The sequence below is a fragment of the Nematolebias whitei genome, chromosome 5, assembly GCF_014905685.2.
Source record: "Nematolebias whitei isolate Nwh7 chromosome 5, NemWhi1, whole genome shotgun sequence".
Lineage (NCBI taxonomy): Eukaryota > Metazoa > Chordata > Actinopteri > Cyprinodontiformes > Rivulidae > Nematolebias > Nematolebias whitei.
The window spans coordinates 12193971-12264183 of record NC_056502.1 but is presented as its reverse complement, the minus strand read 5'-3'; the positions used below and the strand labels follow the sequence as shown (position 1 = coordinate 12264183).

Sequence of the window (70213 nt, the reverse complement as noted above, 5' to 3'; positions counted from 1 at the left end):
GTAGAACAAGCATTAGCATTAGCAGAAAGAACACATTTGCCCAATTAGGCTGAAAGAAGCCAAAATGAGCACAAAGAAGTGGACATTACATGAAAAAAATATTGAAATTAGCAAATCACAGCTGAAAAGTATAGCTAAAAAAAAAGCAGAAAGCTTACTGGTAAATTACACGAAGTGAGCACATTTTTGTTAGATTAGGTTGAAAAAGTTTAAATGAGCGCAAAAAAAAAGTGGAAATAGCCCCTCAAAAATCTAAAATTACCATAAAAACAGCTAAATAGTAGCTAAGATAACTGAAACTTGCATAAATAAGCTGAAAGGAGCATAACAAGTTGAAATTAGCAGAAAGATGTTAGAAGAAGCACAAAAATGTTGGTTAGCAGAAGAATCTGAAAGGAGCACAAAACAGCTAAAATTAGCTGATAGTAGCTGAAAAAAAGTTTAAATTTGCACAAAGCTGAAAGAAGCTGAACCAGAACAAAATGTGAAAGAAGCAGGAAAAGGTGGTAAACAGATCTAAAGAGTTGAAGGATGTAAAATGAGCTCAATTCATTTTCTGAGACAAAAAATGGCAGAAAAGGCTAAATATTTCAAAAAGCTAAAGGTGCACCAATATCAAATGTCATTGCACCCTTCTCCTGAACGTTTTGATTTGTTGAAATAGCTCAGAAATTGTGGAACGAGAAATATGACGAAAAACGTACAAAAGAAAAATGTGTCACGGTAATAAATGCTTCATAACCACTCGCACAATTAGTTACGGTGATCCCACAAAGCTCACAGAAAACTTTCCACAGATGATGCCACTGTAATGACTAGATCTGTGCACAAACTGCAAACAGAAGAACCAGAAAGGCTAATAAGGCAAAAGTAATTCCTTTTTTTATTTACAATCATATTACAAAACCCACACATTAAAAGGGACAAAGTCACAATACAGTTTGTAAAAATTAAACCAGCTTGAGTTTCTCAGCCAATTTCCAAGACTCAGGTGAGTTCAAGGGTGAACTTTTTTTTAAAAAATTTTATTTACCATTTCCTTAAATTTACTCGATTATGTAACCGAACTAAAACCATCCAGATGTTTTGGCAGTTTCTATGAAACCCCCTAGCCCTTTAGTTTAAAAACTCACATTTTTCCCAACATGCTCTTTAAAAAGAAATGGTGTCGAGAGACTGCTGCCCGAGGATCCCAGATGCATTTTATCCTTTTCGTGTACAATTTAATCGAAACACTGCACTTATTCTAAACTATAGGTGGTGACATGTCTTAATTCTCAAGTTGGTAAAAAAAAAAAAAAAGCATAAGTTAAAACTAAATCGTATACTGTAGCATGTACGTAAGTAACCATTAATTCAGCATAAACTCAAACCATTTTGTTCTTGACGTCCAACTAAACATAAAATAAAGCCTGTAAAATGATGACAGTACATCTGAGCTGGGGACATAAACTAAATGAAATGTAATGTACTAAAAAAATATTGTTCAGATAGGGTTGCAATAAAAAAAATAACAATAAAAAAAAATCTAACAGTATTCACCATCTCTTTTATGGGATACCAAATTTAGTTTCTGGTTAGGATTTGTGCAAAAGGTCACACTCACTGCTACACACACCTTTGAGCCAAACCTCATTAAAAACTGATCTTTTTGGTAAAGTCACCATCTAGTGGCTTGATGAAAAAAATACATGGAACGTTGCTATTGATTTGTTGAACTTAGTTCAAATATTTATTCCATTCATCCATTATCTTTACCCACTTCTTCCTTTTCAGGTCACAGGGGTCACTGGTGCCCGTATCATTCCTTTTCATTAAATCAATTTGTCTTCTACTGAAAAACGCAGCCCCATGTTTTAAACTACCGGTAACTCACATAAGCACTAGACAATTTTTGACTTTGTACGCTGTAAGTAAAAATACATTTTAAATTTGTTTTAACATCTTTATAAACATTCTGAAGGAATGAAAATGTATATGTAAAAAAAAAAAACTTTGAGCCTATAACTCAGTCACCAAATCCATGTAGACGTTCTAATAGTTCATCAAACCGTCACTCTGCAGCTCTTTAACAGGTGTTTTAAATTTAGCTCCGTTTTATTTGCAGTAAACAGGAATATGAAATTCATGAGCAACTTATCGACAGTTGACTTGGTGATGAAAATTATATCTTGTGACAGACAACAGAGACGTTGGGTGGTGCATTTTGAAGTTATAAAGAAAAACACAGTAACAAATTGAGAAAAATAAAATATTAGGGTTCCTCCTCTGCTAGGTCACAGTCCCTGCTGGGAGCCTGAGTGTCAGCAGCATTATCAAACTGGTTAGATGAGTAGTGAAGGAGTGGGTTTCTTCCCTGGCCAAGCTTCTTTGGCGTACTTCTTTTTGCGTGGCTCGTTGTGGGTCTCTGGCATGTAGGGGATTGTTACAGGTGTGGGGTTGAGGGTGACAGGGGGCTGGGGAGCCTCTGGGGCCAAGTCTACCTCTGGTGCAGGATTAGGGAAGGGCAGAGGAAGCCCTCCCTGCATGGCAGCCCCTCCTGGAGCTCCTGTAGGCTTGTGCTCATGGCTGGTGGGAGGCAGGTCACCATAGAGACCACCACCTAAGCTGTAGCCGTGCATTCGCTTTGAAGTCAGGTCTTCAAGACCCAAAGTGTTTTGACTGTCTGATCGTCGTTTCTATAAAAAGGAATGAAAGATTAACAATTTCAAAAGTCAAATCCTTGAAGCTGATTCCATTTTCAGGTTCGTACACTTTGCCTTTACAGCTTACACTCGAGAGGCACTGGTGCCATGTTCACACTCCTCAAGAGCACGTACATTTTTAATGAAAGCATTTAATGTCTCAACACAGGCGTTTAAAACCCGTCAGGTGCAACGGATCATATTAAATACAGAAGATTCAGATTTACCTTGATGGGGATGACAGCTGTCTGTATCATGTTTCTAAAGCGTCCAACTGAGGGATCGATGTCCTCTGCGGGGGGGTGAGAAAAGACCATTTTCACAATTTTTTAAATTTCTTTGTACTAAAGTTAGAATTCACACACCTGATCGGCCGTTTATAAAACACGTCAAAAACCTTCAACATAGAATTCAATAAAGCTAACAGCAATAAGGCGCATTAATTGACGTGTTCACAGACTTTTTAAAAACAAACATTTAAAGAATTATTAATCAAATTGGGATTTAAATTTAGGAATTCAGATTTAAATTAAACTTTTACTAAAGAATCATAAAAGAATTTGTGCAAAGGCAAATAATCTGTAACAAACTAATATACCAAAAATAATGTTTTACTGCGATTACAAAAGAATGTGCTTACACAACTATTCAAGTACTTTTTGTGCTTTAGAGGTAGATTTACTTTGATCAGTACCTGGATTAATTATAGAGTCCTCTTCACTGAAAGTAACTCTAGAGCTTCTGCGTTTTCTTTTAGGCCTCTGGATTTCCAGGTTGCCTTCTTCAATGGTCAGGAGGGAGATGCGCTTGTTGTGAGCCGTGTTGAACTCCGTTAGGTTCTGGCAGGAAACATAAGTCACAAAAAGGTCATTGCATTAAAACCAGGATTTTAGTGGTGTAACAGTACACGTGGGTGTACTGAACCGTTTCGCTACAGCGCGTTCGGTTTGGTCCACGTGTGTAGCGTTTCGGTTATTTTTTTTCAATCATTAAATTATATTAACAAGAAATTATGCGCCGCGGACCTAAAGTTCTTAAGCGTGTTTCAGCACGGCACTATTATCTTGCAGCAGCAGCATTAGCCTAGCATCTCGTTGCGGTCTCCTGTTTGGGAACAATATCAGAGTCAGAGTCAGAGTCAGAGTTTCTTTATTGTCATTCGCACCTCATGTGGTACATGTGGTGGAGCGAAACTATGTACACAGGGTCCCAGCCACATCCAACAATAAAATGCACAAGAAAAACAGCAATAACATCCAAGATATGAACTAAGAAAAACATCAACTAAATATACACTAAGCACTCATAACATAAAACATTGAACATCACCACAAACATGAACATGAGTCTGTGAGCAGATGTGCATGCATGAACACATCAACATTGAAACAGATCAGCAGCAACATGAAACAGATCAGCAGCAACATGAAACAGATCAGCAGTAACATGATATGGTTTTTCACAGTGATTATTCTAGTTAGAGATTCATGAGTCTAACAGCCTCAGGGTAGAAGCTGTTAATATGGCTTTCTTGTTAAAAGGCAAGTGAACAAATCCAAAGCTGTGTGTCGACGTTGTTTCACAGAGATTGTTTCTGCCGCAGGCAACACATCTAACTTGTTAACGCTCTTGAAACGACATCATCCGAATGTGAACGTCTCTACTAGTAGCTTTGCTCAAAGACCGACAGCAGCAGCATTTACAGGTCCTTCTAAAAAAAATTAGCATATTGTGATAAAGGTCATTATTTTCCATAATGTAATGATAAAAAAATAAACTTTCATATATTTCAGATTCATTGCACACCAACTGAAATATTTCAGGTCTTTAATTGTTTTAATACTGTTCAGTTATGCACTCAATACTTGGTCGGGAATCCTTTTGCATGAATGACTGCTTCAATGCGGCGTGGCATGGAGGCAATCAGCCTGTGGCACTGCTGAGGTGTTATGGAGGCCCAGGATGCTTCGATAGCGGCCTTAAGCTCATCCAGAGTGTTGGGACTTGCGTCTCTCAACTTTCTCTTCACAATATCCCACAGGTTCTCTATGGGTTCAGGTCAGGAGAGTTGGCAGGCCAATTGAGCACAGTAATACCATGGTCAGTAAACCATTTACCAGTGGTTTTGGCACTGTGAGCAGGTGCCAGGTCGTGCTGAAAAATGAAATCTTCATCTCCATAAAGCTTTTCAGCAGATGGAAGCATGAAGTGCTCCAAAATCTCCTGATAGCTAGCTGCATTGACCCTGCCCTTGATAAAACACAGTGGACCAACACCAGCAGCTGACATGACACCCCAGACCATCACTGACTGTGGGTGCTTCACACTAGACTTCTGGCATTTCCTTCTCCCCAGTCTTCCTCCAGATTCTGGCACCTTGATTTCCGAATGACATGCAAAATTTGCTTTCATCCGAAAAAAGTACTTTGGACCACTGAGCAACAGTCCAGTGCTGCTTCTCTGTAGCCCAGGTCAGGCGCTTCTGCCACTGTTTCTGGTTCAAAAGTGGCTTGACCTGGGGAATGCGGCACCTGTAGCCCATTTCCTGCACATGCCTGTGCACGGTGGCTCTGGATGTTTCTACTCCAGACTCAGTCCACTGCTTCCGCAGGTCCCCCAAGGTCTGGAATCGGCCCTTCTCCACAATCCTCCTCAGGGTCCGGTCACCTCTTCTCGTTGTGCAGCGTTTTCTGCCACACTTTTCCCTTCCCACAGACTTCCCACTGAGGTGCCTTGATACAGCACTCTGGGAACAGCCTATTCGTTCAGCAATTTCTTTCTGTGTCTTACCCTCTTGCTTGAGGGTGTCAATGATGGCCTTCTGGACAGCAGTCAGGTCGGCAGTCTTACCCATGATTGCGTTTTTAAGTAATGAACAAGGCTGGGAGTTTTTAAAAGCCTTAGGAATCTTTTGCAGGTGTTTAGAGTTACGTCGTTGATTCAGATGGTTAGGTTAATAGCTTGTTTAGACAACCTTTTCATGATATGCTAATTTTTTGGGACAGGCATTTTGGGTTTTCATGAGCTGTATGCCATAATCATCAGTATTAAAACAAAGACCTGAAATATTTCAGTTGTTGTGCAATGAATCTGAAATATATGAAAGTTTCATTTTTATCATTACATTATGGAAAATAATGACCTTTATCACAATATGCTAATTTTTTGAGAAGGACCTGTATACAATCTTTATCAGGTAATTCAGTCCAAAGCAATAACACAAGCTGTAGGGAGTTTTTAAAGCTATGGATCTACGTCCAAATGTTGTTGATGCGCTGACTTTAATTATGATTAAAGTTCTTGAGCCCTGCTATGACATCCCATCACGTCAACACTTCAGCCAAAAAGTTGCAGCAGCACTTTATGAAAAAGCTAAAACTGATATTGTCCACAAGCCGGACCCAAGATTTAAAGCCCTGCCACATTGATGATGAGCGAGAGAGGATATTCAACCACCTCAGATGATTACCGTGCAAGAGGTATTGTTATTGTATTATTGTGATCTAATTAACCTTTTAATTTAAAATTATAATCTTGACTCATTTTTTTAATCTCTGTGTTGTTTGCAGTCTGAGGATGATAGCAGCTGAGTCTTCTTCATCCACCAGTTCACCTCCAGCTAAGACGTCTGTAATGACTGAACTTGTTTACTTGGCATATTTTCAAAATAAACATTTTGTAAGTCTTTATTTTGACCTTTTTTGTACCGAAAATTAACCGAACCGAGCCCTCCTTGAAACTGAACCGAACCGAAATGTGATTTTAGTGTACCGTTACACCCCTACAGGATATATATTTTACCAATCCCACATCAAACTGGACTGAATCCTTATAACTACTATCATTAACTCACGAGAAAAGTAAAGATGGCACAAACAGATCATTTAAAAAATTATGTTTGTTAAACGTTTGCAACATTTTAAAAGACCAACAATTTCAATGAAACTGATTAAAACTATTCAGCCTAACAAGAAGTCAGCCCAAAACCCAGGACACAATGAAATATCTAAACATAAATTTTAAAAATATATTTTAGAACATTAACAAATAAATGTACCTCAAGCTCCATCTCTTCCTCCGGAAGCCCGATCAGTCTTTTAAGCTCCTCCTCCTCGCCCGTCTTACTGTCTCCTGTGCCGGTGCTGCCTTGGGTTTGAGGTTTCTCTCTGATGGTGTAGGTGCGCGTCGAAGCCCCAAAAGATATTGTTGAGTCTATGGGAACCTGCTGAGGTTTGTGGGGCTCCAGGCGAATGTGTCCAAGGAAGGTACCATGTGCTAAAATGGTGACAATCAAAAGCAGTTTTTTTAGAAATCAGAGAAGTATTTCAGGAACAATACATCGAGATGATATTGTAAACAAATCTAAATATTTAATTCATATCGTTAAACATATTTTGTGATAATTTTCCATTAGACTCCATAATGTATATTAATGTCAAACTTTATTTTGACACATTAAATGCCACTTCCCATGTTTAATATAAGCATCTTTGGCCCCAAATTAATCTACTAGAGATCAGTTAAAAAACATTGAAAACATGTAACTCTTTTTTTTTTTTTTTTTTAAAGCAAACTATGACGTAAGGTTTTTATATGCAATGCAATTCTAAGGCTTGCATCCATAAATGTGGCAAAGGAAGATCTAACTTATTCTCTTCTAATTAATCTAAAAAGCTTTTTGGGGCCATCATTTTAAACACAAAGTACATCAGAGATGCACAACAACAATGCAAATAAAACCAGAATATTGTTGCCGCCATGATAACTAACACCAGGTGTAATCTAGTAGGAAAAAAAACACCAGGGCTAAAGTTTATGTTTTACACATAGCTGATGATTAACACCGTGTTTGATGCATCTTCAAATTAAGAAAATAATAAATCTGAATATTTGAAATACATGAAATACATGATAGACATACAAAGTACAACCGTTTACAGTTTAGAAACCAGAACAAGAAATCATTTTGCATGTTAACTTTGACATTAAACCAACTAAAAAAACAAACAAACAATTAGCTATAATAAAACTTGTTTCCTGACCACATAAAACATTTAATTTGGCAGCTGATGTTTCTCTTCACACAACAAACGTAATCTGCATCAGGACACTAAAAATGAATGTGAATGCGTGAGTGTGATCTCTTACTGCTATTAAGGTCTATAAGGAAGAGCCTTTTTAGATGTTTGTGGTAGACTAGCGCTGCGTGAACTCGTGAGCATGACTGATGGTCAATGGTGAAGTCACACCAGTCAGGGTTCCTCCCGAACAGATAGAACTTCTTTTCATCAATGATGAGTTTCTACAAAAAGAATAGGATGACTCAGTTATTAAAAATATTTGCGAACAGGTCAGTTTAATGCATCTGTGCCTCTGAGTTATAACTCTTCAGTGTCGCTCTCCACTGATGGGCTTAAATCTCATGGCTTAAGTTCCTCTTGCACCGTTTGAAGCCACGCAGCCACAGACAAACCCCGGTGTGCAGCACACCAGGGATGTAGACTGTCAGGCTCGTATCTGGTGCAGTCAACACTTACTAAGCACAATATTAATAATTAAAGTACATGCAGGGCCAAATGATTTCCTTGATGCGAAGAACACAGTCGCAACATTTGACAAATGAAAAAGGAATCCACAGTAAAACATGGAATATAAATAAATTCTTATATGTAGATATGATCTAAGAAATGTTGGCTTTTCTAACCCACCTAAATTTTTTTCAATAAGCAACCCCAACTTCTTACACCAACTCTCTAGTCATCAAAAAGGATACAAATAATGTATAAAATGTTTGTTTTTTTTTGGCAAATATGTTTTTTTTAATTTAACAAATTATAACAATTGCTAGATTTCATCCATCCATCCATCCATTTTCTTTACCCGTTTATTCCATTTTGGGTCACGGGGGTCGCTGGTGCCCATGTCCAGCAATCATTGTGCGAGGGGCAGGGTACAACCTGGACGGGTCGCAAGTCCATCACAGGGCCACATAGAGACAAACGAGACAAACAACCATTCACTCTCTCACTCACACCTAGGAACAATTTAGAGTTACCAATCAGCCTAACATGCATGTTTTTGGTCTGTGGGAGGAAACCGGAGTACCCGTAGAAAACCCACGCATGCACGGAGAGAACATGCAAACTCCACCCAGAAAGGCCCCTGGACCGGGGTTTGAACCAAGGACCTGCTCGCTGAGAGGCAGCAGCTCTACCAGTTGCGCCACCGTGCTAGATTTCAATAAACTTATAAATCTTTAGAATAACATAACACACAAAATAACAAAAAGGAGAATTCTCACTTAAAAAGACTAATTGTAAACTATAGTAAACTGGTTATAGCAGTGCCTACTGCATCCTCATGTCCTACTTAATAATCAGTGACGAATGCACAGACATTGCCGATTGCCAGTTTTTAAATGCCTAATATCAAACAAATAATCAGTTCAAGCCTAACAAGGTACTTATTTCAGAGCGTAAAGTATGAAAACATATTTTTTTTATGATTAAAAGAACAATTCTGTTTTGAAAGTCTTGTTGGCGCACAACTATGCCAATTTAGGTAAAGTGTTGACAAAACAAGAGAGGCCTCCATCAAACTCGCTTCTGTGTAGCGACAGCATAAGAAAGCTGTCCTGCAAAGCTTCCATTTGAAAAAAAAAAGGGCAGTCATTAAACAGCAGATATGAGACTGAGTAATCCCAAACATTATTACCAGTAGTGAGTGAGTTAAGTAGGACACCATCATAATACTATTATAGGCCATGTATTAGGTGTGAACTGCCGAGTATAGGTTTGGTTCACGTGTGTCACTTTCATTTTACCAAATGTTTCTTGAACTTTACATTGAGCGAATAAGTGAAGAACTATTTTACAAAAGACTGGAATGTTTTCTGTCATGTATAAATAACCTACAGGTAGATTTTTAGGCAGTTAATCAAAACATATGTTTTGTTGGACTGAAACACATTGCTGAGTTTAGACTTAACTTATTATTTAATATTTTTCAACTGAATCTGTTTTCATCGACCATATAATAAGAAACTTTTAAGATGACAAAAATGTTACACTGTCAAACAGGATTTTAGCAAATCAAACAATTAAAAAATATATATATTTTGGAGCCAGGCCTGGGGGAGGGGCTCGTTGGCGAGCACCTGGTGACCGGGTCTCTGGCCCGGTCGGGCTCAGCCAAAAGGAGCAACATGGGTTTGCCTTCTTGTGGACCCACCACCTCACCTATGGTCATGAGCTCTGGTAAGGATGCTTCCTGGGCGCCTCCCTAAAGAGGTGCTTCGGGCATGTCCAACAGGGAGGAGACCCCAGGGAAGACCCAGGACATGCTGGACAGACTATGTCTCTCGGTTGGCCTGGGAACGCCTTGGAATCCTCCCAGAAGAGCTGGAAGAGGTGGCTATGGAAAGAGATGTCTGGGCCTCCCTGCTCAAGCTGCTGCCCCCGCGACCAGATTTCGGAATAAGCGGAAGATAATGGATGGATGGATATTTTGGAATGAAATTAGTATGGCATCAGGACAAATTACACTGGATTTCATAGGGACCTTTACATGCTTCATTGTGACTCAACAATAACTTTAAATAGAAAAATAAATACTGCAATCTGAAGTGACATCTTCAAAACTAGTTACCTCTATCAGTTTGTCTCCTTTCATCACATCCAAATGCAGTCCTGTAGGCGGTTTCCCTGCCCTGAAAGCATAAGATTAAAAACTCCTTGAAACATTGTTTAAATTCATAATGACAATCGCAATAAATAAACCAACTGTACAGCTTTATTTCGTCTTCTAATGATTATTACGGTAAGTGGACCGGCTCTTCACTCTGTCGAAAATATGATCCCCAGTTTTATAACGTTTTTTATGTTTATAACAGTAATTCTAAAAATTCAGCAAATAATGCTTCTTCTAACTAAAACCAAACACAAAACGTCATTTTGTAAATTATTGCAAACATCATTGACGGGTTAGCTTCTAGCTCGACTAGATGCTAACGTTAGCTACAGAAATAGCAAGCTACTACCGCGTAAATGTGAGAAAAAAACACGGGGAAACAAAATGCTTTGCTCGTTTGCATCTAATAAACGATACATATATTCTGTTACGGCCCCAACATGTGCATTTTCTCACCATGATGGACAATCAAAGGGAGGTGGACCGTCTTTACTTATTTTAGCCGCCATCTTGCTACTGCACATTAAAGCTGCAGCATGTTGGGTAAATGTCGCGATGGAATTCTGGGAAATGAAGTCCTGCCACCACATGCATTTCGCACCTTATTCAACAACTGCTCTTGTAAAGTAGTAAATAAGACTCTGTAAAATACTCAATTCGAAGCAAACTTTGAAAACGTTTTTATTTCTTTTATTTGTTGTAATTATTATTGCTTGAGGTGCAATTTCAGAAAATGTGCAATATTATTATTTTTGTTCAGAATGTTTGATTTTGCAACTAGTACTAGTACTAGTAGTACTTTATCTTTAAGTTGTATAGTGCAGGGTGGGTTTGTGGTGTGAGCGAGGTGGGGGATGTTAGGGATTTACGGGGGCAGTGACCTTTTTGCAGGATGCATTTTGATGCAAGGCGTGCACATCAATGAACTGAAGTTCCATATTTTTTCAGTATGATGCTTGTTTTAGTGAAATCTCAGTTACAATGAATCATACTCATTTCAACACAACAAATCATATTCATTTCAACAGTTCAAGGGGCAATAAACACAATCATTTTTGCCATCAGATGTCAAAGTATTCTCAAGCAAAACTGAAAGCAGAAGCAGACAGTCATCATACGTCAAGAAATTACAACCTCACAAATGGGCAGAGAAGAGCAACAGAGACTTTCTCAAGCTCAATCAAAGAGTTACACAAAACATTTTCTTTGTGTCATTTATGGCATATAAAGACTCAAAAATGTAAGTTACCTGTATATTAAAAAATGGTATTGAAGTATATATTGTACCATATTTTCCAGCGTATAAGTCACAGTATTATGCAAAGATTTGTCAGTCCTGCGACTTATACGCTGAAGCAACTTATATGTTTTTTTTTCTCCATATTCATAACGCAGTTTTTGACTTATGCTTTAAATTTCAAAGAACTGCAACAGCGAGTCCTCCTGTGCACGCTCGCTTCACTCAGCTGGTGCAGTCGGAGGAATGCTGGAGAGCTAGAGGCTGCTATGGATGAATGGTGCTGCGCCACCCAGGCTAAATGAAGCTGATTTGACTATTACATAAACGCATAATAAACGTGACGGGTCAGCGGTGACACATAATAAATGTGACTTATGCGCCGAAGCGACTTATATACTTTTTTTTCCTCTTCATGATGCTTTTTTGACTGATGCGACTTATACTCAGGAGCGATTTATTCAAATCAGTTTAAATTCAGTTCAGTTCAGTTTATTTATATAGCGACAAGTCACAACAGAAGTCATCTCAGGGCACTGAACAGAAACATTCATATGTAAAAATATGCTGGAAAATACGGTAGTTTGAAAAAAATATAGTTAGGATGTTCAATCCCCATGTGGTCTTTACAGTCCCTCTGAACTGTATCTGTTTTTAAATTTTATCAGATGTTTGTTAACTTGCCAGTTAAAATAGAAATAAAATGGGTAAAAAAAGAAATGACTTAAGTAAAACACATTTTTAAAACTAACTAAAATGATTGAATCTAAATTGAGTCTAAATTAAGTTTTTCCATTGTGTTTTCATTAGTGTTAAAAATGCCAAATACAAACTATGAAATAAACTTAAAAGGTTATCCTGGACTGCCAAATGATGCAGTTTGAAAACATTTTCTCCGGTAGTTTTCCAGATACGTTGATATGCAATTCTGAAATGCAGGAAGCAATCAATATAAACAAAGCACCTTTATCCACATATTTGAGCATAAATATGTACCAATACATCAAAATTGTTGGACTTCTCAATCCCAGACAGCCCATTCATGAACATGACCAATACTGACCTATTTTCAGTCACTTCAACATTTCCTTAGGTAAACAAACACATTTAATACTTGGCAGTCATTCTTTAATTTGCTTGTATTTTTTTTATTTCGTTACACATTAACCACTGATATGAGGGGGGGGAAAAAAAAGTGTAGTTATTAACGTTGTGATTTTTTTATATCTCTTTATGACATTGTTTTATTATTGTCATTATGTATTTTTAATTCAAAGATTACATTTTTTTTAATTGTAATTTTCATGTTTACACATGACTGGCATGGTGATCCAGTGGACCCATGGGATCTTGCAACCTTCTCACTTTGCAGCGAGAAGGTCACAAGATCATCTCCGGGCCGGGGGCCTTTCTGGGTAAAGTTTGCATGTTCTCTCCATGCATGCATGAACTTTCTCCATTTTCCTCCCAAAGACCAAAAATGTACATGTTAGGTAGCTTTCCCTAGGTGTGGGTGAGAGTGTGAATAAAGTTCGTCTCATTTGTCCACATGTGGCTCTGCGATAAACTTGTGACCTGTCCAAGGTGTACCCTACTTCTCCCACAATGACTGCAGGAGATAGACACCAGCTCTCTGTGACTCCGTGGGTAAAGAAAATGGATGGATGCATGTTTCCACATAAAAACATAATTTCTTCTTCTTCTCCAGGACCAGCAACATCAAGAAGACAGCAATTCTAAAAAAAAAAAAATAAACCCCTAAAATATTTAAATTTATCTGACTTAGGGCATAACTGAGCAAAAAATAAAGTTCTTAGGATCCTTAAAATTCCTAAAAGAACAATTGAGGGTTTCTGAACCCCAAACTGTTGACTCAGAGAGCTACAAGGAAACAAACATACAAACATTAATATTGCATGCTTATGTTGTCTATGAGGGTTCTGTTTTTGCTATGCAATCTATCATAGATTTGCTATGCAAATCTACATCTGGGGATTTACCCAGATAATCAAGTTAATGTTTAAAGTATATTTTTTGCAAGTTTTGTGAACTGAAGTTTTGAGCTGTAGGCCTCTTCTTTTTCATGTGGGAGTTTGCTTTCAGTAGTTGTTAGTTTCTTAAAGCAGCATAAGGAAGTGAGTGAGCGTGTTGGTTTTTCTACAAAACCTGATCAAATTCCATTTTAAAGGTCTTACCATAGAAAACCATGATGAGGACACATCCTGAAAAGCTGGAACACGACTAAAAAATGCATTTATAAAAAGGTGCAGAAACTCTTTTATGGCTCCTTCAGGTGGAACACAACTGTTATAAATGTACCCATTGTTGTATTATATATTTATTACTTTTCTACAGGCTTTAATTTTAGTCTTATTTTATTTTGATGTCAGCCGATTCAAGGCACTACACAGTTTTGGTCTTACTCGACTTATCTTCTGTCTTTGATACGGTTGACCACAAGATCTTAATCAACAGATTTTTTTAATCTTACTGGGTCATCTGGTTCTGTCCTCAAGTGATTCTCATCGTATCTGTCAGTTTGAATGTCTCTGTAAACAGGATTGTGTCAGACACTACTTGACTTTCTTGTGGTGTACATCAGGGTTCTGTTTTGGGACCCATTTTATTTATTCTTTATATCCTCCCCTTGAACATTCACCAGTGTGTGATATTAGCTTTATGCTGCTGATATCCAGCTGCTCATTCAAAAAAAGTGAGTTTCATAAACTGAAGTCCTTAATAAACTGCTTGGCTAACATTAATGATTAAGTGACAACCACTTGCAACTGAACTCAGGTAAGACTAAAACTCTGATTATTGCCCCCCTGAAAACAAGATTTCTCGAATTAAGCAGTTCATTTGTGCCCTAGGTCCTTCTGTTCAATCCAGACTAAGAAAATTGCATGTAATTTGTGATTCTTCTACATCTTTAAAACAACATGTAAAACAACGGACTAGAAATTGCCATTTCCGTCTCAGAGACATCTCAAAATTGAAAAGCTTTCTGTCAAAAACGAAACTTGAGTTGGTCACTCACACTTCTATTTATTCTCATATAGACAATTGTAACAGCTTATTCACATGTTTAAACAGGAAAGAGCTGAACTGTCTTCAGGTTGTCCAGAACTCGGCTGCAAGATTTCTAACTCATATCAACAAACAAGCTCACATCACACCCTTTTAGCTTGTTTTAGCTTCTCTTCACTGGCTCCCAGTTCATTTTAGAATTAATTAAAAAAATTTAGTTTGAACTTTCTGAACTTTGCATGAACAAGCATCTTCTTATATCTCTGTCTTGACTCAGCTCCACACACGGCCTCACAGGTTAAGGTCATCTGATCAGAGGTTGTTGGTCGTATTACCCATTTCAAATCTTGCGGGGATCAGTCGTTTCAAGAAGTTGCACCCAAACTTTGGAATGCTCTGCCTCCATCTTCACGCAGCCTAGATTGTATTGATGCATTAAAAAAAACAAAAAAAAACATCTAGACATCCTTTATAAACAGGCGTTTGGCTAGATGTTGAATTTTTTTTAATCAGTCTTTTTATAGTTTTCTTTAACTCACACTCAAAACAAAACAAGAAACAAGAAACAAACACACGCACACGTACACAAAAAAAAAAAATCCCCTCCCATCCCACTCTTCCCACACCGGATCAGCCACACAGATGCACACACCAGACAGGCATTTATAACAACTACACAATACTATCTGCTGACACACTTTCAATAAAAGATACAAATGGCTGCCAAGTGCCCCAAAATCTTTCAACAGCTCTTTTCACAATATTGCTAACCTTTTCCAGATGAATATGTTGAATTTTCTTGTGTTTTACCTGCATTTTTCTATGCTTCTGTATGTTTATGTCTGTATGTTCAAATGTATTTTGGCGCACGCTCTTAATATTTCACTGCTTCTAGTTTGAATCAACTTGTGATGTCATATCTGTCAAATGTGTTAAATAAACTTTACTTATTCTATTCACAATGTTGTTACATAAACGACATGATACAACAGTTTTGTCAATTGCAATTGCACGCAGTGAGAATAAATGAACAAGCCACTTTGACAATGAACTTTTATACATCTTTACAAAAGTGAATCATTCCCTGCTTTGAATGGTGTTGCAGTGTAATGGTAGTCAGTCATTGTTGCAGTTACTTAGAAAAATAACATTAAATTAAACGTTATTTCACTTTTCGTTTTCAACAGTGAAATATGGCTTTTATTATAACATTTAGTCTCCTTCTGTAAATGCAAAAAGTTGCACAGACTGTAACTTCCTTGTTCACATTTGTGGTTTTGAGTTGTGACTGCACCTCCTTTTTTGCTGCACTTGTCATTTGCAGAATGCTTTCATTTCTGACTGCAGCTCACCGAGGCGACAGCGATGGCAGGCACCGTTGCTTTGCCTCTTCAAGAATATATTGCATCACTGGATCAAACTAGCCTGCCAAATATTCTACAAGTTTGTTCTGGAGTGTATTTCCAAGGTGGGTTTATTTTTCTTTTACAGAATGAATGAAAAGTTTCAGTTTGGGCAAAAGGAAAACTATAAAAATAAGATAATTGTTTTTTTGGGTTTCTAAATTATTTCTGCCTGTCTTTGTTGCAGACATTATTACTTTCTGTTAGATTAGAGGGTATTGTAGCCAAATAAAACATAAAACATATTGATTTTAGAATTACATTTACAAGTTTTCACAGTAAACTTAAAAAAAAAAAAAAACTTGTGCCACTGTTAGGAAAACACTCAATAATTGTGTATTTCTTCTGATTAATACCTCGGTTCATTTCTTGCCATCAGGTTCTGTGTATGAACTGTCGGGGAGTGAAGTTTGCTTTTCTACTGGGGATCTAATAAAGGTCATTGGCGTAAAACTTCAGTCAGTTTCCTGTGAAGATGTCGCTAACAACGAAAAATTCGAACTGCCTATCAACTACACAGGTTAGTAGGAACTACAGAATACCTTGAGGAGTTTCGTTGATGCGGTTCTTTCACTCATATTTGTTTTTCAGGCGTATTCAAGATTGTCCCAGAGCCGATGCCGTACAGTTCTGTCAAGGAAATGTTGATCATGAGGCCTGTAGGACTGGAATCCTCTCTCCCATTCACCTTCACCAGCAGCTCCAAAATGACCTTTGGTAGTCTCACCCTGGGGGCCGGTAAAGCTCTGACCGTGGTCTCCATCGAGCAGCATGAGGGTGAGGAAGACCAGATATGCTGCCTTGTCAAAGGACAAGCACAGGCCTCAGCCAAAGTGTGTATTCCTCTGTCCTCCCAAGGGCAGTTTTACGAGTGTGAAAGTGAGGAATGCTATACTCTGAAAGAGATCGTGTCATCGCCCACCCTTCGTTGTCGAAGGTTTCGATTGATCAAGAACGCCAACTGCAAGCAGACCCTCATCCTCAGTCCGATATACCAAATCCAGGCCATCATGAACTGTGAGAATAAATCATTATTTCATGAATTAAAACAAAAAAAATGAGATACTTTTTTTTTTATTTTGTGAAAAGCATACTCTAAAAATGTATACATTTACCTAACAGTGCATACAGTAGGATGGTTAATTTTTGCATTCACAGAGCATCATTAAAAAAACTATCACGTTACTGTAATAACTGAATAATCTCAGAGGTCTTTTAGGTTTTTTATCCTCAAGCTTGTTCAGTTACAGCTTGTTGCCATTGATAACTTCATGTGAACATACAACAGTCAAGACATATTCTGATTTTTAGTTCATATCGTGCACTCATCACGTTTCTTCTTGCTTCCTTGCAGTGAGGAAGAATGTGCTGGTATTCCCATCCAGCTTAGAAGTCGACGTGGTCGATGTCACTGATCAGTGCAAAGATGTGGATTTCATGATGCCGCTCAGTTTGACAGAAATTATGTCTCAGCCTGATGAATCATTACCTGCAGCGGTGGAGATATTAGAAGAACCACAGAACCGTTCCTTGTTCAAGAGCAGCTGGATGCAGGGACTTACCAAAAACACACATCTGGTTTTGCACAAGAAAAGAACCACAACCTTGGTTGTGTTATCAAGCCTGAAGGGCCGGAAGGCGCAGCAATACTTCCTGGTATCTCAGCAGTATGGTGGACGCTTTCGGAGACAGCAGAGAGAATTTAATTCAGTGTATGAGCTGTACGTTGCTTCCACCCAAGCTCAAGGCCTGATGGTCAGTGTAACAAAGAACTGTGAGGAAGTGCAGGACGAAGGCCTGCCTGCCCTCAGCGTTGGGGAGAAGCTGGAGATTGTGGACTGCACCAGAATGGAGCTGCAGGGCGAAGGACGCAAAGAACAGACGCAATCTGTCGAGGCTCTTTTGTGTCATCGTCTTCAGGAGCCAGAGGATGCAGATGATGATGACAGTGACGAGGAAGTCAAACAGAAGGAAGAGAAAGATGTGGTTTTGATGCCCCTCTACATGCAGGGTCACTTTGTAGAAGTACTGAGGGATAACAAAAAGCATAAACTCTCTGACCTGAGTAAGGACTTTAGCTTGCCACTGGACGTGAAGGTGGTGAGCCGTGACACGGAACTCGAAACTGATCCACTGGTTGGGTTTACTTGTCTAAGAATAGAAGGGGTGCTGTTGGAGCCCACCATTCAGGCAAGCTTTCCACACAAGCCTGACCACTGTTTTGAGCTCCCAGTCAACTGGCTCCTTATGTCTGTCTGCTTCACCAAAGAGCCCCTGCCATGGCCTGAAGGTCAATGCCCCAATTGTTCCACTGAAAGGCTCATTGAAGTGTCAGATACGTTCTTTTACGAATTTCGGAAACAGGCTAACACTGATGAGGCTCCTCCACCTCGACCGCCAAAGCGAGATTTGTCATTATTAACATCGTCATCCAAAACATCTTCTAAAGCCTCAAAGAAATCATCCAAACCCAAAAAGTCCAAAAGTGTCCCAGCTGACCAGTTCAGTACTCTAACCTTGAATAAGAAAAGAACACCAGCTCCACCACCACCTGAAGTAAGTACGGCTTTCACAATGATAACACAAAGCGGCTTTCAAGCATGTTTCTGTTGTATTTCTCACACAACACGTTGCAAGTTTCATTTAATGCTAATGGGAAATTGTATTACCAAGAGTAATGCTTCCACTTTTTTGTGCTGTCGACAAGTATATCTACAGTAAAACGAAATGTGCCGACTTCCCCTTCTCATGCAGGATAGCCAAAATGAAGAACCTCCACCTCTAGTACCACGAAAACACGCAGAGGCTGAAAAAAAAGGCAAGGCACTGCCCAACACTTACATCAAAATGCAAGATGCACAGAAAAAAGGTGCACACTTCATTTTATTTCAAATAATGATGTTTGAAAAAAGCAGAACGATGCACTTCGTGAAGAATTAGATGTAGAAGCAAGCCAATGTCCATCTACATATACAAATTTTATTTAAAAAAAAAAAAAAGCCTTTTGAGTTTGTCTATTAATAAAATCATACCCAGACTAAAGAAGCTATGCAAATAGACTGAATAAAGCAGTTCTGTTGTTTCTGCAGGGCCCCTGTGTAACGTGGCTGCAGATGTGGACAGTGACCATGACTACGAAACTGTGGATGACTCTTTCATATGTATAAAGAAGTCGGCGCAGGAGAGTGTAGCGTTTTAGTAAAAAAAGGTCACAAGCTGTGCTGAAACTTGACAAGTGAACAGTAATAACTGAATTTGAAATATAATTTGTACAAGCTTGTGCACATAATTTAATGTCCTTTTCTGAGACCTGCCTCATTTTGTTCAAACTCTTTGTATTCAGTGACACACAAGTACTGAGTGTCTTGAATTAGTACTTCTATCTTTTTTTTCTAACCCCTGAAGGGACTACGCAACCTATTAGTGGCCATTTGCTGCTACAATCAAACTAAATCAGTGGTTCCCAGCACTGGTCCTTGAGGAACACCATCCTGAATAGTTTAGTTGCTTCTCCGCTCCAACACACCTGATTTGAATGAACGGGTGATGAGGACTTCTGCAGAACTTAACTGATTCACTGAATCAGGGAAATTACTAAAACATGCAGGATGGTGATCCTCAAGGACCAGGGTTGGGAACCACCAGTCTAAATGACTTCTGTGGAATGGATTGTTGGGAGCTATAGTTTAGCGCTTAAGCTCAGTTTTGTATTAAATTTTCTATTTATATTGTGCAATACTAAGAAATTAGTGTATAAAAACAGCCGTGGTGCGACAACTGTGACACGCAAACTAACTGCAACAACAAAGATATGATCTTGTTTTTAAAATGCATTTTCTTTTCATAGAAGTTGCAAAAACTTGTTTTGTTTCATATTTCATTCTGCAAGTCAAACTAAAAAAAGTATTAAATGGTTGCATGCATCCCAATTTTTTTTTTTTTTTAAGTTATGACACATGAATATATGTTGAAGGGTGTGGATACATTTGAATAAACTAGCAGACCAAAATAAATAAATAAACGTATTGTTGTGGTACATGTTGCATTAAAATAATAACATGTTCATGATGCACAATTTGTTTTATTTTACTTTTGACAACCATCAAACAAATTTCCAGGCAGGAGATAAACTGTATTATAATATATTTATATGAAAAAAAAAAAAAAGGTGAATTACAAAAGCATAGAATAGTCAATAAGTACATGTTATCCAAATAATTAAAAATACAAAAATGTTTTATAGGAAACAGTGCGAAGTAAACTGCTAGTAAAGTTAAGCAGGAAACTGTGTTCATAATAGCAGAAGTAACTTCGAAGAATACAAGATGTTGAACCCAAAAGTCTCGCTGCACCTCATGTTCTTTAATAATAGTTTAATGGTAACTCAGAGGATTTCACTTGGTCCTTCCACATTTAGGATGTTGACATTTTGACTTAGTGAATAGCTGTGATTTATGAACTCTTAACTAATAACTTGGCCATCTTATGTTCAAAAAGGCAACCGTACAGCAGCCACAAATGACTATTCCTAACAGTCAGTTGATTTGAAGTGGTCTTCGTCGATGGTGGAGAAGATGTGACCCTCGTTGCTCAGGAATTCCACAGCTTGTCTATTAGAACAGAGAAAATATAAGTTGTATTTTTAATAATAAAATTTTTACATCTAAAAAAAAAAATAATAATAATAATGTGTGAGGGTTCTCAATTCCCTCCTGATAAGACTTTATGTCGAAGGAATCTCTCAAAATCTTCGGAGTTGTTGCCGGCGTCTGGAAGCACCTCAAACCCTTTTCGGTTTAAATTCCACTTTTCAGAAAGCGCAAGAATTCTGAGACGACTTTAGTAGGGTTTGATGACGTACGAAAGCAAACTTACTTAGCAAAATTACTCAATTTGAGAGATGACAGGGATCATTTCAGTGATTTAATTGTGCAAAATGAATTTTTATCGAATGTAAACCAATTCAGTTCGAGTTCAAGTGAAAATTTGCTCATTTTCTTGCAACTCTGTCTTCAACTAGTTGCAACCCACTGAGACACGAGCTAAATAAGGCCAGTTCTGATCGACTTTAAATAATCTGTTATCAAAATACAAAACTATAGTTGTGTCACCGTCTCGATTTTGTAACGGCTTATTTCAAACAGATAAGCCTTTTAAATGACAACGCACGACAGAACTCAAAAGATTCATTCTGCTTTTTGTCACACCAGAACTCGACATAGTAACATCTACAGTGGGTCGTTCTTTTAGAAAACTTAAAGCAGAACTTCTCTTACTTGATCATAGGAAGACTAATGACGCCGAGTCTCTGCTTCAGATCATAAATGCTGATACCCTGTGAGTCTGAGCTGCTTCTTATTAAGTTCAAAACCTAGCAGGGGGAAAAAAAAAAAGCAAATTAACTTTTCAAATACGAACATTATCCACAGCTTTAAAATCCTCCCCCATCAGATCGAGATAATTGCACAAATGAGTTTTACAGGAAAAAAAGAGTTAGAAACTACATAGACTGAAATTTTAGAATTCACCTTAGAAAGGCTTGTGACTTTTTTTTCAACTTACCTGATCCTGATGTGCATTTAACCCATTAATAACCATTGAGTTGGGACCTGAATAGTTCCCTCTGAGCACTGCAATCTGGCCACGAGACAGGGGAGTGGCGCTACTGCTCGTCCCTCCACCAGCACCTGGCTAAAGGAGAAAGAAATTGCATCACAAAATGTTTTATTTATTTTGTATGCCACTGAACTATAAAATGATTAGTGATGACTGAGTGCATTATACTTCTCAAGCTGCCTCATACCGTGTGTGTACGTTTGTACAGTAGTCCCTCGTTACTTTGCGGTTCGCTTATCGCGGACTCGTTCTATCATGGTTTTTCAAAATAAGAGTGGACGTGACACACAATTGGCTGATTGATGGATGAGCCGCACGATCGGCATGGAATTATTTAAAATTAAACATTTTAAAATTATTTAGCACCTGTGTGCAGCCCAGATTTCCTGAAGACTCGTTTAAAACACTAATAATTGTATCCGAATCCTTTATTTTTGCCTTAATAACAATTTAAGATCATGCACATGCAATCATTTTGCATTGAGGATATTGTAAAGCAAGATTACTTGAAGAAAGCCTGCATACGTTGGACCAGCTTTAAACTGCAGGCCTCAGATTACATTCTGCATGGTTTTTTATTAGTTTGGAGCCCAACAAATATCACTCTCCCCACACACACTGCTGAAGTACACAGGAAAAGGGTGAAAAATCATGACGCTAATGTTATTCCGTCTTTCTTTTCTTGCTTTTCAGCAAATGCTAAATTTTACTGGCTGTGTCATGAAACATCATGCCATAAAATAAAAATAAAACAATCATGTTTGACAAAAAAAAAAAAAAAAAAAAAAAAAAGAGCTATATTTTAAGATAACTTTACCAGAATTCTGAGAACTTATATTCAACTTAAACTGCTTCGAATGAGATGGGATTTCACTTCTTAAACCCAAATAAACAGAGTAATAGTGAAGTAAAATGGCTGACTTTTTAAAATATAGCAACTTAAGTGGAAAACGATGTAATAAACACCACAATGTGTGGCTTCAAAGGCTGTTTACACTGAAGCACAAAGCTGCAGATTGTGAAACGACTCATTTCTAAATGTGACGGTGCTGCTTGATAGCACAGACGAGGTAACTGACATTTGACGCTTGGTTAGATTTCTGAGAATTTTCTTATAAGAGGAAATCAAAGCGAAGCCGTACACAAACAAACTGACTCTTAGTTCCTCATTCTCACGTTTTAATTTAAATTAAGCCTTGCTGAAACGCAAGTTCATAAGGTCTCACCGTGCTTAGGGGTTTGCTGAGTGCCATGTGTGCCTGGACCACCTCCAGCATGTGTGAGGTGATTTCATTCATGTCCTCCAGGGGCTTGACGCTGAACGCCACAACAGATCTGTGGTTCTAGAACAGGAAGACAAACGCTTTCAGTTCCTGCATGGATGAATTCAAAGAACTGCGGCACGTAAACGGCTACAGGAAACAACAAAAATCTCTTTACACCAAAAATTATTTGAAAACCAAAACACTGATAATATACCAAACAGAAGTAAAAAAAAAAAAAAAAAAGTTTATATTTAAATATCACTCACCAGCTTTATGTTTGTTTAATCCCGTTAGTTCCACAAATAAATTATCTACTGTTGTGCAAAAATTTTTCTGGTCTTGTGGAGTACAGTAGTCCCTCGTTTATTGTGGGGGTTACGTTACGGACCCCCCTGCAATAGGTGAAAAACCGCGAAGTAGAAACGCTATATTTATTTTAGCATTTAAATATATTTTAAGGCTTTATAAAACTTTCCCACACTCTTGCAATGTTCTAAACTCTTAAACCTATGTAATTTTAACAACATACGTATATGTACTGCACAGTAGATACGTAGTGATAAATTTTTATTTGGGTACTAGTACTAACCAGCCTTGGTCCGGCTCTGATAGGCTCTCTGCAGCCGTTGAGCACCAAGACGCTATTAGAGAGAGACGGACCTTTTGAGAGCCGGCACAAAACCACATAAGAGTCCAAATAATCCAGAGAAATCCAGACTAAAAAAGTCCCGGTGAGCGCCGGAAAAGATACCGGACCTCCAAGCAACGCCTCCCCGCTCAAGAGGCCTCACGGGCCGGCAAGCAGCCCTCAGATTGACCGATGAGGCTGGAAGTCCGGTTCTGGTCTAATTCAGGTCGGTTCCGTATGGCTCTCTGCATCCACTGGGCGCCAAAGTCACTATGAATAAAGACAGAACTTTTTCGGATTGGATCAAAACTTTACCTCCGTTTCAGCAGAAAGCAACGACCAGAAGCACTGTTGGCTTCTGGGTAATGTAGTCCTTTTGACTGGAAATAGTGTAGGATTATTGAGAGAATACTACAAAAAGGGTGGCGCCTGTCTGAAGTACTTTTATTTTTCGTTAACTTAACTGTATCCTGTACTGTCCCAATCACGTGAGTAATAATAAAGTTGACAATCGTGTGTCGTGTACAATCTTACTTTGAAAAACCACGAAAGAGCAAGTCTGCAAAAGTCGAACTGCGAAGCAGCGAGGGACTACTGCATTTCAAATATGAATTCTTATTTTCCTCAAGTAACTAAAGGGAGAATCGTAAAACTACAGTCACCTGAAAAGATCGCAGACTTCCTGCGACTTTAACGTACGCTCCTGGAGGCAGCACAGTGCTGTCCACACTCGGGTCCTGCTTACACAAACAAAAACAAATAAACAAATAACACACATGAAAAGTTGAGTTCCATATTCACACATGCACAGAAATATGATATGTCTAAACCAGAAACGGTTGTATTTATTATACCATTATTAGGTTATTGTCATTGTATAAGAATGCGCAATTAAATACAAATTAAATTCATTTTCAAGATGATAGTGTATCATATCATAGTATTCATAAAAACATTCATTATTGTGAAATTAGCAATGTGCAAAAGTTTTAAGGCACCTCTTTTATGTAAAGACAGACTTTCGTGTAAACTTTCAAACTATTTTTGATCAATAGTTCTTCAGTAAAATGACATATTAACAACACTAATATTTTATTTGATTACAAGGTTAGAGACTTAAGTCAAAATGTTGAGGAAAAAATCTAAACATCTGAATCTGAATTGCTTAAAAACAACAACATTAATGTTCAGGATGTCAATGAAAAAATGACCGCCACTGACCTCAGTGTCTACCCACTGCTTCACATCCATCGGTGCACAAGTCATGTCATCAATCTTGTACTGGATATTGGTCATGGATTTGTCAGTGCTTCTGATGATACCCACAATGGTGACCTATGACACAAATTATGAACCGTTATAAATACCAATAGATTTATGAAGCACTGAATAACGGCAACATGGCCAACCAAAGTGCTGCACAATAAAACAAGCAGCGAAACATGATACAATACATAAACAGAGGTAAAATGAAGAAACATTAAAAGCATAAGGTTAAAATCATCTCATACTGGATCATAGGCCAGGAAGTAAAAATGCAATTTTGATGCAACAAAAATGCAAAAAGATTTAAAAACCGCAAGAGAGGGAGCCTGCCCAATCAAGAAAGCTCATCAGAGACTCTACTTCCTCAGACGGCTGAGGCGAGCTGGTCTGGGAAGCTCAGTCCTCACCTCCTTCTACAGGTGTGCAGTGGAGAGCATCCTGTGCTCCAGCATCAATGTGTGGCATGGAGGCTGCACAGCTGCAGAAAGAAAAGCTTTGCAGAGAGTGGTGAAGGCTGCACAGAAGTCTGTTGGAGTCAGTCTCCCCACCATCACAGACATCTACACCTCCAGATGCAGGAAGAGGGCCACCTGCATCATGAAGAACCCCACTCACCCAGCACACACACTTTTTGCCCCGCTCCCCTCAGGAAGGAGGTTGAGGAGCATTAAGTGTAGAACCACTAGACTGAGAAACAGCTTCTACCCTGAGGCTGTTAGACTCATGAATCTCTAACCAGAATAATCACTGTGAAAATAAATATCATCATGTTGCTGCTGATCTGTTTCATGTTGCTGCTGATCCGTTTCATGTTGATGTGTTCATGCGTGCTCATCTGCTTACACAGACTCATGTTCATGTTTGTGCTGATGTTCGACGTAATGTTTTTTTTATGCTATTAGTGCTTAGTGTATATTTAGTTGATGTTTTTCTTAGTTCATATCTTAGATGTTATCATTGCTTTTCTTTTACATTTTATTATTGGATGTAACTGGGACCCTGTGTACATAATTTCGCTCCACCACATGCACCACATGAGGTGCAAATGACAATAAAGAATCTTTGACCCTGAACATGCAGTGGCAAATTAGTGCACAGTTTTGAACCTGCAACAGAGAAGACTCTATCCCCTATCAACATCTGATCTGCAGCAGTTCAGAGACAAGAGAACTGTTAATAGACCTAAAAACATAAGACAGCTTTTTATGAATTAGGAAGGAAATTGCTAATCGGTGAACAGAAGCCAAAACTGGGGAACTGTGTTCTCTTTTGCCAGGACCACCTAAAAATTGGGCTGCAGAATGATCAGGGGTCTGCAACCTTTAAGATCAAGAGCCATTTCTGTCCCTTTGTTCACTAAATTAAATGTGTCCGGAGCCACAGTACTTGCTAAAACTGGGATGTTCAACTGGTGGCCAACAGACCACTTTAAGTTTGTTGGAGGGCGCTTTCCTGAACAGTAGGGGTGATTTTATAAAACTAAAAATGTCTAATGATTTTTAACATTTATTGATATTTTTACATTCTAAGAAAAAAATAAAAGATGAGATTCTTGTAAAGAAGGAAAAAATAATATCGTTTTTGCCTAGTTTCTAAAAACTAAAACAATAAACTATGCATTCTTATGTGATTTTCTTTTGTAGAAAAATTACATATCCTACTTTAAAGAAATAAAGCATAAAGTGAAACAGAGTGTTTTACTCTTGTAATGTTTCTAGTATTCATATATTTGCAAAATAAATTACAGAAAACTGCTAAAGCTAGCCCTTTTAGTTGTTATAACAACCAATAAAATTCAGTTTATTTCAGTTTTGGTCAAAGCTTGAAAGAGCCGCTGCAGAGGGACCAAAGAGCTGCATGTGGCTCCAGAGCCGCAGGTTGCAAACCCCTGAGCATGATGTTCCAGCTACAATCGAGCAAAAGAAGTCTGCCTTATTCTAATCCTCATTTTTTTTAATGTTTTTCTCAAATTCCCAGTGTTTTCTCTGTCTGAAAAATATGAGTCATTTCCCAGGTTTTCCCGGATTGCTAGAGTGGCTAGGAACCCCTGTCTATGTGTAAATAATCTCGTTCCATCACATGTACCACATGAGATGCGAATGACAAATCTCTCGATGGTGTCAAACGCAGATGTAAAGTCCAATAGGACAAGAAGAACAGAATCAACAGAATTTATTGCTATAAAGAGATCATTAAAAACCTTTAACAGCACTCAGTGTTATGGTGAGTTTTAAAGCAATATTGGAACACCGTTCCACTAAGGTTGAGGTGTCCTTGAAAAATAGTATGGGAAACTCTGAGCAGTGCTCCCACCTGCAGTCTGTCTCTAAGTTGGGAACACTGCTCTGGGCTCACCGAGTATCAGACAGCATGAACGGCCCTGCTCTGCTCTGATGGGAAAAACTGTCACTCTGGTTCTCTTTATTTGTTGAAAGCAGCGTCTGTTTAATCCCTGTTCCATTAATAGACTGGTTGTCTTGAAAAATACCACAAAAACACCCCCCCCCCCCCCTTCATTGTTACAGATGACGAAAATCCATCCTGGCCACATTCAAAAGGACGCAAATATGTTGCGGTGATAAAGAACTTTAACCCATGTAAACAGCTATTCGCAATAGAGCAAAAAGAGTTCCCAGAATAGAAAATATCTTGATTAGAAGTCGAGGCGGGGACATTGAAGAAGGAACCAGATAATTTCATGCTAGCTGAACTAAAAAGACAGTGAGATGGACTCATAGTGATCCAACACAATTTGAATATACGGATACAGGCGGTTGAAATGAGTTTCCTCTGCAGGGTAGCTGGACTAGAAGTAGGGTGAGATGTTCAGTTATCCAGGAGAGACTTGGAGTAGAGCCGCTGCTCCTCCACATTGAGAGGAGCCAGTTGAGGTGGTTCAGACATCTGGTAAGGATGCTCCCTGGGCACCTCCCTATGAGGTGCTTTGGGCATGTCTAACTGGAAGGAGACCGCGGGGAAGACGCAGGACATGCTGGAGAGACTACGTCTCTCGGTTGGCTTGGGAACGCCCTTGCAGTCCTCCCAGAAGAGCTGGAAGTGGTGGCTGTGGAAAGAAGCAGCTGGGCCTCCCTGCTCAAGCTGCTGCCCCCGCGACCAGACTTCGGAACAAGTGGAAGATAATAGATGGATGGACAAAATAAAATATTTAATTCTTACCCTAAATTAAAATGACGGGGGGTAAATAAACTAAAAACTAATAAAGCAACTAACCAACTCTTGCAAAACCATTATTCTGACATCATTTTTAACCTTTCTGATTATATTGTGGCAGTTTGTATCGCTTCAGCTCACCTGGGAAACCTCCACATCTCCCACTCTGAAAGACTCATCAGCTTGTGAAGCGGTCATCAGCTGAGACACAGTGCAGGGGATAATTTGTGTGGCCCGAGCTCTCTGGAAAATAAAAACAACATGGCTTACTATACATTATTCAGCCTACAAGCATTTGCATTTTATAGGTTCAGGCAGGTGAGGAACATAAATACATTAGGCTGAAAAGTAAACTTGGGACAAACTGCAACTATGCACTTTCAGTTATGTTTTAAACAACATCAAATCTACTAGGATGGTGTTAAGTTTTCCTTTGCATTTGTCGGGTCAGGTACCGGCCATGCTGTAATTACTCACCCCTTTCTTCTCTCCTCCCTGGGAAGCAGCAGGTGATGCAAACCCTCCAGGAGACTGAGTGTAACCCCCGGCCATTCCAGACTCGTTTCCTCCTGAAAACCCAAAAGGCAGAGTGGAACTTTACGAACAGGACTGTTTATCCGTCATTCTTCTCGTTCAAGTAGCACTTAACTTACTAACTTTACCATTAATCTCACAACAAAGACTATTAGCAGTTAAGCTAACATTAGCCTCAACCAAATAACCTATAAAAGCCATTAATAACTACTTTCTAGAGACGAGCAACTGAGCGGACATGAAACTCACCCTGATTCCACATGTTGTCAACACAAACTTAACTATTAAAAACAAACGCAATTGTTGAAAACACTCTCAGAAAGGATTAACAGCCCACGTAGCTCTGCTGTGCTTGTTTTTAGTGAAAGACCTCTCGCGCGCAAAACTCAACACAAAACGCATGCGCACAACACAAGTCCCGCGAAAAATTCAACTTCCGGGTTTAAACGGAAGTTGTAAACTTAAAGTTGTAACCCTGTGTTTTGCTTGCTAGACAAACTTTCCTACTTGTGTGTATTGTTCGATGTAAAACAAACAAACAAAAAATGTTTCTTCGAAAGATTTATGTCTGTTAGGTATTATTATTATTTTTTGACAATAAATGGCACGCTTCTTGGCACAATATAATATTGAGCTGAAAGGCAAATCGCGGGGAAAACTTTAAGCAGGTAATGCGACGCGAAAACTGACGTCTGGAACAGTGCGCGCATGAAATATTAATTTATATTTTAAAATGCTTTAATAACTGTCAACTATAATTCTCCACATATAATGAAATTATTAAACAGACAAGCATTAATTCCACATCTTCAATATTATTCACATATATATTGAATAATTGAAAAATCATTTGACTTGTGCCTACATTTTAGCGTTGCCTATATGTTACAAACATAAAACCATGTCTATTAAAATAAATATAAATTATGTAAAACCTGTGAGTCTCGTGAACTGAAACATGATCTCAGTCTGTAGAAGGCAACTGTAACGGGCCTATTTTTAGCTCACCGTCTACTCAGCTCTGCCCAAATATTTTATTTTTCCCTATTGAATCATATTAATCTGAATTTTTGCTTTATGCAATACTGTGAACTGTTTTACACAATACTATAGGTGGAAAACTGCACACGCTTGTTTAATTTCATAATTAGCCAAGAAACATTTTCACAATTTGTTTTCCTCATCAGTTTTAGAATATTTTATTCTGTTGATGCATGTGTTGTTCTTATACCTTGAGCTCTTATATATCAGGCTATGCAAATCTTTAATCAGCTCACATTGGTTTTGTGCTTTTGAATTATTATTTTTTTTGCCACGTGAGTGAGAAAGAGGCTTGGTTTATGTTATAAACCACTTTCCAGACAAACACGTGTTCTCTGTCTTATCTTCCTTTGGCCTTTATGGTCTCACCTCTCAAGCCTCTCCTCGGTTTTGGACGGATATTTGCAGCTGTCACAGAGTCCAACATGTCTCCGGGAAGGTTGCTCTTATCTTGCCTGCTTTTCAAGGAGACCCTCGCGCTGTCGGGTAAGAGGCAAAAATACGTCTACTGTACATTTTAATGATCATGTCTCCAAACACGATGACTTACTGTGCGTAATTACGCATCGGTTTTATCCAGGGAGCTTTTGGCATATCACAGATTTGCACTGGGATCCAACCTACAGACTCTCGGACAACCCGGAGCTGGTGTGCACGTCCAGCAGTAAAAGACCTGCGTTACGTGCTGGTAAATTTGGGGACTACGTTTGTGACTCACCATGGCACCTTATCAACTCTTCTGTTTACGCCATGAAGCACATCCTACCAGATCCAGACTTCATTGTATGGACAGGGTGTGTATGTCTTATAAAATGGCTCCAACACTTGTCCACTTTCTGAAGTCCCAATTTCATAGACAAATAAAAGGAAACACAAATCAATTATATTCATTTGTTTATTTTATAAAAATAAGTATTGGAACATTTATGTTTTCTATATGAGAAAACTCATTTCCTTCCCTAATGTGGTGTTACCTGTACAGAAATAATCACATCTCCTTTTCAGCATTTAATCCTTAAACATGGTTTCGTTTAACATCACAGGGACGACACCCCACACGTACCAAATGAGGATCTAGGAGAGGAGGCAGTGATCAACATAATTAGCAACCTTACTAATATCATAACTGAGGTGTTTCCAAGTAAGTGTGAAATCAAGTGACTGTGGTCTCAACGTTTACCAACCAGTTGATGATTCAAGTTTGTATTTGATCTGGCTTTTCAGGTACTAAGGTGTACTCTGCTCTGGGTAACCATGACTACCACCCCAAGAACCAGTTTCCTCCAGCTCCAAACTCCATCTATAACAGAACAGCAGAAATGTGGCACGACTGGTTGGATCCAGAGTCCAAAGAAACGTTTAAAAAAGGTGAGCAGATCATCTGGCACTTGCTTGAATCTGATAATGCACACCTCCTTTCCAAACAAGTAAAACTTCTTGTGTTTTATAGATTTAATTCCTTTAATAAAAAAAAAATACATGTTCTCATTTTTCTTGCATAGGTGGATATTACACAGAAAAGTTGCTGAACCGAAATGGTTTTAGGATGCTGGTCCTCAACACTAATCTCTACTATGACCAGAACAAGTTGACTCTGGACACAGATGACCCAGCGGGTCAGTTTAGCTGGATGGATCGGACTCTTACAGAGGCAGCCAACAACAAGGAGAAGGCAAAGCATCATATTTATGTTGGCTCTGGATTATCTGAAATAAAATTCAAGAATTTCCTCTTTCTGCATTAGCCTTTAAGGAGCGATAAACAATCTTTTTAATGCTAATTGCCAGTGTGACAAATAAAAAATGGATTTAGAATAAGTCAAACTATACATTTTTTGCACATCTACTACTTATAGTAAATGTTTAATTGTTTTGGTCTAAAACAACTCTTAGAAAAAAGTTTATTACATATAAAAACACTTGAGTGAAAATGGATTATTTGAGCTAATGCTGAATTGGTTCTTGTGCCTAGGTATACATCATTGGTCATGTTCCCCCAGGGTTCTTTGAGAAAAAAAGAAGTAAACCATGGTTTACATCAAAGTTCAACAAGCATTATGTGGATCTGATAAAGAAGCATCATTCTGTCATTGTTGGACAATTCTTTGGCCATCATCATACTGATAGCTTCCGCATGTTCTACAACACTGAAGGTAAAACACATGGTAGCATTTCCTGCATTAGAGACTCAATGTAACGGCCATTTCTGCCATGTAAATATGTCCAGTGTTTCGATATTACAATAAAGTATAGACTACTGTATTTTTCACTGTATAAGTTGCACCTTTTTGCATAAATTTGCATACACTGCGACTTATACAGCAAAGCAACTTATTTATGTTTTTCCCCCCATATTTATAACCCATTTTTTTGGCTGAGATCTGATGATTTCATTTATTCTGACATGTAAAATATTGAACACTTCCATTTCCAGCCGCTAGAGGGCGCTCAAGTAATATGGCAAGCCAAGTGTCTCATTAATAGGTAAAAGTGGCTATTAATGAGACACTTGGTTTGCCATACAAGCCACTTTAGTCTCGCTCCAGAACTCTTGGAGCAAACAAACGCCAAATCAGCTGCATTTCGCCGTTTCGCTCAGGCAAAATGCAGCTGATTTGACTGTTAAAGTGCATTTATTAAGGAAAAGTTAAACTGAGACACACCTTTGCTATAATGTTGAGCAAAAAAATAATTGATTTAATACACAGCGAGTCCTCCCTCGGCATGCTCTCGCTGCCACAAATCCATTTTAGAAATGCAGCTGATTTGACCATCAAAGTGCATTTATTAAGGAAAAGTTCAACTTAAGACGCACCTTTGCTATAATTTCGAGCAAACAAATAATTGTTTTTAGTGTTAATCTTGCTAAATTCTTGTAAATGCCCTCTCATGCATGCTCCTGCGGCCGCCATTTGGCAGCCAATCAATTTTTGGCACAACACCGGCCCACGTTTCCGGGTAGTCAGTGGTGACGCAAAATAGATGTGACTTATACGGCGAAGCAACATATTTATGTTTTACCCCACTTTATTAGACATATTTGGAATGATGCAACTTATATGGCGAAGTGACGTGTACAACGGCAAACACGGTAGTTTAAATTAACAGTAACACCCCTTTTGTTTCCATAGATTTGCCCATCGGTACAATGTTTCTCAGCCCAGGAGTCACACCATGGGAAACGACTCTTCCTGGAGTTGTGGATGGAGCCAACAACCCTGGGATTCGTGTTTTTGAATACGACACAAAAACACTTCTAGTAAGAGTAAGTAGTTGTAAATCTACATGTAGTCATTTCAGTGCAAGTTGCTACAGACAGATCACAGCTTTTCTACTGACTTCTGGTGCTTATAGTGTTCTGCTTTGTCTTTTAAACCACACATGTGAACAGGATGTGGTGACATATTACCTGAACCTCACTCATGCTAATGCAGTCACAGAGCGCTGGGAGAAAGAGTACCGCCTCACAGAGAGTTTCAGAGTACCAGATGCCTCTCCGGCCTCCATGCACCGGGTTCTGGAGCGAATAGCTACTGAGCGCTGCTACCTGCAGAAGTACTATGACTTCAACTCTGTCAGCTATGACCTGACGCACTGCGACAACGACTGCCGTGTTGACCATGTGTGCGCAGCGAGAGAAATCGATTTTGAAAAGTATGAGCAGTGTGTCATAAAAGAAGGAGCGGTTTCCATTAATGGTGGGCAGCTGCTGGTGGTCCTTTCTGTGGCCGTAAGCATAGTGGCAGCTGGTTGGTAGAGAACAGCTGATGTCTAAAAGTTTGCAAAACGTTTAAAATCTGAAAGGAAGATGGCAAACTTTACCAAAGCAAAGACGACTCTCCACCTTGAACGTTCACAATGCCTCAAAAATGAAACTTCTACATCTAAAACGTGTCATCCAAAAAGGTTCGAGTCTTAGGAAACTATTTTCAGAAGTTACCAGAAAAAGAAACAAGTCGTACGTCAACAGCAATGTCTTCGTTTAGACATTTCTTGAATTTTCGTCATGCATTTTCAGTAGTTCCATCCATCTGTGAGTGGTCTTGCAGTTTAAAAAAAATTAAAAACACTTTGGTGATAGCTCTGTGATGCACATTTTTCAATGTTGTTTGTAACTGTGTATTTTCAGGTAGTTTACACGTTTTTTTTTTCTTATAACCCAACAGGCAGAGCTGTAATTAGCTGCAAAGTTCTGTTTCAAAGTCATCCATTAATCCATGCAGGGTCACCAGTGGTCATGGTGGCGTTCACCCAACACAGGTTCAAGTTCATCACAGGACCTTTATCAAACCCAGATTTTTGGTAAATGTTTCTTCCCATTGACTGTCAAACTACTTTATCTATTCGTTTAATAACTCTACTGGACTTTAACTGTAAAAATTGTATTCCAAATTAAACAATAAATGAGTTGATACCACTTTTTTTTTTTACAACAATAAATGTTAGTTAAAATTTGCACTTTCTCACTATCATTTGGTTTTTTTTTTAAACAGTGTGAACATAACATTCATGTTTTAACACCCCATTTTCTGATAGCCTAACTTCTGTTACCTCATAAGTTTATATAAAGGCTCACTAAATTCTTCATTACTACCAGTAAAACCAGCACATGACAGACAGTGGACTTTGAGCCTTATGACAGAACATGTTTATTGAGTGTTTGTGCGTTGTGCTGACATGCTAAATATATTGTGGCGGGCCTGTGGTTACACCTCAGCTGTCAGGAGACATTTTAGTTGCTTGACGAAACCAAAAAAGTTCACATCATCAGAACCTGTTTACTGGAAGTAAAAGGCTGCATGGCTGCATCCAGAGCCCTCTGATACTCTTCTAGGGGTACCTCGGTGCAGGCAGGAGCCGTGAGCTTCCCTTGCCGGATGAGGGAGCACAGTTCATCCATCATGGCTATAAATGCTCTCCCATCTGTGTAAATTAAAATCTCCTGGTGAAACTACTTTTAAACAAGTCTTTTCTAAATCAGGTAATATAATGTTAACTTACCATGAGCGTGATCTCTCTTCCACTGTGTGACCCAAAACCCCCGAATTTCCAAATCCTTGAAAATAAGTGCACTCTGAAGACAAGTGCATTAGATTTGAATTAAAATATGCGACACACAGGAATAGGAACCCTGCATGTATTTAATTCTTATCAAAGAAAGCAAGCGTTACCCAAGATATGAACCCCCCCGTATAAAAAAGCCTTACCACAGGAACAGTGACTGGCTGTTTGGACATGCCTCCGTATGTCACCATAGACCCTCCAACTCTAAAAAAATATACACATAATTGACTTTTCTCTGCTCCATAAGAGCATTTAAATTATTAAAGATTATGAAAGATGCTTACTGGAGATGACGGAGCAGTTCTGTTGCACATTTGCCTCCAACTCCATTTAAAGCCAGTTTAGGTTTTGGACATGTCTTATAAAACAGATTATAAACTTAGTAACAAATAAAACTGCATGACCACTTCTCTATATATGAGCTTATCTTCTGACAGACTGACCTTGAACAGGTCCTTCATCTCAGGCTGCCTCAGAGTCTCTTCTTTGATCACATGGGTGGCTCCTGCAGCTTTTAGCCGCTTGCAGAGCTGTGCGAAGTCTGACCTTTGAAGAGGAAGAAACCAAGATCACTATTTTTGGAAATTATGAAAAGCAAAAAGTAACTAGAGAAATTGCATTTCCTGCAAAAATGCAGTGTGAATGCTTTTCCAGAAGAAAAACTTACTGAAAAACAGCTGAAATTAGGAAAAAAAACATTCTGAAATGTAGCTGAAATTAAAGAACAAGCCTAAGATTACAGAAAGATTACACATTTGCTTAATTTGATTTAAATAAGCAGAAATGAGAAAAAAAAAAAAAAAAAGGAAATTTGCTAAAAAAAAAAAAAAGGCTTAAATGAGCAAATAGTAGCTGAAAACTAGCTGAAAAAGCATAAAAAAGCTTAAACTACCAGATGGAAGCAGAAAGACCTGAAATGAGCCCCAAAAATGTAGAATTAGCCAAAAAATATTAAATTTGCATAACAACTGCTAAATATTAACTGAAATAGCAGAAAAAATATTAAAATAGCAGAAATAACTTGAAAGGAGCATAACAAGCTGAAATGAGCAGAAATAAGTTAAGGCTGAAAGTAGCTAAAATTACCAGAAAAAACTTGGATTTATCTGAAAACAGCTGAAATTTGCTAAAAAATGCTAAAAAGTTAGCTGAAAATGTAGAACAAGCTTAAATTAGCATAAGAAAGCAGAAAGAACACGTTTTACCAACTAGGAGCAGAAATAACCACAAAAAGGTGGAAAATATCTGAAAAAAGTACAAATTTGAAAAAAAAAAAAAAACCAGCTGAAAAGCAGCTAAAAAAGCAGAAAGAAGCTTAAATTACAGAAGGAAGTTGAGAGCGCATATTTTTGCTTAACTAGACTGAAAAAAGTTGAAATGAGTGCAAAAAATGTGTATTAGATGAAAAAGCTAAAATTAGCATAAAAACAACTGAATAGTAGCCAAAATAGCAGAAAAAGCTGAAACTTGCATAAATAAGCTGAAAGGAGCATAACGAGCTGAAAAGAACAGCTAAAATTAGCTGAAAAAAAAGTGAAAAATTGCACAAGGAAGCTGAAAGAAGCTGAACCAGAAAAAAATGTGAAAGGAGCAGTAACAGGTTGTAAACAGATCTAAAGATTTGAAGGATGTAAAATGAGCTCAATTCATTTTCGAGGAGACAAAAAAATGGCAGAAAAGGCTAAATATTTAAAAAAGCTAAAGTTACACCAATACCAAAAAGTCATAGCAGGATTGTCCTGAAAGAGCTGAACATTTTGATTTATGATTTGTTGAAATAACACAAAAATTGTGGAAAGAGATAGATGCCGAAAAACTTACAAAAGAAAAATGGATCACAATAGTGTGACTGCTGCATAAACATTCACACAATAATAACTCTTTGTGACATGTTTTAGGTGCCCTTAAGCAACAGATTGATCACAAGTGAAAACCCCCTGAATGGCCTGAACAGACTTTCTATACTTGCAATTTTACCTTAATTATGTACACATAACTAAAATAATAATAATGTAAGTGCAGACTTATCACGAAGCCTGAGCTCACCTGCCCCGAATAACATTTATAGTGTTTATTCCTCTTGCAGCAGCAATCTGTATAACAGCCTGCCCCACTCCACTATTGGCTGCATTCTGGATCACAGAATCCCCTACACAGACAGCAAACAGGAGAACTATCATAGGATGAAGACAGCAGCAGAGTCAAAAATGTTAATGACAGACAATTTTTCCTAAATACTACCAAAATAATGTTTTTTTTTCATTATTACCGAGATGGTTTCAGGACATTTCTTGCTATATGTTGAATTCATGAGTTCAAAAAAAGAAAACAGGGAAGTTTGTGAAAAATTATACCTGACTTGAGATCCTTAAAGTCAGACAGCATCCTGAAGGCTGTGCAGGGATTCACCCCTAGAGTGGCAGCAGCGAGCAGAGGAATGTCCTTTGGAAGCGAGATGACGTCATCTTCTGCTAACACAGCCTCTGTCCTCCATGTCCCTGTTCACATAAAGACACTAAATACAGATACTTGTTTTTGTTGTGCTTTGGCTGTTTGATTCTCTTTTATGTAATGAGATCTGATGACTCATTTATGTCTTTCGAGAGGTAATTTACCCAGACCAGCATCTCTCGGAATGACCCAGTCTCCTTTTCTGAGAGACTTGACCTGGCTGCCCACTTCGACAACCTGGGCTACACCCTCGTTACCACCAACAGCTGGGAGGTTGGGAAGAATAGCATAAGTGCCTGAAAAAAGAAAAAAAAAACTGTTTTTGTGCGTTACTTCAGTGCACAAGGTAATGGTGCAAAAGGCTCATATATGCAGAAAACAAACACACCAAATACCTTGAATCATATTTATATCAGATGGGTTTATGGGGGCTGCCAGCAGTTTAACCAGCACATCCTTTGCACCTGTTGGGGGCAGAGGTACATCTTCCAACCTGACAAAAACATCAGAGAGCGGAAAAAAAGAAAAGAAAAACACTTTGAAAAGTTTGCATTTGTCTTATTCTGTTTGTTTCGGTGATATAAAATACTGCAAAAACGATACGGCTAAACAACAAAAGACACTTTCCTCTGCTTGTTGACATAATGCTCACAGTTCCAGTTCGACGAGCAAATTATTATTACAATTATTAAATTAGAAACAACGTTTAGAAATCCATTCAAAGACTCACGTTTATTCCCTGGCTTTTGACACAGTGTGAGATGATTTTAACTTGTCTGTATTCTATAATGTTAGTCACTTAGTTCTTATCTTTACCTATTTGGATCTATGTATTTTACGCTGTGTCCTTTGCTTGCTTTGTTTTTGCTGTACAACACTTTGGTTGGCCTTGTTGCTGTTTTAAGTGCTTTATAAATAAAGTGGTATGGTATCCAATAATACATGGGATGTTGATTTTAACCTTTAAATTATCTTTTAACTTTATGACTATTTATGTTCCTTAAGGGAAATACTGACCACCCCATTTAACTGCTTAAAAATACTATTTATTAATATTTATTTTCCACAAAACTCTAGTCAGTCTTTTAGAGCTATTTCAGCCTGAAATAAAAATATCAAATTAAATATTACTCTTTGAGGGTCTTTTGTTTTACTATATTTTTTAGTATTACTTTCTTTATATTTTTTAAATGTCTGTGGCAGAATTGCTACTTTAAAATAAACTGATGGCAGTCAGCTCTGGGGCATCCTATTCTGCAGCCTGCATGAATGTGAAACAGATTTTTAGAACTAAATATTTACTTGTCAAGTCAACTTTATTCATAAAGCACATTTAAAGCAACTGTTATCAAAGTGCTTACTACTTGTGCACATTATAAGTGAGTTTTTGCTCTTTACGAATGTAAAATGATGTCAGAGGAGATGAGAGGAAGGACTCGGGTACCTTTCAGGTAAGTTGAAGTACGTCTGGGGGGATTTTTTTTCAGAGACTCTCAAATATAAAGGCATAGCACCATCTAGTGGACTAATATAAAAATTGAAAGCATAGGAATAGCAGTAAAAGTTCAAAGAAAAAAACATTACGAGAGGAATGCAGTATTTTATATGATAAAAATGGGAATAAAATTTGTTTTTCTAATGTATTCTAACGTGAGCGATTACTCACCCAAAGAACAAAAGTGTGAAGTAAAGTTACTATGAAGTTACAAAATCATTTGAAAAAAAAAATTAACAACATTTTAAAAAGTAGAAAGATTTTTAGGCTTTGTGAGGGGGGAAAAAAAAGCAAGTTTATTGAATGCACCAAAATAAATTAATAAATAAAAACATGGATAAATATAAGTGTGTGGCTAATTTTTCCCATAAGACAACAGAAGGGTTAATAAAAACACAAATTAATTATTTAACAGATGGGAATATAAAATAATCACTTTTATTTAACAGTTTGACAGGCTTTCTAAAATTTTGTGTTTAACCTGCTTAAAGTTGGTAAAAAAAAAAAAAAAGAAAGAAAAATAAAATTAAAAAAGAGAGAGAGAGAGAATATTGCATCTTAGGCTCTGGTAATTTATATTTAGCCATTTTATCTTTTTTGTACTTTCTGACAGATTTATAACATAATGTTTGTCAAGTGTTGTGTTTCCCTTTTTGTTCACATCTAGTTTTCATGTGTCATTTGTTTTTATATGTTCTACTGCTATTTTTTTTAAGGCGTTCATAACCCAAGTGCCCAGATGACTTTAAAAAGAGGTAAATCAAAAAGTTGATCTGAAAGAATTTTAATCATCGTGTGTAATCTGGTTAAAAGGAATGAATGTGTTTCAAATGCATAGTCATTCTTAAATCATTCTTAAAGGGAGGATAAAATGATGCTCATGGTCTCTTAATGTATCAATTAGAACAGTGAAATTATAAAAATAAAGAATAAATCAAAGAGAACAGTGAGGAAAAAGTGAGGACAATCAGGATAAATGATGGGCAAAGTAGACCAGAAGAAAAAAAAAATTGTATGCTTAAAAAAAAGAAAGCAATATTCAAAATATCTAAAATTCAAATTATTCATAGTAATCCAGGTAGGCTTAAGAATAGTGAATAAAACCACTTATTTCCTACAAAAAAATAATTCCTTTAGTCAAAATTGAAGGCCTAACATTCCTTGAAGGAATTGCTTGCTGCCTTTCAAGTTAGAGTTTTAGATTAAAATCATATCTATCAAATCCAGGTCAAACCTAGAAAATAACATCATGTGCATCCTTACAAGAAAGAAAAACAGCAGCAGAAAGGAAAGCTCTGCAGAGGTGAAAGCTGCACAGAAGACTGTTGGATCAGTCTCCCCAACATCACAGACATCTACACCTCCAAATGCAGGAAGAGGACCCCACTCATCCAGCACACACACTTTTTGCCCCACTCCCCTCAGGCAGGAGGTTGAGGAGTATTACGTGTAGAACCACTAGACTGAGGAACAGCGTCTACCCTGAAGCTATAAGGCTCATAAATCCCTAACCAGGAAAATTACTGTAATGCCACTTTAATTGGTGATATGTCACTTTATCTGAACTGCTGATTATCCATGCAGCTGATTTCTTGTCTTTAAGCTGCTGTATACATACCCATCTGCTCACAACAGGCTCATGTTCAGGCTGCTGTTTAATACATCGTATTATATTACATTATTATTGTTTATCTTAGATCCTTGTATACTGTTTCTTTTTTTTATGCTTTATATTTTTGCTATTTTTGGGTGTAACTGGGACCTTGCATACACAATTTTGTTCCACCTCATGTACCACATGTGATGTGAATAACAATAAAGAAACTTGAGCCTGTCAAATTGACTAAATTATTGCCTTTTTTTGTGAACTCACATCAGCTGTGTCTGTCAACTTAAACTTTAATGGACTCCAACAGTTAACCAGTAGTGAATGTAATTTTACGGGTTATTATCTGACATTTTCATTCAAACCCATCCAGTGATTTATGAGACATTATGCTAACAGACAAAAAGGACCGAATGTCACAATTAATGCTAAAATGTTAAGTAAAGATCCTATGCAATGCTCAGCACTTGGGAGTAGTGAATGACTCTCATGACTCAGTACAACTGACTAAATTATAAACAATTTTTTGTGTTTTATTTAAGGTCATTTGGCTGTGGCAGCCATCTTGAATCATTGTTTACAAATATTCAGTAGTAGATGGGTTTTCAGTGGTAACTTCGTTAATTTCATAAAAACTGTGTCCAGTTGTTCATGTTTTAACAGACGCACGATCACACAGTTCCAAATTAGATTAGACGTCATAGTGAATAATTTATAAATGTCATGCTTAATTAGACGTACTTACTGAACAACTCGTGAAGGGTCTCCGTGGTTTCTGTATACGAGAGCCCGGCAGGTCTGCTCGTAGCGTCCAGCTGAAACACTGAATGGGGAAACATTAGCATCTCGGTGCCCGTTACACTTCAGGAAAGTACCGACGAAGCCTCTTTTACGGAGTATCTGACGTCTTAAACACACAGTGTGAACTGAAAACCACATCTCGACACAGAATTAAACCTTGGATTTTATATACAACAACGCTTTTAATTTGAATACATGTGCTTTAAAGCGTAAAATTGCTCCTCGGCCTCTGTGCAGCGGCCATATTGGATTTTACTTGCGGAAATTAAGTTGGGAATGTAAACAAAGAACAGGCGCCCCCTGGTGGAAGAAGGAGACACTACACTCACACTTTAGCGATTCCAAATGCAAAGGAAACTGTGCGTGTGCAGTATTCTCATGTATGTATATAAATACATATATACAGTGTGTGTACATTATGTATATATATTTTTTTATTCATTCAACCTTTATTTAGACAGGTAAATCCCATTGAGCCTCGAGGACTCATTTACAAAAGAGACCTGATTTCAACAAAGAATGATGACAACAACAATGGACAGCAGCGACAATAGACAAATATAAAAAGATATACAGAATTTTTTTTTTTAACAAAGATGCCAAAAAAAAGTAACAAAAACAGCTAGATTATAAGGCGAATGTAGAAAACTAAAAACAGGAATATGTCTGCATTAGTCCTTGCCAGGAGTCCAACAGATTTTATATATACAGTATATATATACATATATATACTTGCATGCATTAATTCAGATTTATACAGGGTGCAAATAAAGCTGTGCATTTGTTAAGATTTATTACATTCTTTTGCTCTCAAAAATATTTAGTTTTAATATTCTCACTGGTAGCATGGTGATTCAGTTAGTAGAGATATTGCCTCTCAGCGGGAAGGTTGCTGGTTCAAATCCCGGTCCAGGACCTTTCTGGATGGAGTTTGCATAATTTTCCGTGCATATGTGGGTTTGCTCCGGGTACATAGGTTTCCTCCCACAGACCAAAAACATGCATGTTAGGCTGATTGGTAACTCAATTGTCACTAGGTGTGGGTGAGTGTGAATGGTCATTTGTTTTGTTTGTCTCTGTGTCCCTGCGATGGGACTTGTGACCTGTCCAGGATGTCCTCGGCCTCTTGCAGTGACTGCTGGATATGGGCACCAGTGACCCGAAAAGGAAGAAGCAGGTAAAGATGGATGGAATATTCACTCTGCTGTCTTGAAATTGCAAAGCTGATGATCTTTTTGTTTCATCATCTCTTATGTTCTCTTATGTGTTGTAAGGGACATTTGGAAACAGTTGTCCATAATATCAGCTAATGAGATGCACTGACATGCAATAGGCATGGAGAGAGCAGAGCTCTAAAAAGGGGATGTCAAAGTTCCAGTTGTAGGCTACAAATGGTACCTCACAATACAGTATTGTATTATCATCTAGGCCTAAGTGTTACTGTAAAGACAAACATAAAACATGACTGTTAGTATTACACTGACATAAGTTTTTTCCCTGATTCTCAAAACACTTGAAAAAAGTCACTCAAATTAATAATATTGACATATTTATTATGAAATGAAGCAAAGCTTTACATACAAAAACATAACCACAGTATTACTTTGAAAATCTTACATGCTGCTCATCACTGAAAAAACTAGCCAATAAGGCAAGTTTAGCTTTATGGCAGTAAATACTAATACATTCATCGTTAATAAATGCACATTTCTGGAAGTAGCACTAGCAATTAACCTGATAAAGCACAACAAATTAATTGGTGCTGATGGTCGAAAATAGATGAGTACAAGTAATAAAAACTGTAATTCAGAACGTCTCAATGTGCTTTAAATGCTCTTATTCTCACAAGTCCTTACACTTTAATGGAATCTTTAACACCCAAAATTTATATACCGATAATAAACCATTCAGACGTTAAACCGTTTATTTTTACAATCACAATGTCTTGCATGAACTTCCCTAGTTTCCAAAACAATGAGTACTGCAAAATACATAAAACTAAATTTCACCTATAACCTAATGGGTTGTCTACATTGCTGTCAGTTTGACAGATGAAATAATCAGTGCTCAGGTAAAGAAAAAGTAACTCAAGTATCCTTTTTAAAAATAATGATAAAAGAAAATTTTTCCAAATTAAGATGCTGCATACTGGCACTGTGCACAAAAACATTTTTATTAATTCACCAAATGTAAGCACTTCCATTAATACATTTTAGTTCTTTCAAAACCTGAGTAGAATGATCAGAGCAGGATTAAGATTAAGATCAAGCCACTTAGCAAACTTTAAACTTTTGAGAATTTATTTGGTCATCCATGGCACATTCTTTTTGTCAAAAGCATTGATAGTCTGAAACACCAATGATCAATGGATTGAGACACAACAATTATAATAAACTACAAGCCCCAGTCCCTGATTTTTTACTACATCCCCATCTACAACGATTACAGAGGAAAGAGTACATGAAGAGTGGAACATTTTCTTTAAAAAAAAAAAAAAGGATAAAATAAGCATCATCACTCTGAATGGAACGATACCAGGAGTCATAAAGCTTTCAAATTTCAGCATTTAAAGGAATAGTCTGTTCATTTTTAGATGGATGTCCAGTCTTATAGTTTTTAATAGTTAGTGCCTTAGCAGCTGTAGCATTAAAGCATGGAGCTGATACAAAATGGAAGAGGGACAGTTTTATAGGGTTAAACTATATCGGTTCGCCAGGAGTTGAGTAAACCTTTGGACCGACTATGTTCTGATTAGGCGGCAAAATTCTCATGAATTTTTGAAGTACGGGTACAAAGTGAGAAAACGGCAACTAAACAAGCAATGTTATGCACAAGTGTAGAGATTTAATAATAGCTATTGAACAGCTGTCACAGATTTGTATTTTTTGGCAACTACTGTATATAAAACAGCCTCTGGCCTAAGTATTTGACAGAACATCACTTCAGAAATGACCCGACTATCCCTTTAACTGTACATTAGCATAGCTTTTATGACCCAGAGTTTTACAATCGTATGAAAAAATAAACAGCATCAAAACACTCCTGAGGCCACTGTACATAGGCTTACTTGTCATATTTTTCACATCATGCGGATTAGCAGGTAAGCCCTGCTTTATGTTGAGTTAACACTCGTTGACTCCTTCTGATCAACCTGCAGCTGTCCCTGAGTTCTCAGATTGATCATTCCTGAGATGAGCTGAACCATTAAAAAACTGCAAATGGTTATAAAAACTACAAAACAACAATATATATAAAAATATGGTATATGTGTTCCAAAGCAACTAAACTGAAATATATAAAAACATAATAATGCACTTTACACATGATTAGTGCAGAGTGATGTTGCATTGGTTTTGGCATAGATTTGTATATTAATGGGCTTTTCTTCTAAAAAGCTCATTCTGCACATAAAAAAAAAACAAAGAAAAGAAAAAAAACAACTCACAGTTTATATCAGTCTTCATTAATTTGTACCTATACAGTATGTACTGCATATTCTTACTCTCAGGTTGCAATATATTACTGTTACATTGTAATTAGGCTGAATTAAATTAAGGAAAATGGCAGACATTTACCAAGTACATATGTACAGAGCAACAAGAGTACCTGATAGAAAAGTTACCCAGACTTTTTTTCAAGTCATACAGTTTTTAAAAGACCTGTTTCATTTTTTAAGCTGATCAGCACTTAAAACATTCATTGCTAAAAGGCTTCAGTAGGAGCACAGGGAGAAGCTGCAGCTCTCTTGGATGAAAATAAATAAGTAGAATCGATCTTTTTTTCTTTTCTTTAGTCATTAGAATAATTTTACATATATATATTAATTGGGTGTTAAAGTCTCAATCAGCAACTCCTGTAAAACGGGAGTAAAATTTTTGATTAGCTAGCTAGACCTACATGCTCCTTGCAGGCTGGTTGCTCCTAAACTATTAACCTACGAAGGGTTTTAAGACAGGTCATTTCTTAAATCTACCTAAAAACTGATTCTCGCTAAATTCAAATGAAAACACCAGCCTTCCCACTGACAATATGTCTGATTATGCCTCTTTTTTCTTCTTCTTCGTCTTCCAGGTACTGGGAGGAGAGCTAGCCAAAGATCCTAGTAACTCAGCCCAGGTCAATGTGTTATAATGCCGTTTGTGTATTTAGTATTCTACAAATTAGGATTATTTTAAACAAGTTAACCGTAGTCGTAAAGCAGCAGAATCTTTCAAATCAGCCAATAAAAGTGGACCATTGGTATAAACGTAAAGAATAACTTTAAAATAATGCTATAAAGCAGCATTTTGCTGCCCTCTTTAGATTAGTCAATGGCTCCCAAACTTTTTCTGCTGCCCCCCCTTTGGTTTATAAGGAACCCCCTCCCTCCAATTTTGACATTTTCTGTTGAGCAAAAATTACTTTTTAATCCTCACTTTTTTCAGTGACTGGTGTGAGCCTGCTTGTGGCTGCAGTGCAGATCTTCTCAAACCTTAGTTGTGAGACTGCCACTGTTATGTTTAATGTCCAGCTTTGATCTGGATTTTACGACGGAGCTTTAGGGCCACGCTAAAAAAAAATTAAAAAATAATAACATTGCCATGCTAAGAAAAAATAAATTAAAAGCCATAAAATTACGAGAATAAAGTCGTAGTATTACGAGAATAAAGTCGACTAAAGTCTTATTATTACGAGAATAAAGTTGTACGAGACTTTTTTTTTTTTTTACAGCTGTCGTTATTTATTTTTTCCCACAAGTCGGATCCACGATACGACCTGTCAATCAATCCAGTAGGTGTGTCAGCAAATGACCAATCCGAAGCTAAATGAGTTGTAATATTATCCGAACTCTGACACGATAAAGCAGGGTTTACCGCATTTTAACTGTGGTAAAATGAAGAATGTTTGTTAAAACTTTATTGTCATTGATGCTCTTACTCAAACCTTGTTCCAATACTGCCACCTGCTGTTGTGTTTTTGTATGCTGCTTCGGGAATGCGAATATGTGACGTCATTACGTCATGACTTTCGTTTCCGTTTGAAAACGACGTTCAGTGAGCGAAACTGTGTGTGTGCAGTGCTGTTAGAGGAGGTCTTCAATAAATATGCCAGAAAGAGGCTGAAGAGACCCAGCGACTCACTTATAGGAACATTTAGCTTCGGATTGGTAATTTGCTGACACACCTACTGGATTGATTGACAGGTTGCGCCATGGATCCAATTCGTGGAAAAAAAAAAATAAACGAGCTATTAAAAAAAAAAAGAGTCTCATACGACTTTATTCTCATAATTTTATGGCTTTTAATTTTTTTTTCTTATCGTGGCCCTAAAGCTTTGTCGTAGTATTTTGTCTTGATTGAGGCCACCGCAGAATGTCTATCTTGCATACGGTAATCAGGATGTGGCAAAAAGAAGTAGTATGTTTTACCTAATCTTTCTTCACTCCAATCCAAAATGCAGCCAGTGTCTTTGACTTAAACTGCATATCTATATCACAACTCATCTGCAGTTGTGTGTGTGGCTCTTTACACTGTGCCACTTGGTAGGCAACTTTATATGAGCTTAGTTGGGCATTTGTCGGCAATAATGCAACTTTAGTAAAGAGACCCTGTTGAGCACAGCAGTTTGTGAGTTTTTGTCTGAAAAAATCAACTGACTTGTCTTTGTGCTCTGGATGTTGTCTCCAAGTAGCGCCTTAGCTTATTAGACTTCAAAACTGTCACAAGCTAGCACTTTAAGACAGGCAACACACTGCAGTCCCTCCTTATAACCCACCGTTGTGCAGGTGGAGCAAAAGGCAAGACGTGTTTCGTCATATTTTCTTTCTTTGGCTCGGAGAGAAGTTGATTTGGAAGCATATTTGCCAATGCTTCAGCTTCTGCTTTGTGTTTATGTGGGAGCCCCGTCAAAAATATGTCTAATATACTAGCAGTGTCCAAAAGCATCTTTTTTTTTTCATTCACTCATACTGCCCCACCTGCAATGGTTCTGCACCCCCTATAGGGGTCGTGCACCCCAACTTTGGAAACCACTGGTGTATCTTAACTGACCTGCCTGAAACGATGGCAACATCCACTCACCGCCCGCTTCATTAGGCACACCTGTTCAATTGATTGTTAACATTACAAATAACTAATCAGCCAAACTATTAGGCAAGTAGATGTAGTGACGACGACTCACTGAAGTTCAAACCAAGCATCAGATTGTGAGGTAATGGATTAAAGTTACTTGGATCGTGGCATAAATACTGGTGCCAGATAGGCTGGTCTAAGTATTTAAGAAACTGCTGATTTACTGGGATTTTCATGCACAACTTTCTCCTGGGTTTACAGAAAAATGGTCAGAATGAGAAAATATCCAGTGAGAGGCAGTTGTGTGGACAAACATGCCCAGTTGATGTCAGAGGAGAATTGGCAGACTGGTTCAAGATGTTGCAAAGGCATCCAAAGCTCGAATAATCACTTGTATATAACAAAAGTATGTTGAATACCATCTCTAAATGTACAACCATTGATTGAAACTTGAAGCAGACACACTGCAGCTGCCAAAGACCACACTGAGTGACACTCCTGTACCTAAAAGAGACTGCTTCTGCAGTTTGCTCAGACTAGTCAGAATGAGAAAAGAGATTGAAAAAAATGTTCTGGTCTAACAAGTCCAATGAGATCACCGAAATTCACTGGTGTCCATAGTCACCAGATCTCAGTCCGACTGACATTCACTTGGATGTGGTGAAACTGAAGATTTGTATCGTTCAGACGACAAATCTGCAGCAACTGTGTGATGCTATCATGGCAATGTGGACAGAAATCTCAGAGGAATGTTTCCAACACCTCGTTGAAACGATGTCATGGGATTTAAGGCAGTTCTGAAGGCAAACAAGGATGTACCGGTAATCAGGTATGAGCAAGGTGTACATGATAAAGTGGACAGTGAGTGCATTTCTTACACCGCGATCAGCGGTGAAACTGAAACATTATTCTGCAACCAAGCACACGATCTGCTTATTTAGTCACATTTTAAGTCCCATAAAACAAAGATTGTGAATATTTAGAAACTGTCTCTTTCTATATTTTAACACTGACAAGCAGAGGATGTGTAACTTCTGCAAGTTTGCAAAACAGACAGTCAGCTGAAAACTCAACCACTAAAGAAAGTGACCGAGAGTCCAAGGTGGCAACATTGGTTTTATGCTCATAACTTAATCTCAGATGAGACATGCGCTGTAAAAAATATCTCCTGACCTTTGTTTTTTTTAATGGCACAAACTCATTGTTTTTGTCTTCATTCTGATTCCAACAGGCTTTTTAATTAAAGCCTGTACAGAGCAGCAAAGCAGGTCTGATTTTCAGATGTTGAGCTATTCCTTAAACTGGTATATTACAGATAATTTAAGTTGCATCTGTAGTGCAAAAAAAGACGTGATTCAATCCCAACTAACGTCACCTGTTTTTAAATCTACGTTCCATTTACCGTCATCAGCTTTGATGATGGCTTGGATCAAACATGCACCATTGAGGTAGACCAGACCAACCAGCAAAATGCTGAATGGGAAAACAAAAGGGAGAAAGAAATAACATATAAATGACCAAAAACTGGAAACCACTTTTGGTCCGACATTCATTTGGCCCCCAAAAAAGTAGATGGTCAACTGCAATATTGGCAAATAGTACATTGCCTACACCTATACCCTTGAACCCGTCACAAGTTCTTTATGATGATCACCCCCACCCCCCTGTGAGATATGTAACTGAACATTCATTTCAGTAACTGCAACATCTTTGCCTCGTCAGCAATAAGGTGTAACAGTCAGGAAGGTGATTAACTGGTAAGGCAGCAAAAGTGTAGCTCTACACTAAACACACTACTACGAAAAAGAGAAGCTATAAAACCCACAAGAAAAATGCAGCACCTCTAAAGGGTAATCTTCAAATGCCTGTGAAGATCATTCGTTACGTGGTAAAGTTCTCTACAATCTCCATCACCTCTAACAGCAGTAATTCATACATTTAATACGCTTCCTGAGTGCAATAATACAGCAGTATTCCTGAGTGTTACACCAAATGATAACAATATTACAAAAAAACATTCTTCATGAGTGTTTTTTTTTTTCTACCTGAGGTAATTCCAAAAGCAGCTTCAATAGCTGGGGAGGGGGAGAGTGTCACCCCCCCTCAACCATCGAAGCAGTTTGATTGGCTTCTGTGCTTCAGAGTGACCCGACGTCCCGTTTAATCAGAGGTTTCAGGAGGTGGTGCCGGCTGGCTGTGCTCCCCCTCGTCTGCTTTTAAAGGGGACGGTTTTCCCTGAGAAGCCGGTGAGGACTGTTGTGCTTTGACCGGGCAGCTGGCGACCATGTGGTCAATGCTCTGGCAGAAGTGGCACCTCTTGGGTTGGGGAGGTAACTTGCACTCTTTGGCATGGTGGTCCAGGCCTCCACAGTTGTAGCATCTACAGGAAATAAAGAAGCGCATCACTGCATCAGTAGAGCTGAAAAAACCTTTGTTAGCAGGCCCTCATAAATCTTTAGAAGTACAGTTAAGGTTAAGCATCCCACAGGTGCCATCTTTCTTAACATTTTTCTCCTTTTCTGACAAATATCCTAAATAATTAAAAGTATAAATGGAACTTATCAAACTATAAGCGTTACAATAAACAATAAGCTTTTTGATTTCACCACAAAGTACGAAAACTGCTCAGTGATAATACCTATACAATAGAAAAATTATGTTAAATATAGGTAGTAGTGTAATACTTGGTAAAGCATCGGTTATAGATGTTTGCCAATTGTCCAGAGTTTAAATGGTAAATGGACTGTACTTAAATAGTGCCTTTCTATCTTATCAAGATACTCAAGAGTGCTTTTACACTACAATCTGTGCCTTCATTTTCCCATTCATACAGCACTCTACTAGATCTATACAAAGAATAATCAGTGCTTTATCTAGGGCTGAGTACCAAACTTCGGTTCTTTTATGGTACCGACCTGACCGAACTGCTTCGGTCGGTGTACGTATCAAAATATGCCTCGTCTTTCGGAGTCAAGTTTCGGTGATTGGCTGTAACAAAACCAAGGGTTATGTTACAGCCAATGCCAGTGCAGAAACTTGCAGCACGCAGGAAAAACACATACGTGGTTAAGCCCACAGACGGGGTTCACGTGGTTTCTAAGCGCCTGAGCGTGAAGTTGCTCCGTGTTTGACTGGAAGAAGCGAGGACCGCAGCCTCCTCCTCTCAGTGTTAAAGTCAGCCTGTGGGTGTTACAGAGCCTGAACGGCCTGATTCAAAATCTTCACAACCGGACTCCGCTTTGGACTTCCACCGAGAACGGCTCTGTGTCTGGGATTTCAGCTGGTTACTTTACATTTGTTAACGTTACTGGAGTTTAATATGTGAGTCGTGGTGAGTTAAACTAGGATACATGTAACGCTAACTTTTAGATATTTGTGTGTAGCTTTATTTTATGGCTATCTATGAGGCTAGCTAAAATCAAATGCTAACTAAAGACTGACAGTAACGGATGAAGCTTAGCTTGTGAAAATGTGCTCATTCATTAGGTCAGCTGGTTAAACAGTTCACCTAACGTTCACGGTTTCTCCTCACATGAAGCTCTGACCCTGATGTGAGGAGGACAGACAAAAGAAAAGTGAGAGGAGAGCCAGAGGACAGTCACAAACTTTGTTGTTAAAAGTTTGCTGCCTTTACAGTGGAGGCTTCATGGTGGAGGTAAGTAAGCTGACCAGTTAAGCCTTTATCTCTCAGCCAAGATAATGGTTTTTGAGCAATAAGAACACAACCATGTTATTGTTGTTTTGTGTTCTCATGTCAATTAGGGAGATGATAAGAGCCCTAAATTCCAGAGAACCACAGAGAAGATTCAGGAAGTGACACAGAGGTACAGAAGTCTGCATCAACCTGAATCTCAGTGAATCCAGTGACCCGGTGATGGAATGTGAGGGACACTATGCCAATACTATCAAACTTTGCAACCAGATATCTGTGTGTGCAACAAGAATCATCCACACCCTCAGAGTGATCATTTCCTACTACTGGAAACACCATCAGCTTGTTTGTGTCCAGAGAAAGCAGACATGTTGATTTTTCTGAAGAAAAACTGTTAAGTGAAAAGGTCCTCAGTGTGTAGCAGTGAGCATTAGACACTGAAGTGTCAATGGTTTGAAACTGTTCTTTTGACTTGGAAATTATTTGTTAAATTTTATGTAAGAAAACTGCTTAGAATGGAAAAATACCAAAGTTAAAAAAATAAAACTCAAGATTTGTACTGTAATGTGTAACGTAATTTTCTTCTTGTTAGAATTGATATTAATTATAAAATTAGTACCGAAAAAGTACCGTTTAGGAACCGACCGAATTTTTTAGCAAGGTACCCAGCCCTACATACAGACACAGGTAAAAACATTATTGCCTGCTGCAGCTCAAGCAGATTTCTGATCAGGGGCTTCAAGTTTCACTGGTTTGCCACTTGATGGCAACATTTCACCTGACGTGACCTCAGTTAGCACTGAATCTAAATCTTTAAAAGGGCATTCCAGGGCACAACACACATCTCCAAGATGGGGCTGGACATTTCATGACCATTTATCTCACTTAAATAACACCAATTTTTCACCTAAATGTACAACATCCTTCAAACAAGCAGGAGTTTTTGTAGTGGAGTTGAACATTTTCTGTAGTCTGAATTAGTCACGAACGATCATTAACTCAAGTGTGGTGAGCAGCTTGTCTTATTTGCCAGTTTGACACTGACAGAGGCTTCTGAATAGTCACTATTGTAACAAAGTGTGGCATCCGTTTCATCGGCATTGAACTTTAGAGACGAACGCTCCGTGAGGTCATTTAGAGCCATCGGGGTGCCATCAGCCACCACTGTTCGGACATAATCTATAGAATGGCCACGCGTACAGGGGTGGAAGACAGATGGGTTGTGGGTGTGAGGCAGTTATTATGTGACTTTGCAAACCCCACCCCTCCTTGCCACCTTTGTGATGGCAGATGATGTTTGAACGGGGCGGCTGCTGAGGGGTCAGAATGGCTTTTGTAATGTTGGACGTTGGGAGTGGTGTCAAGGTCTACACCATCACATCACAGAAGCTCCCTACCTCAGCATCCATCAGGAGGAAAGTGGAAGTGGTCCCTTTGTCTAAAAAAGCTGCAGTAATGACCTCTGAACCCTGACCTCCCCCCTCCCCCCAATCCCATTCGAGCCCCCCAGCTCTCTTCCTTTTATTCATACACAGTTGCTATGACAACAATGACCCTTCACCCTCTTGCCTGGGCTCTTGCATCTGTTATCAATTAAATGGACAGGAACGTTTCCCCTTCCTCAGTTTTATATATACATACGCACTCAGAAAGGTGATTTATACAATGTGGGCTTAGACGCACCATGTCTTAATGAGAAAAGCGCAAAACTGGACAGCAGAATTCTTATTAATCATACACAAAATTATGTATTTTTGGTTTGTTGGGTAAAATGCAACCAGTGACTCTTAATTCAAAACTGGTAAACACAATCCAGTGCTGTATAATGAAACATGCATGAAACGCTGGCGTCCTATCCTCGCATCAGTGCAGTGCACGGAGAAATATTGAACCACGGTGGCCTCCCAGGACTCTTTGAGGCCGTAATGATCTCTGTTCTCACACTCACTACTTTCTGGTTGTGATCACAACTGACACGAGGTGAAGCTGATACGTCTTTAACCTCACCTTGTACAAACACTCTAAAACATCCACAAATCCAGGCCTTGGGTAGCTGTTATCTGGATCTTGAAAGGACGCCGTGTTTTGTAACTTATTTTACATTTAGAACTTCAAAATATATTTCTTGAAACTCTGAAATGAACTAAATGACGAGGTACAGGTGAATTGAAATCAACCAACCTCTTTCAGATAAAGGACAAACCCATAGATTATTCCGTAAATTTACAACCTATCTGGAGGTATGTTATTAAAACTGTAATTCTACTTATGAGTTATTAGTTTAGGTTTAGAAAAACGAACGATGTTGGTAGGAGAGGCTTAGTAACAGAAGGGAGAAAGTGGGTTGGTTTTAATTCACCAGGGAGCAGCAGATTTAAACAGTTATTGATCCAGGTCACACGTCAGGCCTGCTGATGTGACCCCATGCTGGAGCTGGAAGTGGGGGGTAGGGTCTGAGGAAAAAGACTAAAAACAGGGAGTAACTACGACAAAATTGTACTGAATACGCCAGGCTCGCGTCTAAAATCTGTAAGAAACTCCAGTAGCCCAAAGCTGATCAGAAAGACATTAATATTTCCACGCTGGTTGAGAAAACTGATCATTTGTAATCAAAATAAACCACTGAAGAGAGTTCTTGTGTTTATGACCAAGAGCCTTAAAATCATTTTATTCTTTAAAACATTGCATATCATTCATGAATTTGTATGTTCTGCAACTACTGTAATTATTTACAATGTTCAACTTCCAAGTTACATTGTTTTTTTTTTATATCTTATCTTAGTTTGCTAGTTTCAGAGTTACATTTATTAAAATATCCTCCCCGTCTTTTCCAGGTCCATCCATGCTCACCTGTCTCCTTTCGAGCGCCGCTTTTGGACCTTTTTGCCTTTGGGTCTCCGCTCGCTGCCCACGCAGTGGATGCCTCCTGGTCCGGTGACTCGCTGCGACTCCAGGCCTTTCGATGATTTCTTGAACGTAAACTCGACTGCCTCGCCTTCCTTCAGGCTGCGGAAACCTTCCATGTGCAACTTGCTCTGAGAGAAAACAAGAAGATGTGTCAGCCTTCAACCGTGCAGTGATAGGGCCGAGATGGGGAAGAGGTAGGGCAGCCGACCTGGAACCAGAAAGTCATGCTTTGACTCCCCACCATGCCCACATGTGTGTGTCCATGTGTGTAACAGTGTCCCTGAGCAAGATGCTCCCCAGGCGTTTACATATAGTTGGTGTATCTCAGGTCAGGTGTGATGAGTTAAATGCAGAGAACCAATTTCGTCATTGCAAGGGAACATATAATGATGACAAGACATAGCACTTTAGTTTAGTCACTTCTGTTTACGCTATAACAACAGGAACAGTCCATAAAAATATAATGATTTGACTGGACTATTGCAATGGTTGATTATCAGTGTCCAAATACTTCTTCAAAAAGTCTTCAGTTGATCCAAAATGCTGCTGCCAGTCTTAACTGGAGTTAGTGGGAGAGATCATATCTCTCCAGTTTTAGTTTCTCTCCATTGGCTCCCTGTCAAATTCAGAATTGAATTCAAAATCTTACTTCTAATCTACAAAGCCTTCAACAACCTAGCTCCATCTTACTTATATTAGAGATCTTATTGTTCCATATTTTCCTAACAGAGCACTTCGCTCTCAGACGGCAGGTTTACTTGCGGTTCCTAGAGTTTCCAAAAGCCGAATGGGAGGAAGATCTTTCAGCCATCAGGCTCCTCTCTTGTGGAACCAACTTCCAGTTTCAGTCTGTGAGGCTGACACATTGACCAGTTTTAAGACTGGGCTTAAGACTTTCCTTTTTGATAAATCCTATAATTGGCTTGTTATGCTGCTATAGGCTTAGACTACTGGAGGAAAACTTGACCTAATTTCCTTAAATTAATTGTTAAAAATGAATAGTTTTCATTTGACACTATTTCTATCTTAACATGTGATTCTTGACCTGCCATTGTGTATCTGTTCCTCCTTCCTGTTCTTCTCAAACCCAGCTGGTTGAAGCAGATGGCGCTTGTCCTGAACCTGGTTCTGCTAAAGGTTTCTTCCTCATGAGGGAGTTTTTTCCTTTCTACTGTCGCCTTCGTGTTTGCTCAAGATGAGAGTTCTGTGATGGAGTTAAATTCAAAGCAGTCTGCTCCTCAGATAAATAATGTTAACTTATTATTTTTATACATGAATGTTTCTGTTCAGTGTCCTGAGATGAGTTCTGTTGTGACTTGGCGCTTTATAAATAAACTGAATTGGACTTTTTGCAAAACTGAAGTGGTGATAATTTGAAATTAAAAAGTCCCCATAATGAACACTTCATGGAGACTTTGACCACTGAGTACAACCCCCCATCCATTCCTAACTGATATCATCAGAGACCAATGACACTAATAAGATAAGATAGAACTTTATCAGGTATCTTTGGTTGCTCCCCATACGTCACCTGATGAACAAATCAGAATGTCAAAGCTTTGTGTCTCAGCTCTGCCCAATGGTCTGTATGCACCCACCCCGCATTACAAAAGCCTCTGTTGCCCCCAGTGCTTCATTTTCTTGTGTTTGAGCGGAAAACCTGGTGAGGATAACCTTCAACCCCGCAACCACCCCACCCCCGACCCCACCGGAGGAACAGCATTCCACACGGCCGCCCCCACCCCCATCGCTCTCTTCCCACCCACATCACAAAGCTTCCACTAACACACTGACCACCAAGGCTAACCCTAAAAAACTACAGGATGCAGAGGTTGGAGCTCATGTTGGGGGTGGGGTGGCTGGGCAGTGAAGCTTCTGCGAGGCTGGGGGGGGGGGGGGGTAAAGGGTGTCAGGGTGACATTCCTCAGATAGTTTGGCAGAAAGATATAAAAGGTATAAACAGAGAAACAAGAGAAGTGACAGATATCTATTGACAACTGTGATAAAAACTCAGTGAACATTAAGTTTTTTGCTTATAGCAACAATAAACCTGGAGGCCTGAGTGCAAAATCACCTATTTATTGGCAACACTCACCTGAAGTTGGGGGGGGGATGTGTCCATCTTTCACAGAAATGGAAGGGAGATAAAGGAAGGAAAGGTGTGGCACAGGTTTGAGAACAAATCCCACAGAGTGGTTAACACGTCATGGGAAACCCCTCTTTAATAATCCCTAGGTGGGACTATAGGATCAAATTGTCACGCACGCTGAAAACTGTTTACACAGGAACATCTAGCTATTAATCCAGCAAGTTTGTTTTGATAGACTGTAATCCTGTTTCTTTGATTCCATTTCGAGCAAAGCTGCCTCCATTTATCACCCGACGAGCCGTCTACGCTCTGTATTTGTGGAAACGTTCAGGAGTCAAACAAAGCACGCAACTTATTGTATGAGGAATAATCTAGCACATGTCTGATAAGAAAACAAGTCGTAAATCTCTGTAGTCTGACATTATTAGAACACGCTCTGCAGCGTGCTTTACAAACAGAACCATGCATTCAACCGCAAGGTGCCATTAAAAGAAGCCCATTCAGAAAAGTGTATTATCAAGAAATGATACAGAACACAGACATCCAGAGGTTTAGGACCACGGGTCTTTCTGTGCTGCTGATTGTTAATCCACTTCCTTTCTCACGTGTGACCACCCCCACCCCCATACCTGACCGCATGGCCACATCCGTTTATTCTCACAGGTACAGGATTAAGATGGGGATCTGTTTTAACATCAAGAACCCCATGTTGAGGCACTATCTGTGGGGTCTACTTCATCATTTTATCAGAATAAGTCTGGAAGCAAAGTGGGACAAAGAAAGACATCAGAGCAGCGAGGGACAATAGTGGGACTTCTGCAAACACAAAAGGGCTCGAGGACGACTGAGGGGGAGCTTCATTTGAATGCGTGTCTCTATTGTCCACCTGCACAAAAGCCAGTGAAGCGTGGGACTCAATTTTTTTCTTGACACGTGGCCACTAATTTCAGGACTGATGCGTTATACATGCTCATGTTTCTACCACTGGTGAAGGAAATGTCTTTGATTTAGGCAGTTCCTAAATTAAAAAACAAAAACTGATTTTCCAAAAGGTGTTCAATACAAAATAAATCATGAAGTAGGAAACGTAGTCTGCATATCTTTTTTTTTTTTTGTCCCTATACACCCTTAAATTAAAAATATTTACACTAATTTTGTGAATAGCCAACTATCCATCCATCCATTATCTTAACTCGCTTCTTCCCTTTCGGTTGTTACACGCAAACAGCCGAAGTGACTGAAAATAATTCAACAATGAAGAGAGTCAGTTTGGATTTGTTACGCATATATACTCAGATTTGGTGAGTAAATTATGCAGATAAGAAATGTTTTGCTTACATTGACTGCAGACCCACAATCCAGGTTTATCCATCAATATATCTGGAAAACTACCAGTATAAACTCATTCAAATTGCACCATTTGATATTCTGACCTTTTTTTTAATGTTTGATTTCGGTACAACCTTCCACGTCCCTTCGTCCCTCCAAAAAAGTATATATATTTTTTAAATTAAATGAAAGACATATAATTGAATATGCTCAATGTTAAACTAAAAGTAACAACCTGCAGAGAAAACCTAATGGATTTTTAAAAACAGCGTTTACGGACAGCCGGCAGAAAAAAATACCTGAACTCAACTTACCCGTCTACTTTTTGTAAGCCTCAGCTCGAACACTAAGCTGCAGGTTTCTACCCTCAACTGAACTTTGTGTTTTTATTTGCAATATGACTAATAAAACACCAACTTCCTGGAACTTGCAGTTAAAAGTCACAACAGCAGCTCTGCATATGCATCATCATCACCCGCCGGCAAGAAAGACTGAAACGTGAGCTGCTTGAAGAAACATGCAAATAGTTGTTAAACGTTTAGTTTTTCAAACGTCTCTGAAAGCATCAGAAGGGCAGCATGTGACCAAGGAAATGCAAGATGAACTAAAAATGTCTTCAAAGAAGTTTACGTACCTCCTTACCACACACACTCAGAGAGAGGGGGGTGGGTTAAGAGCAGACAGCAAAAAGCCTTTAATCACTTTATGACAGGAACTCTGAAGTGAATGAGCTAGTGGGGATTCCTCCCATTCACATGCTAAACCTTTATCTTATCAGACACAACTCACTGGTGAGGAGGAGGGAATGCACCCTCCACCCCTATTGTCACCTCCACCTTTAATGTTTTGGGTAAGATGTTCGCATCTGTGGACATTTTTTAATGTCTAATCACTTCCCACTCCATTCTGACTCCACACACAAAATAAATGTCCCCCAAAATGAATTCTAGACACAGATGTGTTAATGGAGGATCAGTGATGCCTCCTCGTCCTTAAAGGACCAGTTTTCATGCAGCTCAGGAGCACTGGTGTAAGCCTATTAAAGGTGTGTAAGCTTCACTGAATAACAACAACAACAAAAAAAAAAAAAACTTTTCCATGTCTCCATCACGCTGAATTCCTGCTCTAAACAACCAAGGAGGCCTGCTGCAAATCGTGTTTCACCCAAAGCATCCAAAAAGCAAATACAGCCCATCCAGATCTATCAAACTTCCCTTCATTTTGCGTCAAATTTAACAAAAAAAATTATATAAATGTCTGATAATGCGTCACAGGTTGACATTCTCCTGTCTACAAGCTTCACCTTTAAGGTACTTTAATTCGGCTATATTTCCAATTTAACAACTTTACCTCAATAAGAAGGAAGGCACCCCAGATTATTCGGCTCCGTTTGGGAACAGGTGTGAGGACTTTTAGTCAGAATTCAAATGGAGGGAAACAGCATTAGTGGTTGGGTTTCGGTTCCAGCTCGTACCTGATGGACGAACACGTCCACCGGTTCGTCCAGCGCCACTCCGTCCCGGCTGGTCATGGACAGGAACCCGAAGCCCATGCGCACGTTGAACCACTTACACACCCCAGTCCCGTGGAAGGACGGGGAGTCCTCCTCCGTGCTCGGTCCTTCATCCTCCTCAGTCTTGCAAACTCCTTCAGGAAAAAAAACAAACAAAAAAAAAAACAAAAACGCATGGAATTAAAAAAAATAAGACGGAGAGGGAAATTTACGCACAGCATTTAAACAAATATCGCTTTTAAAACTTTGGTTTCTCCTTCACACTAAACCTGCCAATCAATACGGATCAATAACGCAACACAACAGGCTCGGTTTCATTATTTGTGATATTTAAAAACCGAAAAATGGTCAGAATTTTAGCTCAAACTGTGCAACAACAAGTGCGCTTTTTTTTTTATTTAAGAAAACTAACTGCGCCACAGGTTAGTGCCAAGTGATCCTGAGAGCTTATTATTTAAAAACAAACAAACAAGCAAACAAAAACGCATTTCCTGTCCCATGCGTGACCAAACAACGCCTTCCGACGCTCCGGACTCAGCTTCACCATCAAAGTGCAGCGTTTTTTGATGAAGTTACTCCACCTGGGAAGTCCTGGTTGGAAACGGAACCCATGATGTCTTCAGTTCTGCCTTGAGTCCAAACCAGCACTCAAGCCACAGTCTCCGTGTTCCTCTAAACACGCACAGTTTGCCACTTTCACGCAAAATGCGGCGGAAAGCAAGACGCTGCGCAGCGAGAGGGAAAGCGGGAGAGGGAGGTAAACAAAAGGGGGCTGGAAACCTCTTCCCCCACTAAACAATGCGGGTGGGTTAGGGGGAGATTTTTTTTTTAAAACACCCCCCCCCCCCCCCAACACACACACACACCTCCACCCCAATAACATCCCAAACAATGCCCCTCCAGAAGGTGCATTCTTGGAGATAAAACTCCGCAAACATACCTTCTGCCATGTTGGAGAGCCAGCCGGGACTCCCCAGGATTTTGTGTTTTCGGCCCCCACCCTCACAGATGTCTTGATATGTGGCTCCCCCGCAGTGGTCTGCGCTGTTGGAACACGAATGATAAAATTATCCAACAGAACCCCCCATACGCTCGGTCATGTCCACGTGATTACAGTCCCCAAGGATGCAGGCATTGTGGGATGGAGGGGCCAACCAACACCAACCAGGGGCCTCTGATTTGTTTTTATTTATTTATTTATTTATTTATTTATTTATTTATTTATTTATTTATTTATTTATTTATCTCAAGCTTTTAAAGACGATGCAAACTGTGGCATCAGTTTTGACTTTGACACGATTTGGTTCATTTAAATAGTTAAAAACTGATTAAGCTCATTTTAATTAGTGTTTATTAATGAATAAACTATAAACTATGTTTTAATAAACTATGAATAAACTATGTTTTATAGCTGTTTCAACCTAAGATGGCAATTATATAAACTAATCGTTACGCAACTTTCAAAATATTCACTTTGTTTACATTTCTTATTACTTTTTATTTTTTTTTTAAGAAGCTATACATTTCGATTTTCTCCATTAAAATTTTTTATTCGTTTATTTATTTTACTCCCCTAACATCACTGATACAGTTTTAAAAGTTGGGATTCAAAGGCTCGCTTGAGAAGAAAAATGTCCATTATTTTGTTGGTTTCACGCGCACAGGAAGCGTTTAAACCAAGTGGAGCCTCTTGAAATTCCTGATCGATACAGTGATTGATCACATCATGTGAAACTCACGCCTGCAGAATGATGAATGCATTAAAAACAGAATGTTTCCAGCTGGAAGGAAAAAGAGAATCGAAAATAATCGAAGTTTGTTCAAACTGGTTTTTATAGACCTGCTGTGTTTAAAAATAAAAACGACAACAAAAACAGAAACAACTGTTTTTTTTTTTTAATGTATTAAGATTAAAAAAGTAAAAACACAAATTGTGGTTGATCTGCTTTTAAAATACAGAACATTTAGACTTTTATTACTTGAATAAAATATGTCAGCTACAACTAAAGGTTCATTTCGCCTAAATTTATTAAACATCTTAATCAGATCTGAGGAAAAGTTGATTGTTTGGAAATGTCCCACCTCTGGAGCACATGATGAAGCTGAAACAGGACCACAACGACCCCTTGTGGTCCCGCAAACCCGCATTTTTAAATGTCCCTGAATGTTACATAACTCACCCATCATCAAAAAGATTAAAATAACTGGAAAACCTTTGGAATAAATACGGTTTATTTTTGTTCATGCAAATTTTTATTATATAACTTTTATTTCCCTGCTTTATTCTTAGTGTGACGCCTTTTTAAATATAAATTAAATGACTTTTTTGTTTAAAATTTGTTTTAATGAGAAGTTGATCAATCACTTTTTTCCTGTATGAGGTGACTTTCTGTGTAAGGAGGCACTTGCTGCATTTAGGGGGACATAAACATGATGTAAGTGGCGTTTTATGTCGCCTGCAATAGCCCGCAGATAAAACTTTACACTCAAAATTCATTAGTTTTGTTCAACTGCTTAAATTAATTGCACAATAAAGTCCCTTGTGCGTCTGTTTACCACCAACTGTTACATTCTTTTAACATCTAGGTCTGTAAATTTATAATCTATTCGCACTGAGCTGTTAAATTCTGGTCTCGTTTGGACTGAAGTGCCCATTGAATAAGAAAACCTGATTTAATAACGTGTCAGCGAGTTGTGGCAGAGGTCAGTGCTTTTAAAAATGCTGCCCAATGTCCTGGCTCCAAGCCTAAAGCTTCTGGAGCGCACAGCTGAATCCAGGCCACCAGTCTCTGCAGCGATGAGAGGGCATATATTCCATGGATTTAAGTAACTCTAAAGCTTTATTTTATTACAGCACAGAACCTGTTGATAGGCCTAAATTTTCTAATGCCCCAAAAGATCCTTGAATGGCATTTCATTTTGAGCAGTATAAAACATAAAATATTTCAGGTGGTTGTTTTCCTTTGTAATAAGACGTAAACAGCCATAAGAGGAAAACTAATAAATCTAGATATAATCCTGCTTCTTTGTTTTTTTTCTTCTCGCAGCTTTTCACAATTAATCACACTCGGTTGCGTCATTTCCGACAGTCCCTGAAGGCATTGCGGTGCACAGTCTGTTTCAGAAATAGCCACTAGATGGCAGTGTAGGCCACAACGAAGGGTAAATATAGAGGTAATGTAGATTATTCTTTAATTTAAACATTACAATCCTTTACATGGGCTTAAAAGAGTCAGCACATGTTGCGTTGCAAATTAAATGAAAATGTAGATTTTTGTCGTCACTGAGATTTGAGTAGAATGTGAATGTACTAAGGTAAGTAAGTAAATGTGAGAGTCCATAAAGACTCTGTGTAGCACCCATGCAGCAAACTAAAATAGCATGTAATCTTGAAGTTTTCTATCTTCAGGGATAATCATTTTTCTAATAACTCATATAATTTCCTTTGAAACTGACTGATTTATTTATTTATTTATGGTGTGTGTATGTGTGTGCGTGCTGCTGTGGAGTCAGGAAATCCCTTCATATGATGTTTAGCATCATTGTGAAACTTGAGGGTTGCTTTTTTTTTTTAAATATAAGACTGGAATTCCCAATGACATTGTTCTAGACCAGGGGTGTCCACACTTTTTCAGCATGCAAGCTACTTTTAAAATGAACCTCTGGAAACGTTGGTGTTTTTCAATGTTTATTGGGGGTAATAAACAAAAAAAAAAAAAAAAAAATGAGCGGGTTTACTCAAAAACGCTGTAGTTTCCATGTCAGTTGCGTTGCCAGATAAGAATTTATGAACTATATAGTACTGCTGCTTTTACAATGATAGTATTTTGACCTAAACTGTCATATGTGCTGAGTAAAAATACTCTAGATGAGGTGTGTTGTGTTTGTTGAACATGTGCACATAAGGAGGGGGTACATTTTAAATTTATCTGGCAACCCTGATGCAGGGACTTAGCTGCATTCAATGCGCATGCAGCATCTGCTTGATAGTTATGTCCGCACTGGTGAATACGCTAACATCTTTTTGGGCCCTGGATGTAATTAGTTTTGCTCCTACAGGCTGAAAAAGAGTGTGTAGCACACACACACACACACACAAATTCTGCTGTCTGTCATTTATTATAACTGTTGTTAGTGCAGAAAAACTTCTGACTGCAGCCGCCTGTAGTGCGCATGTGCGACTTCACACTTGATGCATTTCACATCTCCATGGAGGGTTCCTTCGAAAATCTCCTCTCTGAGACCTGGAGTCAGAAACTTTCGGTTTCAGAGAGAATGAGGGCTGTTGTCGTGTAAATGAACGGCTGAACTGCAGCAGAAAAGTTGCAGTTTCATGTTGTGTAAATGGGGCCTCAGACTGGCTGCCCTGTATGTCAATCAAGTGACAAATTTCATAGTGAGGATGGATGATGTCTATTTTTTAATGTCATGTATCTCCCCTTAATACCTTCACAGGTAGATCACCACCAACATATTGGGCACCCCAGTTTAAGACTAATACAATTCAAACAGCACTTTCATAAACAAAAAATAGTTTGTTGTAACACTGCCAGGTGATGGATTGTCAAATTTAAACAAACTACACATCAGTTTGAAGTGTTTAAGATGGAAAATTTGAAAATTATAGGTAAAGAAAAAATAAATTCCTCATTGTGATTCATTTTGCCAGAACATGTCACATAAGTTGGTCTCCGTGGAGGGTGCAAAAGCCTCCATGCTGGGTCATTCTAATCCGTGGCACGTTTTACATCTTGTACTGCAATATCGGACAGCATCACCATGGCACCTTGTACATTTTATAAAGCAACACAAGACAGCATCACCATGGCACGTTTTATATCTCATATAGCATAACTGGACAGCAGCACTTTTTATATCTCATACACCTCAGATAAACATGTGGCACATTTGATATCTTATACAGCAACATAGGACAGCGTCACCATGGCACATTTTATATATCATATGGCAACACAGGACAGCATCACTGTGGCAAGTTTTGTATCTCATACACCAACAAACCTGTGGTACATTTTATATCACATATAAAAACACCTCAGATAAACCAGTGGCCAAGGGCGTCAGAAGCATCTGTAATGTGTGGGGGGGTGGGGGGGGGGAGACACAATGATGTGTGTGTCCGCGCGTAAAAAAGTGTACACTAATGTACAAAAAAGCAGCATTTCACCTAAATTTGCTTTAATTCCACACATTTAAAGCATGTTTCTCACCAAGTTTGCGTAAATTCAGCTGTGGGTTAAAAAAAACCCAACATTTTAACTTTAATACACTTTAACACACAGCATCAGATCGGCACTATTCGTCTTTACAGAGAAATAAAAAACATCACCACTAGACTTTTTTTTACTTGCGTTCAACCCTACTCATCTAAAGGAAGTTTCTCACGAAGCTTGAGGACAATAAGGTGTGGGGTTTTAAAGACATTTCAACTTTATTGCACATTTTATTTACGCAGCATCTTTTACACCCGCATGTCCCCTTCTGGTTGGCACGCCTATGCCCGTGGCACATTTTATATCTCATATAACAACAGAGGACGGCCTCATCATGGCACGTTTTACATCTCATACACCAGCGCCTCAGATGAACCCGTGGCACGTTGTGCTTCTCATACAGCAACAGCAACACCGGACAGCATCACGGGTCCGGTCGGGCGGTCGTTCTTTCATCGGATGCTCAGGAGGATGGAGCTGCTTCTGTCTGAGACACAAACAGCTGCTGGAGTCTAAAGATCAGTAATCGATGATCGATCTGTCCTTTGGATACTTTATTATTCACTAAGTCAGCAAAATGAGAGCTAAAGGCTGCAGGAGGAAGTTAGAATTTCCACAGACAGCTGCTCCAAGTTGTTTGTTGCAACTTCACTGGAATGTGTGATTTTTTTAAAAATTAAATAGATTATAGTTTTTGAAAGTGATGCGGGAGCCTTAAAGACAGCGCTCCAGATCAGGACATCATGGCACGGCTCCGGAGGAGGGCGTGCGTCGCGCTCTTTCTTTTCACCCTCTTCATCTTCGGGACTCTGATGGGACTGAGGACCCTGAAACCCAGCGACGGCTTCTCGGATCTGGCTCCGGGCTTGGACCTGCTTCCGATCCTAGGAGGGAAGGCGGACCGCCGCTCGGTGTCCGAGCCCCCGGTCCAACTCCAAGCCCGCGCGCCTGGCAGCAACACCAAAGCGTCCATGTCAGTCTCCGGTCCGGACGGGACGGTGTTTTACGACGTGCACATCTTTTACTACACCTGGTTCGGCAGCCCGCACATGGACGGGAAGTACATCCACTGGGACCACATCCTGGTCCCGCACTGGGACCCCAAGGTCGCGTCCAGCTACCCGAGGGGGAGGCACGCGCCCCCCGAGGACATCGGCTCCAGTTTCTACCCCGAACTGAACCCGTACAGCTCCCGGGACCCGGACGTGTTGGAGTCCCACATGGAGCAGATCGGATCCTCCGCAGCAGGTACCGGCAGCCCGGATGTTGTGGAGGAAAACCATCTGGGGGGGGGGGGGGGGGGCACTGAACATTTCAGCATCGCACAGTCACAGGACAGCTGCTTAGAACCCACACACGCAAACACACAATCTTCATCCCCACATGTTGCTATCAATATCATCTATAACTGTCTGTTAGCAAAATATCTCACGAACCAGCCAACTGATTTTCATAAAACTTTCAGGAAAGTATCAATGCACGTGCCTCTACATCTGTTTAATCTTTGGAGCTAATCCCATTCAAGATGGCTGCTCCAGCCAACTGACCTTAGAGAACACAAACATGGCTAGAACTCATCGTACTACTATCGAGTGAAACCTTGGTCTGGTAGTAGCCGAGAACCATCCCTAACACACACACTATAAGCACAATGCATTGCACATTACCATTGTTCAAATCTTTAGAGTTAACCGTTGTTTGTCTGTTAGCAAAATATCTAACCAGCATGTGGGTAGATTTTAATGAAACTTGCAGAACATTATCACTAGACGTGCAGCTACAACCGATTACCTTTTGGACCCACTCAAGATGGGTCAACACAAAAATGTAGGCAATTAAGTCGGTTTTAGGCGGTGGTAGCTGAGAGTGATTTACAGCAGATACTCTGTGACATATGATGCAAAACGTTATTTACAAGGCTCGACTAAAACAGCCACAACTCTGTCGCTTCGTCACATGAGATGATCATAGTCTAAAACTATGGCATGATTGGTGGCGGGTGATGTGCACTTGTCATTAGTAGGTTTGACTGTCACCAACTATTATGTCTTTTATATAAACCTTAAAAGAGTGCATACAGTTTAAATAAATAAATAAATAAATAAAACCTCCTCCCAGGCTCCAAGCAGCAGCCGGAGTCGACTGCCTGGTGTCAGATAACAGAAGCGACGGTGGCAGCAGCCCACACACGATAGGCCCTGATGTTTGGCTCCCGCAGCTCAGTGGGTTATTGTACACCATCCGGAATGATGAGCGCCGCCATCCAGTCCTCGGAAACCTCATCGCTTTAGCAGATGGATGATGGGAGGGCTGGCTCACAACGCTCCGCTAAAAACAATCCATTTAATTAGACGCAACAGCCAAACTCTGAACCCTCTCACTGGAGGGAATGACTTATTTGCTGCCGCTCTTCTGTCGGGAAAGTAAAATGAATAGCTGTGGCAACAGGCTGCACATAAAGATACGCTGGAATCTAATAATCCACTTGCTTAATGATAAGCATGTACGTTTATTTCTGATTTCACAACAACAACACAAATCTGTCTTCATGTGGATGGCGTCCCAGGCTGATGAGTGTCCAATGTTTCCAGGGGTTCTGGTTCTGTCCTGGTACCCTCCCGGCCTGGCTGATGACAATGGGGAACCCGCTGAGGATCTGGTACCAGCTGTGCTGGATGCTGCATACAGACACAACCTGAAGGTAAAGGCCTTCAGCTCCTTCTCTATAACCATCTGTTTTACCTTGACTCCTGCTAGCAGAAGACAATATCTGACCATTTGTGATGATGATGGTTTCACACACTGTTCAACAAATTTAACCTGCTGTAAAAAAAAAAAAACAAGGCATCAGATAAAACATTAAACACATAATTAAAATTAACAAAAATATAAGATTAGACACGACTAGAAGTTTATCGTGGCTGAAGCAACGGAGAAAAAGGCATTACTAAAATTATTAAACATTGTCTTTGTTAATGCGTGGATAAATGTTAGCAAAATGTCACATGAACCAGTGGATGCTCTTTAGTGACGCTCTCAGAAAGTACCGTATTTTCCAGACTATAAGTCACTCCGGACAATAGGTCGCATCTGTCAAAAAATGCCTCGTGAAGAGGAAAAAGACAATAAATAAGTCGCTTCGGAGTTTACGTCGCATTTATTTAGAAGTGTATTTCACAAAGTGCATGAACAGACATTTAAAGTGAAATAACAATAACACGGAGAACACACCTGGGATCATGAACAGGCTTAATTAACATAACAAGCCAACGAGTCCTCTCGGCTGCAAATGATAACATTTACTCTTTGGTTCATTTCTGTATGGATGAACATTTAACGTGTCAGTCAAAAATTGCGTCATGAATCGGGGAAAATAAGTAAATACTGTATTTTCCGGCCTATAAGTTGCACCTTTTTGCAGGATTTGCATACCCTGTGACTTATTCGTCGAAGCAACGTATTTATGGATTTTTCCCCATATTTATAAACTAAATTTTGGCAGAGATACGACCGTTTACATTCATTCTGACTAAAAATATTGAACACTACCATTTTCAGCCGATAGATGGCACTCGAGTATTATGGCATGCCGTTGTGTCATGTAATAGGTAAAAGTGGCTATTAATGACACAATCGTCTTGCCACAGTAGCCACCTTCGTCCAGCTCTGGCATCATGCTTTCATTTCATTTTGCTGCGCCGCCCCAGCAAAATACAGCTAATTTGACAATTAAAGTGCATTTATTAAATAAAAGTTCAACTGAGACACAACTTTACTATAAAGTTGCGCAAACGAATAATTGTTTTAGATGCTTATCTTGTTAAATTTCAAAGAAATGCGCAGCATTCCTCCTTCCTGATTTCCTCCCTGTCTGCGTGCTCTCGGAGCACCGAGGCAGCGAATACTTTGAAATGCAGCTGATTTGACCATTAAAGCGCATTTATGAAGGAAAAGTTAGACTGAGACACACCTTTACTATAATTTTGAGCAAACAAATAATTGTTTTTAAGTGTTAGTCTTGTTAAAGTCCTCCCTTGCACGCTCCCGTGGCCGCCATTTGGCAGCCTGTCGATTTTTGGCACAACACCGGCCCACATTTCCGGGTTGTCAGCGGTGACGCGTAATAGGTGCGACTATATGGCGAAGTGACTTATGTATGGATTTTTCCAAATTATTAGACATTTTTGGGCAGTTGCGACATATAGGCTGGAAAATACGGTAAGTCGCTTCGGTCTATTAAGTCGCAGGACTGGCCAAACTATGAAAACAGGTGCAACTTATAGTCCAGAACATACGGTAATGATCGGATGTGCACGTCCAACTCAATGTTTTTAGAGTCAACCCTAATCAAGATGGCCGCCATAGCCCATCGGCCTTAGCAAACACAAATACGGCTACATCTCAACGACGTGCTGCAAAAATAAAACTCAGTCTGATAATATTTGTTTTTTGCTGATGCATTAGTAAACAGTTTACCACAATTAAGAATTTTAAAAAGTAGCAATAGGACTTCTGTTTGGTTTTATTGAGAGATGGTCCCAAAACAAAAGTCTCAGTTTCTTCTGGATGTTGGATGAAAATCAAAGTTTTTAAATGAACACGAGTCCACAGGGTGCTCCTCATACTGTACGAGACAAAGTAGTCAGAGCCACGCGTGAGCTCCAACCTGCAGAGCACCAACGATGATTTTAAGGTTTAAAGACTCCCGGCAGTCCCGGTAAAAGCAGGCTTGGGTCACTTGCAGGGTGGCCAGTGGAGCGGCTGACGGGGTCCAGGGTTTATGTAACACCAGAACTTTTGACCAGCTGTCAGAGCGCAGAGTCGGTGATGTTTGAGTGGCGTCAGAGACGATGAGCTTCAGCCTGAAGGGATGTGATGAAGCAGTAACTTCACTGAACCGTTCGGATCAGATCAACGAAATCAGACGATACTTCGATGTATACAGACGAGTTTTCAAACTTCAAACTCTGATTTTTCCTGTTTCTTTATGCAGTATTTCCCCCACCAAGGCTGAGCTGCGGCAGTTTAAAGGCTTAATGCCTTTCAGAAATTAAACTGATCCTAAAAAGATTTTATTTTGATGTTAGATTATCTATAAGTGTGGAAACAGGACAAATGAGAGAAATCCCCATTTATTTTTTAAATCAGCAAAGTTTAGTTCAAAAGAGATTTAAGAGGTTTTCTTTTACTTTAAAGAATAGGGAGATGTTTGCGTCAGTTTGTATAAAAGCTACTTGAAGGAAGTTGTTTCCTTTTTCTAAAACTGACACGAGAGAGAAACAAGCTTTTAAGGAACTCTCGTGCCGAAGCACTTCTCCATGAATAATTCACCAGCTGCATTTCCAGATGTTTAAGTAAAGGAGGACAGAGAACCAGGGGGGTTCTTCAAACTTTTATGAGTTTCTGATATTAATCGACCAGTTAACTAAAACTACATGCGCTGTTTAAAAGTTCTTAATTATGCAAACAATGCATTAACTTATTCATCTCCATTAAGCTCCATTATAAGAAGACTTGATGGTTTCCTGCATTAACCACAGTTTTAAACTGAAAGATTAGCCGTTTGAAATGGCCAAATTCAGATTTAGAAAAAGTTTATGAAAACTGACAGCACGAAAATGAAAGATTTGTGAAGATATTTACCGTGTTTTTCGGATTAAAAGGCGCACTTATAAAGCCTTATAATCCGGTGCGCCTTATGTATTAATTCTGGTTGTGTTTACTGACCTCGAATAGATTTAATGTGGTACACGTTGCTCAAAAATTTGTCAAAATGTACTTGTTTCGCTTAATGCGCCTTATAATCCGCTGCGCTTTATAGTCCAAAAATACGTTATGTTATACATGTATTTTATGGAAATAATCAAATAAAAGTAATTGTAGAGGCGAGTTCTTTCTAATCCAAAGGCTATGAGTCATTTTATTGGGTTATAAAGAAGCAACTTGAAGTTTATACAAGGTGATTTACTACATTTACAGTAGCACAGTCTATTACGTGCCAGTTTGTGTCCTAATGTAGACATGAGGTTAATTCTCCTGCAGAAATATTATAAATTGTCTCCGTCCTCCAATAAACAATAAGGAGCAGGTTTGTGAGGCTCCACTGTCACATTTCAGATTCAATTGATTGTTTTTTGGTTCTGGGAAGAAATTAATTATAATTTCTCTTTGGATGAATCAAAGATATCAGGAATTCTGTTTAAATGACGTGTTTTATTTTCTAGCCAACCTGATGTTTTCATTTAAAAAAAAAAAAGTGGGAATCTCATTGAACGCGTTTCTTTTTTAGTCCAGTGTCACGTCATCATCATGAACCTCTCTCAGAACGTTCTTCTGCAACTGAGTAAATTTTGGAGTCAACTTGATTCAAGATGGCTGCCACAGCCAATCAACCTTAGAAACAAAATAATGCCTAAATCTATGTCCATTGTTACAACCACTGAACAAAAATTAGGCGTAGTA

At 38.9% G+C, this 70213-nt stretch overlaps 7 protein-coding genes and 1 non-coding gene across 8 annotated transcripts in view; 3 read left to right on the top strand and 5 right to left on the bottom strand.

Annotated features, from left to right (window-relative positions):
• Positions 1-2324: 2324 nt before the first annotated feature.
• Positions 2325-10963, bottom strand: ppp1r8b (protein phosphatase 1, regulatory subunit 8b). Its single transcript, XM_037676577.1, has 7 exons — positions 10830-10963; positions 10332-10392; positions 7833-7986; positions 6742-6959; positions 3379-3523; positions 2912-2976; positions 2325-2678 (listed from the first exon to the last, which is right to left on the bottom strand). The coding sequence occupies exons 1-7, from the start codon at positions 10961-10963 to the stop codon at positions 2325-2327; spliced, it is 1131 nt and encodes a 376-aa protein (XP_037532505.1).
• Positions 8048-8210, bottom strand: LOC119410453. The gene has a single exon (XR_005186839.1).
• Positions 10964-16002: 5039 nt separating the features above from the next.
• On the top strand, positions 16003-19239 carry themis2 (thymocyte selection associated family member 2). The gene is made up of 6 exons (XM_037676847.1): positions 16003-16105; positions 16420-16560; positions 16632-17057; positions 17395-18596; positions 18795-18909; positions 19130-19239. The coding sequence occupies exons 1-6, from the start codon at positions 16003-16005 to the stop codon at positions 19237-19239; spliced, it is 2097 nt and encodes a 698-aa protein (XP_037532775.1).
• A 1094-nt stretch (positions 19240-20333) lies between these two features.
• On the bottom strand, positions 20334-28916 carry rpa2 (replication protein A2). The gene is made up of 9 exons (XM_037676846.1): positions 28770-28916; positions 28464-28555; positions 28128-28229; positions 24771-24884; positions 24212-24286; positions 22883-22999; positions 21603-21731; positions 21317-21411; positions 20334-20650 (listed from the first exon to the last, which is right to left on the bottom strand). Exons 1-9 carry the CDS (start codon positions 28780-28782, stop codon positions 20569-20571), a joined length of 819 nt encoding a protein of 272 aa, XP_037532774.1. The 5' UTR covers positions 28783-28916; the 3' UTR covers positions 20334-20568.
• A 1070-nt stretch (positions 28917-29986) lies between these two features.
• On the top strand, positions 29987-33361 carry smpdl3b (sphingomyelin phosphodiesterase acid like 3B). The gene is made up of 8 exons (XM_037676845.1): positions 29987-30047; positions 30142-30355; positions 30605-30702; positions 30786-30929; positions 31064-31233; positions 31533-31713; positions 32692-32825; positions 32952-33361. The coding sequence occupies exons 1-8, from the start codon at positions 29987-29989 to the stop codon at positions 33315-33317; spliced, it is 1368 nt and encodes a 455-aa protein (XP_037532773.1). The 3' UTR covers positions 33318-33361.
• Positions 33362-34228: 867 nt separating this feature from the next.
• mecr (mitochondrial trans-2-enoyl-CoA reductase) lies at positions 34229-41215 on the bottom strand. The gene is made up of 10 exons (XM_037676844.1): positions 40922-41215; positions 37471-37568; positions 37240-37371; positions 36979-37122; positions 36671-36773; positions 35068-35170; positions 34909-34982; positions 34768-34828; positions 34562-34634; positions 34229-34483 (listed from the first exon to the last, which is right to left on the bottom strand). Exons 1-10 carry the CDS (start codon positions 41113-41115, stop codon positions 34320-34322), a joined length of 1146 nt encoding a protein of 381 aa, XP_037532772.1. The 5' UTR covers positions 41116-41215; the 3' UTR covers positions 34229-34319.
• A 7972-nt stretch (positions 41216-49187) lies between these two features.
• Positions 49188-59154, bottom strand: lin28aa (lin-28 homolog Aa). Its single transcript, XM_037676843.1, has 4 exons — positions 59099-59154; positions 58479-58651; positions 53530-53714; positions 49188-49407 (listed from the first exon to the last, which is right to left on the bottom strand). Exons 1-4 carry the CDS (start codon positions 59127-59129, stop codon positions 49188-49190), a joined length of 609 nt encoding a protein of 202 aa, XP_037532771.1. The 5' UTR covers positions 59130-59154.
• A 5326-nt stretch (positions 59155-64480) lies between these two features.
• The window catches only part of LOC119409937 (glycoprotein endo-alpha-1,2-mannosidase-like protein), a 14440-nt gene continuing 8707 nt past the window's right edge, over positions 64481-70213 (top strand). Inside the window, exons 1-2 of the mRNA XM_037676842.1 lie at positions 64481-64999; positions 66343-66452. Of these exons, the coding sequence (XP_037532770.1) occupies positions 64495-64999; positions 66343-66452 (615 nt within the window). The 5' untranslated portion in view covers positions 64481-64494. The remainder of the gene's footprint in view (positions 65000-66342; positions 66453-70213) is intronic.

What these genes read in the sequence shown, in the direction of transcription:
- mecr (XM_037676844.1), bottom strand. Translation starts at nt 41,115, where the DNA reads ATGTGGTTTTCAGTTCACACTGTGTGTTTAAGACGTCAGATACTCCGT. An exon ending in TGATATAAATATGATTCAAG is followed by an intron (nt 37,372 to 37,470) that starts GTATTTGGTGTG and finishes TTCTTTTTTCAG; the next exon opens with GCACTTATGCTATTCTTCCC. An exon ending in AGATGAAGGACCTGTTCAAG is followed by an intron (nt 34,983 to 35,067) that starts GTCAGTCTGTCA and finishes CTGTTTTATAAG; the next exon opens with ACATGTCCAAAACCTAAACT.
- lin28aa (XM_037676843.1), bottom strand. Translation starts at nt 59,129, where the DNA reads ATGGGTTCCGTTTCCAACCAGGACTTCCCAG. An exon ending in TTCCAACCAGGACTTCCCAG is followed by an intron (nt 58,652 to 59,098) that starts GTGGAGTAACTT and finishes TTTTTCCTGAAG; the next exon opens with GAGTTTGCAAGACTGAGGAG. An exon ending in TGGACGTGTTCGTCCATCAG is followed by an intron (nt 53,715 to 58,478) that starts GTACGAGCTGGA and finishes GTTTTCTCTCAG; the next exon opens with AGCAAGTTGCACATGGAAGG.
- rpa2 (XM_037676846.1), bottom strand. An exon ending in AGGGAGGAGAGAAGAAAGGG is followed by an intron (nt 28,230 to 28,463) that starts GTGAGTAATTAC and finishes TTTATTTTCCAG; the next exon opens with AGAGCTCGGGCCACACAAAT. An exon ending in ATTAGTCTTCCTATGATCAA is followed by an intron (nt 20,651 to 21,316) that starts GTAAGAGAAGTT and finishes CTGTTCTAATAG; the next exon opens with ACAAGCTGTGGAATTCCTGA.
- ppp1r8b (XM_037676577.1), bottom strand. Translation starts at nt 10,963, where the DNA reads ATGTGGTGGCAGGACTTCATTTCCCAGAATTCCATCGCGACATTTACC. An exon ending in AAGGAGACAAACTGATAGAG is followed by an intron (nt 7,987 to 10,331) that starts GTAACTAGTTTT and finishes TTCTTTTTGTAG; the next exon opens with AAACTCATCATTGATGAAAA. An exon ending in CCTTATAGACCTTAATAGCA is followed by an intron (nt 6,960 to 7,832) that starts GTAAGAGATCAC and finishes TCACCATTTTAG; the next exon opens with CACATGGTACCTTCCTTGGA.
- smpdl3b (XM_037676845.1), top strand. Translation starts at nt 29,987, where the DNA reads ATGTCTCCGGGAAGGTTGCTCTTATCTTGCCTGCTTTTCAAGGAGACC. An exon ending in GGAGACCCTCGCGCTGTCGG is followed by an intron (nt 30,048 to 30,141) that starts GTAAGAGGCAAA and finishes GGTTTTATCCAG; the next exon opens with GGAGCTTTTGGCATATCACA. An exon ending in CATGTTCTACAACACTGAAG is followed by an intron (nt 31,714 to 32,691) that starts GTAAAACACATG and finishes TTGTTTCCATAG; the next exon opens with ATTTGCCCATCGGTACAATG.
- themis2 (XM_037676847.1), top strand. Translation starts at nt 16,003, where the DNA reads ATGGCAGGCACCGTTGCTTTGCCTCTTCAAGAATATATTGCATCACTG. An exon ending in AATCCAGGCCATCATGAACT is followed by an intron (nt 17,058 to 17,394) that starts GTGAGAATAAAT and finishes GCTTCCTTGCAG; the next exon opens with TGAGGAAGAATGTGCTGGTA. An exon ending in CAGCTCCACCACCACCTGAA is followed by an intron (nt 18,597 to 18,794) that starts GTAAGTACGGCT and finishes CTTCTCATGCAG; the next exon opens with GATAGCCAAAATGAAGAACC.